General features: G+C 38.8%; 1 protein-coding gene and 1 long non-coding RNA gene across 2 annotated transcripts; one reads left to right on the top strand and one right to left on the bottom strand.

The window, feature by feature from the left end:
* The first annotated feature begins 25,828 nt into the window (after nt 1-25,828).
* On the top strand, nt 25,829-44,687 carry LOC131738113 (uncharacterized). Its single transcript, XR_009329628.1, has 3 exons — nt 25,829-25,911; nt 42,472-42,556; nt 44,201-44,687. It is a non-coding gene; the product is annotated as an uncharacterized LOC131738113 (long non-coding RNA).
* Nucleotides 35,226-47,142, bottom strand: LOC117420992 (Golgi-associated kinase 1B-like). The gene is made up of 4 exons (XM_034034821.3): nt 46,005-47,142; nt 42,866-43,080; nt 41,361-41,587; nt 35,226-37,761 (listed from the first exon to the last, which is right to left on the bottom strand). Exons 1-4 carry the CDS (start codon nt 46,960-46,962, stop codon nt 37,554-37,556), a joined length of 1,608 nt encoding a protein of 535 aa, XP_033890712.3. The 5' UTR covers nt 46,963-47,142; the 3' UTR covers nt 35,226-37,553.
* Between the last annotated feature and the right edge of the window lie 24,947 nt (nt 47,143-72,089).

Raw genomic sequence — 72,089 nt, 5'->3', positions numbered from 1 at the left:
CGATGAATTTGGACAGGTTTTCCGCAGAATCTGCGTATCGTGAACGCAGCCACTGTTAAAGCCTTGGTTTTACCGTATTATGGCTAAACAAGGCGCAACTAATTTTCAGATACCATATTCTATGTAATAGGTATTATCTGGGACTACCAATGGGGAGGGAAGCCTTGTTGGTTTTAAAATGAATAATTATATAATTGTAATACGTTTTGGATGGGTAATGTGATTTTTAGCCATTCTTATTTATATTGCTGTTGTTTATTATTCATGTGTGAGGTTTTAGAATGTCACTGAAAAGATTTTAAAGTATATTTGAATATAATGGATTAGTCATGGGCGGGGTTTACCTAGGCTCAGGTATATTAGGCAGAGCTTGGCTCAGTAAAGGGGAGAAGTTAACTGAGAAGGTTGTGTCTGAGCTGTTGAAAGTGAATCGCTGGTTGCTGAAGCCAGGTTATTTATTACAAGCCTGTATAGGGTAAGGTTTTGTTTATTGTATTTTATTTCTTTTTACACAAGTTATTAACTGTTTAAACAGTTAATAACTGTTCCGGGTTAAGTGCAATAGCAATGAAGGCATTTCCACTTTTGGATAAGTCCAGTTGTTTGTCTGTGTGAGTTCCTGCAACTTTACCATCACACCCTGAGTCACCCTGACATGGAGTAACATAACAAGTGGGGTACCACAGGGATCAGTATTAGAACCATTGCTATTCTTAATCTGTATAAATGACTTGGACCAAGACATAATCAGTAAGTCTTGCACATAGGGTGCAAAAACATTAGAGGCAAGTACAACATGAATAGTAATGAAATAGAGGAGGCTATATATGAAAAGGACTTGGGGGTAGTAGTGGATGAATCTCTTATGCCAACTAGACAGTGCGGAGAAGCTATAAGAAAAAAAACAAATAGAATGTTAGGTTATATAGCCAAGACAGTTGAATTCAAATCAAGAGAAGTTACATTAAAAATTATACAGTGCACTGGTACAACCACACCTAGAATACTGTGTACAGTTCTGGTCCCCATACCATAAGAGAGACATAGAGGCATTGGAAAGAGTACAGAGGAAAGCAACACGGTTCATTCCAGGATTAAAGGGTATGTCATATGAAGATATACTGAAAGAGCTGAATCTGTGTAGTCTAGAAAGAAGGAGAGCCAGAGGTGACTTATAGAGGTATTTAAAATTGTCAAGGGGTTTAACAAAGTAACTGCTGAGAATTATTTTTCACAGGTCACAGAGAACAGAACCAGGGGCCACGGGTGGAAGCTGATGAAGGGCATATTGAGAACTGAGGGGAGAAGGAGCTTTTTCACAAAAAGGGTGGTGAACCATTGGAACAGGCTGCCGGACAGAGTTGTTAAAGCAAAGACTATCGGATCCTTCAAGAATAAACTGGATGCTGTCATGATCAATACTGTATAACCCTCTCTGTGACCATAATAAGACCGCTGTCTGGAGGAAGGATGGTCCGTTTAGCCATGGATTTCCAGAGATTTCATTTCCCCTACTAACCTGGTTGGGGGGGGGGGGTTGTTTTTCCTCTCCTGAGTGCTAACGTACCAGGCTTACATCTAATCGAGCAAGCATAACTGGGCCGAATGGCCTTTTCTCATTCTAGAATTTCTTATGTTCTTATGTAAATCCTTAAAACTGTTTCAAAGAAAAATATGTGTTTTCATTTTATCATAGACTTAATAATACATTTGATCAGATAATAAAGCAGGAAAAGTTGCATGTCTTGTTAATATTACTATATTACCACCAGAGGGCATACTAAAATATTATTTTCAGATTAGAACTACTAGTCTAGTTGTCTGTGGCATCATTAAATAAGGAAACTAGAAAATAAACTCCAAATAAAATACATTTGTATAGAGAAATAGAGTTAAAAAAAAGCAAGATCAAAAACATTTTGGTATAATGTTTTTTTTTTTTTTTTAAATGTAAAAAGAAAGAAGTGTACAAATTATAAAACACAGTTTAAAAGTTTGTTTAAAAAAAGTTAAACTATAAAGATATGTTTTTAATTTTGACTTAAAATCATGAACTGGTGTAGCACTTCTATTATTGTTCAGATGTAAAAAACGTGATCACATCACCCCCCGTCTTGCCCAGCTACACTGGCTACCTGTAAAGTTCAGGATTATTTTCAAAACTCTCCTGCTCACCTACAATGCCCTTCAATACACAGGTCCCGAGTACCTCCTCAACCTGCTGACCTGCTGTATCCCTGCCCGCAAGCTGAGGTCCTCCAACTCTGGCCTGCTTGTTATCCCCAAGCAAAAGTGCACCACACTTGGAGAACGCTCGTTTAGCTTCATGGTTCCGACTCTGTGGAACTCTCTCCCAGCTTTGGTGCATGACGCTCCCACCGCTGCTCGCTTTAAATCAACTCTCAAGACCCACCTGTTCTCTCTTGCTTTCCATGCTCTTTAAGCCTGATATCTGCTATTAGCTGCTGTGTTGCTGCTACTATTTCATGTATTATGCTACCATCATGTATTATGCACTTTCCACTGTATTTAATATATTATGCATTTTTTTTTTTTTTTTTTTTTTTTTTTACTGTATATCATGTATTATGCATTTCTCTGTATTTAAAGTATTATTGATTTTCTTGTTACTGCATCTTGTAAAGCGCTTTGTGATGGTGGTCCACTATGAAAGGTGCTATATAAAATAAAGATTGATTGATTGATTGATTGATGATGAGTTGGCAGTGCATTCCACAGTCTGGGAGCATAGTAAATAAGACACAGCAGGACTGCATCGGCTGATCTTAAATCATGCAGAGGAATATATGTGAAAAAAAGCTGCTTTATACATAAATTACAAAATTACAGAAATTACATAAGTTTAGCAATGTTTCTCAGATGGTAAAAGGAGACTTTTGTTTTTATGTTGCTGGTTAAATAGCCCAGTTTGTGGCTTCTAGTTGCAGCTGAGAACCTAATAACAGAATGTCTGTCTTTTAAGTGTAAAACATGTTGGGACATTGACTTCACAGCTGTAATGCATTCAGTTAAGGCTGATATAGCCAGAGTACCACCGGGTTTTACAGTTGTATGTCATCTGTATAGCAGTGAAAGTTAACACCATAGTTACAAATTGTCTCACCTAGCTCTAAGATGTACAAAGAAAAAAGAATGGGTCCAAGTATAGAGCCCTGGGGAATGCCACAAGCAACAGTTAACAATCCAGACACAGAGTCTCCCAATGAAACACATTGCTGTGTGTTAGTGAGATATGACTTGAAGACCCAGCTTTTGAGACGATGGTATGGTCCACTATATCAAATGCTGCATTTACAACTAAAAGAACCAGAAAAGAAACACAGCTAGAGTTTGCACTTAACTGTAGATCATTCACTGCTCTACTTAGCGCAGTCTCTGTACTGTGTGCAGAAACCTGATTGACATTTTTCAAGCACTTTGTTATTCCCCAGAAACAAATTCATCTGGCTAGCTACTACCTTAGCTAGAAATGGCAGATTTGAAATATGTCTATTTATTAAAACAGTAACTCAAAACTTAAAATAATGGAAAGGACTGTCTAACTGAATGGGAAGCTTTTGTAATCAATCGGACCAAGATTTATAACTGATTTTTTTAACAAAGCACAATGTTTAAAAAAATACATATTGAAGAACCATGTATATACTATATGTGATCTTGTACATTTAAGTCAATCTATACATAATTGCTTAAGTGTGGCTGTTCTGGCATTTTCTTTCAAGAAACGGAAAAATGCACCATAAAAACGGTATTACTGCAGTTGCCATCAAATCAAACTCCTAAAGTGCCTATGAACTATAGTTTTCAACTGAAAAGTGCTAAATTGTGTTTTCTGATGGTGGCAACAAATTGACTGGCACAAGCACAGCCCTGTTGCAAAGACACAGTACTGTTGTAGTACCACAGCATAAGCCAGGCTTCTTTCCCAGGTCATCCCACTGCTTTGGCTTTACTGTCTGGTGAGGCCCGCCTCGTGCCATTAAATGTAACATAACGAGGTGGGCCTTACCAGACGGTACAGTTCTCTTCTTCAGGTTCTATTGCTTAATTAGAAAATGGCTGCATTAAAAAAAATAACATTCAACGTTTTTTCTGGGTTTTGTTTTCCCCGTGATTTTATGCAGCACTTGTTTTTGTTGCACATGAAGACAAACACTTTAGTCAGTATTCCATGAGTAATGCGGTTTGCTCAGAATTCCATATGTGGTCTAGTAGCCTTCAGACTTCAATATCCCTATGGTGGACGATGCCACTTTATGGGTATTTCCAATAGCCAAAATAGTAACTCAGTACTAAAAAAAAAAATCTTCTTCTGAGCTGTTTATCAGTTCAGTTACCTCGTACACAAAAGTGAACATGGTTTGTGAGTTTTAGTAATTAAAAATATAACCTACATGTGTTAATCTTGCCCATGCTGTTTGTTCAGTGTGTTTATAGAGCTTCCTGGCTTTGTTAGAGAAGAGAGCACTGTGCCTGTGTTGTTATTATGATATGCTCAAATAAAATTGCTGAAAGTAATCAGTTTGATTTCTGCAACTTTTCATCCAAACCGGAGACTAGTTGCTATTGCTGTTGTGGTTAGTGTATTTTTTTAGTTTATTTGCTATACTAAATTTAAATAGATAGATTTGATATATAGGACAGCGAAGAAGCAGACTTAGTCTACATTGACAAACTACATTGAGACGGTGTGTACTAGAACGAAAATGTTCATTCATCAAGAACAAAAAAGGTAAAATACAGAAATTAATTCTGTATTTATGTATTTTTCAGCAGCTTGATTATTTGGAACAGAGATTAAACACAGTTTGAACGATAACATTTGATGTCCTTTACCAGAGATATTGACCAATCAGGTTAAAGGGAATCTCAGATCCATTTTCTACTACCAGTTTGTGGTGGGTTGAATTTTCCTGTAAGCAAATCAAAATCAAACCAGGCGGCATTCAAGCATAAAACTTAAAAAGTCAAATTTATTTAGATGTTAGAATACTTTAAAGCTATCCAGCTATAAATCTACTTTTATAGACAAACATAAGAGTTTAGTACACTGTCTTCAGTAGGCTTTTCGTGATATACATGTATACAATTTAAGGCAATATAAGTCTTGATACAGCACTAACATTCTGAAGCCTGCATGAAGCCAATAACAGTGCATTTTGTGGTCAATAGATGGAGCCAATGCTTCAGAAAGTTCTGTGTAATCTAGGTAAAATATTATATTTAAAAAAAAAAAAAAAACACACATTGTAATTTGTTCCCACATAGAATCACGCAAAACTGTATGCACCATTTGTTAAACTCACTTCAGTTCCGCTAACTGAACAGACAATTACCAGTGTATAAATTAAACAGAACATTGACAGTGACACTGAAAAACGATGTAAAGCCATAACAGGAATTGTAGAAAAAGTTTATAGAAAAGGAGGGAAACCCAATGAAAAAAGGCACATATGTGTAGATATCTGTGAGTCAGAAGACATAACTGGCTGTTGTTTTGAATAGTTTCTAAATTGCTGTAAAAATAAACCCTTCCTCAGTTTCTGGAGTTGTGAAGTTTTAGCCAAGCTCTTTGATGCTTAGAACAGCTCCACAGAGCATAACTGCTACTTGGCTTAACAGGAGTTAGGAATTTTTTAATTGATAAACATGTTTATTTCAAGGCGTTTCCTAAGACATCAGGAACATACTGATAAAATCAGGCAGACATTCGTAAATAATCCTATGACATAATTTCCTTATGTTTGTGGGTCATTTTGTTTTTCTAAACTGTTAATATTACAAAACTTCAGTGCATGACAGACGACCAAATATTAGTAGTTATTGGTTTTATGTTCTTTGTTAAAAGGAAACATGCACATTTGCCCAAACTATGTAAATCTGCCATTTAATTTAGTCCCATTCCCATCGGTTTAAATTGTAGTTTAAGATAGAAAGGAACATACAGGAAGAAGACACCACCTGCGTGTCAGTATGGCTTCCCTTCCTGTCATTCCACAAAACAAATGCAACTGTTTCCAGGTTTTCACTGGCTTAAAAATGCTTTACTCTTCCTGCTCTGAAATATTCAACAATATCAATTTGCCAGTAATAAGAGGAATATTGAAGCTGAAATGTTTTTAATACAGTACATTTGGTTCAGGTCAAGTGTGCTATTTGATACATAGTTGGGAAAATGATTGATGGATACCCTTTGATCTAGCATGGCAAGCATTTCCAGTAAAAGCAAGACAGTCACAGTGCTCCATTTCCTTTTCCTTACAGACCCCTTGACAACCAACTGGGCAAATACTGTTTATACTATTTTTGGAGACACAATAATAGAGCAATTTATGCGGAAATAGTCTATTGGAACATTGCCCGGTACACTCTTTTGGAAGAATATTTTCCATATTCCCTCATTCATATAGAATAGGCCTCCTATTTTCACAGCAATATCATGGAAAAACTGCTAAATGGCATAACATTGTGCATTATTTAGGTCCTATGTTTTTTTTCTTTGTGTCCACCATTCTAGACCTTTAACTAAGTTCCCTGAAGGGGTCCCCAGTTGCTCATCTAGTAAAGACACTAGCATAAGGAATGTGGGTTTAGTGTGGGCACACATCTTGGGTTGGTCCCTTCATCATGTCATGGAAACTCCTACTGATCAGGCCCCAGACAAGGGGTAGCAGGGACCAGCAAGACTGGCAGCATCTACTGCGTAGGTTAGTCTTGTGAAAACAGGGCAGTTCATTAAGTACATTCTGATAAGTAAAAGGGTGGTACATGTTCCCAAGAAAACATTCCATTAAACCAGTGATTGTTAAAAACTGCAAAAATGACTATAAATGGAAAGAACTGTCGACTGTTTTATACTCTAACTATGTCGATGACGACACCTGTATTGGGTACACATCGACAACAGAAAAAAATGTGAAACACTTAGTATTTCATGTCACCATAATGTGTTATAATTGTGGTCAAATGTATTTTTAGATTTAAACAAACAAACAAAAAAAAAATCTAAATTGATTGTGTTAATGTTTTTTAATTTGTTTTAACCTAACTTAAAGATATCTGAAATAAAAACTTTAAAAAAATGGTTTTTTAAACCATTAATGCGCAAAAATTACATCACCATTAAATTTAAAAAAAAATGTACGTGTGCTGCATTATTTTATAAAAATGGCAAATCACTGACTTGGTTGTACAATAAGTGCCTCCAAAAACACCATCTCTCACTGAAACCACGTGTCAAAAGTGGGCAGTATCGACTGAGCAGCGGCTTCAGTACACTAAGTCCGTACGCAGTAAAACGCGTTGGAGTCATTTTAAAAGGGCAGTCCGTCGCATATTAGAATGCGGTGGGACCAGAGTAAGGGCGGATATGTAAAAAGTCAGATAAATTAATCCTGTTTTAAATACCATTATACAGATATAACAATTACTACATTGACATAATTATTGTTTTGAGATTCAGCTTTTATTAGGGATCTCCCCTAAATCCTTTGTTTAGAAAGATACAGGGTATTAATGCTTGTGACAGAGTAGCCATCTGCCATGTGGGTGCGTGCATTCGCTGCTGAGTGACAGGCAAGATTTTGAGACGGAGGTTGAAGTTGATACGCCCCGCAGGCGAACAGGGTTTATTTACATATCAACACAATGAACAGCTCACGTGAGCAGCTCACTACCAGCAATGGTAGCTCATGGAGTACAGCCAACATAGTCTACGAAAACTTTGGTGTCGTGGGATCTACCACCTCTGAACTAATGTTCTCTTTTCAATAACAAACGAACTCCGGCTACTCACCCGGCTGTCAGCAGTTTCGACTTGCTTACTCAGTCTTTGGTATCGAATCCTGGTTCTGGGTCTCTCACTCTCTCTCTCCCAGACACACAGACACACATGCACACACTCAGTCACACAGACAGACAGACACACACACACACACACACACACACGAATTTCAGGTTCTTTAGCCAAGTTGGCTTTGGTTCCCTTTCAATTCGAAGACGACCAACAACAATACTTTTGGGATATGTCTGCCACAGGTCAGGTATTTACTGAGCATTTATGTCAGAGCTGCCAAAAGGCCCCTCCGGGGAGTGACGTCCTCAGTCTTGCCTTCCGAGGGATTAAGTAATCACTCTGCAGAGATCACGTTCTCTTTTGCTTTTCACAATCAGGTAGATAAGGTAGGTATAACTAATCTCTCCACTTTGAGTTTTCTGCTAAATTCCACTGCAATTTATTGTTGGAAGTCGGCTTGCAACTTCCCGTATTCAGAAACTTGACTTCTGAGGACTGAGCTGAAACGCTGTGCAACTGCGCTCCGTTTAAAAAAAAAAAATCTTCTGTAGTCTGCTTTCTAACCTACATCTGCTGTATGTATTTTTCCTCTGTTTTTTGCTGCTAAAAAAATAAAATAAATAAATAATAACAACAAAGAGAGAAAAGAGAGATGCTTCCTCCACCGGGACCCGGCTCTGCCGCACCCGCTATCGAGTCGACGCCGCCGGGCTGACCTCGCCCACCCACTCGGTGTGCGCGGCCTAAAAAAATAATAATAAATAATAAGAATTTTTGTGTATACCCTACTCTTGAGCTTCTGCTGTGTGTGAGTGTGTGTGTTGTTTTTTCAAATAAATAAATAAATAAATAATACAACGTGTGCTTCCTCCTCTGGGTCTGAATAGCCCATTGTAAGAGTCATCTTGCATACATTGACCACCCACTTCGGTGCATAGGTCTCTTTTTTTCTGTGTACTGTCTGGAGGCTGTACTCCATGCCAATGTAAGCTAAGCGCTGCTCCAGTTGTGTGACTGCTCGCGGTACCAGATGGATACTGTCTGTAGGCAGTGCTCCACGCCGCTGCAATTTACACACTGCTCCGGTTGTGTGACTGCACATGGTCCAGACTAGACACCCGGCCCAGTAACCTCGGTGCGTACGCCCCTGGTTCTCAGTGCATTCAATGCCCTCGGTACCCTTGGTGCCATAGTGCCTTGGTGCTTCGGCGCCCTCTGTGTCTCGGTGCCTCAGAGCCTCTGTGCCTCAGTGCTTTGGCACCCTCAGTGCTCGACGCTCGGTGCCCTCAGTGCCTCGGCGCTTTGGTGCCTCTGTGCTTTGGTGCCCCCGGTGCCACAGAGCCTCGGTGCATCGCCGCCCTTGGTGCTTAGACGCTCCCTTCCCCCTCCTCCACCTGCCTTCCAGCCCGTCACAGAGTATACCCACCGAGCTCATAGCCGCTCACGGTCTCCTTCGAGGAGCAGTATGAGAGCAAGGCACAGTAGGCAGGCTAAGGATATCTCGGACCTGAAGAGCCACATGGCCCATGTCCTCGAGTACTTGGTCAGGCAGCAGGCTCTTCCCCCTGCTCCTGCCCCAGCTACGCCTCCGGCACCTGCCCCGGTACCGACCCCACCTTCTCTGGCAGTCGCGGACGTCTCGGATCGCGGCTTCCTGGGGTGAGAGCAGCAGGAGACAGAGGTCCAGGAAGTGACCCAGGAGACAGGTCCCAGTTCTGACGTGGCCTCAGAGACTAGTGTTACCTCTCCATCGAGCTCGGTTCGAGCGCTCATGGAGCGAGCCTCCAAATTCCTCCAGGTTCCCTCGAAGGCGGCACCAGAACAGAAAGCTTAGTCCCCCCCCCCCCCCAGCCTTTTCTGGTGTTCCCGGATTTTCTGGAGGAGGTACAATCTTCCTGGCACCGACCAGCCTCAGCGCTGAGCATCTTGAAACATGCAGCCCTGCTGGCCTCCTTGGAAGGTGCAGGGGCGCTGGGACTAGCATAATTCCCGTTGATGGATTTCACCATAGCGGCACTGGTGCAAGCCCCTCCAGTAGGAGGTATGCCCTAGCGGCCATTGCAGGATCACAGAGGCCCACCTCAAGAAAGTGTACGCAGCCAAAGCACAGGTAACGCTCCTGGCCAACATTGCAGGGCTCCTAATGGCCGGATAGCATCCTGCGATCGGCACCACTCCCTGAGCTGGTAGCCTCAGAGCTGTGCTTGGTGTCCGATACAATGCTACAAATTTCAGGCTTCCAAGGGCAGGCCCTGGGCAGAAGCCTGGCAGGTCTTGTAGTGGCTTGCAGACAGCTTTGGCTCAGGAAATACCTCTACTTCACCTTTCAGGGAAGCGTCTTCGAGTTTTCCATGCTGCCATTGAGCCTCTCCTTAGCCCCCCACAAAGTATGTGGATGCCATTCTGGTCCCCTTGAGGCTGCAGGGGATCAGGGTATTGAATTACCTAGATGACTGATTTAGATCCTACCTCTCTAATAGACAGTTTTTTTTAATTTCACTGGGGGAGTCAATGTCTTCTTTAGCAAATATCAACTGTGGTGTCCCTCAGGGTTCTTTCCTTGGTCTAATTTTATTCTCTTTATACATGCTACCTCTAGGCCAGATTATTCGTAAGCATGGTGTAAGTTTTCACTATTATGCAGATGACACGCAGTTATACATCTCAGTGAAACCAGGTGATATCACTACAACATCAGTCCTTCTGGAGTGTTTTACTGACAAATAATTTTCTGCAACTTAACTCTGATAAGACAGAAGTTTTGATAGTGGGTGCTCAGCAACAACATCACCTGTCAAAAATACTAACTCCTAATTTGAAATCTGAAGTGAGAAATGTGGGTGTTATTTTTTAACTCTACCTTAAGTTTTGAGTCACACATCAAAAAGATTATAAAAGTTTGTTTCTACCATCTCAGAAATATTGCCAAAAATAGATCTTTTCTGTCTATTTCCGATGCAGAGAAAGTAGTCTGTGCCTTTATTTCTTCGAGATTGGATTTTGCAATGCTCTGTTTGCTGGATTTAGATGCCAAGCCGTATCACGACTACAGCTTGTGCAAAATGCAGCTGCAAGGGTCCTCACCAATACAAAAAAAGAGAGCTCATAAAACTCCAGTTTTGGCTTCTTTGCACTAATATATAGAATTGATTTTAAAATCCTTTTGCTTACATTTAAAGCACTGAATGGTTTGGCACCTGATTACTTGTCTGAGTTGTTGTCCCCCTATGTGTGCTGAGGTCAACTGACAGTGGCCTTCTTTCTATTCCAAGGGTTAGGCTCAGAAGGAAAGGAGAGGATGCTTGTGTTCGGGCTCCGCAACTGTGGAATTCTCTGCCTAATCATGTTAGAAGTTCACCCACAGTGGCTATTTTTAAATCAAGGCTTAAGACCTATTTTGATAATTTAGCTTACTGAATGTATGTATATGTGTGTATGTATATGTGTGTGTGTATATATATATATATATATATATATATATATATATATATATATATATATATATATTATTTTAACTATCTTTTTATATTACACTGTCTTTTATTTTTTTATTCTTTTTACAATATGTTTTGTAATTACTGCTTTTTGTAAGTCTGTGTGAAGCGCCTTGAACCTCTTAGTATGAAAGGCGCTCAACAATGATCTAAACAGTGATCTAAACAGTGTTTCTGTAGGTACAAATGTAAACATACAACTGAAACAGAATTTAAATCACCCAACAATCTGTTTTTTTCATTTCTGTCACTAAGAATTACAGAAAAATTGGCAAATATACTGTCACAGAACAGAACAAAGAAAGCTCTGAGGTAAGCAGTAGCTGTAACACTTTATTCAAAAGCCATCTGAGAAATCACCACGCAAGACTTTGCTGACAACTGTTGGGCTTTTAAACAAGGTTAGAATTCTATTGTGCTCGCCGCGGACAGGAAGGACTGCGGCACTGCGCAAACTGACACGGAAGTCGTTTAATCCACATATCATCTAATGCTGGTTTACAATCTAGGGAAATTATGCCGGTTACCGGCATCGGTGTGAAAACAGCCTCAGAAATTATTGGTCAGCTTCTCTTGAAGACCGCAAAACCTGAGTAGGCTCATTTCCTATACACACACACAAACACACACACACACACGCACACACACACACACACGCACACACACACACAAAAGAAAAACACTTGGAAGCTCCTCCCTCAATGTCAAGTGCCAGTGCAGTGTTTGGTTGTTCTGTGAATCCTCCCCCCAGATGTGAGAAATCAGTCTGCTTACAATTCCAAAATGCCATTTTATCTCGAAAATTTTACTATAAATGGGAGTGTTCAATGTAATGTTTATGGCACATAAAAAAAGTACAAAATATATGCATTCAGGGACTATTTTCTTTTCTCAGTGGAAGGATACATGATACATTTATACATTTTTAATTTGTTCCTTAACAAAGCTAGTTTGTGTAATTATTTAAAAAAGAAATGTAGCTATTTAATAAGCGAAATAACCCACTCCAAGGTGTGCGGTAAGACAATTTTACCACATTTCCTGGGTGGTTGAAGGCACTCGGCCTGCGGCCTTGTGGCTCAAAACGCACCCAGGGCGTGCGGTAAGAATTGTCTTACCACACACCCTGCTGTGGGTAATATCTTATATACAGTCACCACCAAAATTATTGGCACCCTTGATAAAGATGAGTATAAAAATAAAAAAATAAATAAAAGACTGTATAAAATAAATAATACCAGTACTGAGCTATATTGTAATTTTCCAACATGTGGAATATATTTGACTTTATTAATGATTCAATGGAATCAACCAAAATTACACATTTCTCAAATTATAAATTTATTTCCCCAAAAAATGAAGTGTCACAATTATTGGCACCCTTGTTTTCAGTACTTTGTGCACCCTCCCCTTGCAAGGATAACGGCACTGAGTCTTTTTCTATAATGTTTCATGAGATTGGAGAACACATTAGGAGGGATCTTAGACCATTCCTTCATACAGAATCTTTCCAGATCCTTGATATCCTTCGGTCTGCGCTTATGGACTGCCCGCTTCAATTGAAACCACAGGTTTTCAATGGGGTTCAAGTCCGGAGACTGAGATGGCCATTGCAATGTGTGCTTGGGGTTATTGTCTTGCTGGAAGATCCACTTGCGGCCAAGTTTCAGCCTCCTGGCAGAGGTAACCAGGTTTTTGGCTAAAATATCCTGGTACTGGGTAGAGTTCATGATGCCGTTGACCTTAACAAGGGCCCCAGGACCAGTGGAAGCAAAACAGCCCCATAACATCAAAGATCCACCACCATATTTTACAGTAAGTATGAGTATCTTTTCTGCACACATCCTTCTTTTGACGCCAAACCCACCGCTGGTGTTCGTGGCCAAAGAGCTCTATTTTCTTCTCATCTGACCATAGCACCCGGTTCCAATCAAAGTGCCAGTGCCGTTTAGCAAACTCCAGGCGCTTACGTTTGTTGGTTGCTCTCAATAAAGGCTTTTTTCTGGCAACCCTTCCATAGCCTATTGGCATGGAGGTGGCGTCTAATTGTAGATTTGGAGACTTGGTGACCCCAAGATGCAACCAAGTTCTGTAATTCTCCAACTGTGGCCCTTGGATTTCCCTTTGACTCCCCAACCATCTGCCTCACTATGCGTGGGGGCAAGATACACTTGCGTCCTCTACCAGGCAAGTTTACCACTGTTCCAGTGGTTTTGAACTTCATAATTATTGCCCTAATAGTGGTAAGTGGTATGTTTTTTAGCTATTGTTTTGTACCCATTGCCTGATTTATGAAGGTCAACAACAATTTGTCTCTTTTCATTTGTGAGTTCTTTGCCTTTCCCCATGGTGATGGATGACAAATGGATTTCATATGCATGTTACCTCATTTTTATACCCCAGTGAAACAGGAAGCCATGGAAGGTCACAATACAGTTGCTTAAGACTGATATGAACTTAAAGAAGTAGAATGTTTATGCAGATTTAATTTTGTTTGATTTTATTTATAAGAATCTTTAGGGGTGCCAATAATTCTGACACCTTTTTGAGAAAAAAAATGTATTACTTGTTAATAAAAAACATTTTCTCTGAGCAATTGTATTAGAATAAAAGAATATATTCCCATATATTTGAGCATAAAATATAGCTCATTACCTGTGTTGTTTATTTTATACAGCCTTTTTTGCTCATCTTTATCAAGGGTGCCAATAATTTTGGAGGTGACTGTATATATACTGTATCATTACGCAGAGGCCTTTTTGTAGATTGGCAAGCGCTTAGGGATGCCTTGGCATGAAAGGCACTATACAAAATATATTTGATTGATTGATACCATGGCAACTAATAACAGAAGAATTTCAACAAACATTTTTAAGAGAGAAAAACAGCTTAATAAAGATGGTAACGCGCCACTCATGCATTACGGCTCAAAACCATCGTGAGACATATTATTTTGTGGTAATATATTCAGACCCATATATTATTCTATTTTTCTATTTGAAGATGTTATTGTAGGATAAGATCAGGTAAGATGCAACTTGTTCTATTCAGAATTTGTTGTATAACCCTAGGGCCAGACATTCAAAAGAGTTAAGAGTTGAGAAACGGATGTTCCTGGGATTTCTTCCCCTCAATTCTGCCTTGAGAAAAATTGTTGTGTGGGTGAAAAAATACTTAATTTCATTGTGTTTTTCCTTAACTAGGTAAAACTACGAATTGGTCTTATCCATAGATGTAGTACATTTACTACCACTTTTTTCCCACAGAACTGAATAAAAATTCTTAATTATTTTCAGAGCAAAACTCTTTAAATCAGAGTTCACAATTCCCCCATGGAGTTTTCTGTCTGTGCATTTTTGACCGCACAGCAGGGGTTAAATTGGCGCGTAACGGTCCACCTATTCAGGATTCCATTCCTGGTCTTGTAATCGAAAGTAAAATTCCGTTCCTGGTCTTCAGATTGAAAGTAAAAACAACCAATCACAGAGCACCCACTAGTATACAGTTACAGCAACTGTTTTAAGATACACACAGAATATATAGTAATATGACATGTCAAAGTTAATTCAGTTATAATTTTGATGGTTATAGGTGTGTATGTCCTGTGTTGTACCACGCTGCTACTCCAGCCCAGAACACAAGACGACCAAGTTAGAACGCACACCGAATTAACTCACTAGCACCCCCCAAATTCCTGACACTCAACCCTTTCTAAGCACTTGGTGAGCTTTTATCTCCGAGTTCAGGCTGCAGCTGCCTTAAGGGAAAAATGTACTGCCACATTTGCTTCGTAAACAAAATTAGCACAGGGCAAAGCTTCCTAATGAAATAGAACTAACGTGCTGTTGCTTCATGGTAGCCCAGCATGCTAAAATAGCTCAGCTGACAATGGAAACTGTTCTGTGATGAGGAACTACTTGGATGTTTAGCTGTGGTTGGTTTTATGATTAATAGGGTTCATGAAGTCATGTTGGGTAGATTCCCACAAATAAACTCTCAGGTGACCAGAGTCTGAACCACTGAAAGATCCCCAGGCTCTAGAGGCTGCCAGCTCAGTTTCCTTGCAATGTCAAACAGCTTGATGTAGCAACAGAAAAGTCCAGACATCAATCTAAGAATACTGTGATTTTAAAGAAGATTAAATAAACTACCCATTAGTCTTGGGTTTGGTTTACAATAACCCAAACACAGCTGGAGTTATAAAACAAGTTATATTATGTTGTTTTCCATTTAATTACAGAAAATGAAAGATTTCTGAAATCCAAGCAATTCAAATTAAAATATCAAAATAAAATATTTTTCAAGGCACAACTAGCTTAGTTTCTTGTGGTGCTGGTAATAAAGACTACATTAATCTGAAAGACTACAGCTATGGCCAAAGGTTTTGCATTACCCTATAGAATTAACACATTTTCCTTCATAAAGTTGAATGAAACTTGCAGAGTAATGTTACGTTAACATATTGAATTACATACCACGTTGTAGTTTTCCATATACAAAAATTGAAAAATATACAGATCTGATGCATATACCTTAAACGAGTAGTACCAGTATCTACAGTTTCACTGCCCTCCACAAATACAATTTCAATCAGCAGATTTTCAAAAAGTTTATGAAAATGAAAGTATTAATCCTGTCATGAAAATTGCATTTTGTGGGCAGAACGAGGGATAGCCCTTGGATTGAATTCCCAGTCATGGCAGACAGGAATACATTTTTCTGTATAGAAGGTCAGTACTACTTGGATAGAAAAATTCAGGTTGACTAAAGTTAGCTAGTCTGTTGCTTGCCAGAAATTAAAAGGCACAACTCAGCAGCAGTCACTTTAAATAAGAGAACACTCACACAAAGCTAGAAACAAATAACTCAAAAGTTTAATTCCAAAGCTGTGCGGTACTGTGACAGAGACAGAATGATTCTTGGTGATAAATCTCCCTCCCGACCTGTGACAATTCATTCCCAGGGTTAGGTGGAAGTCGGCCATCTAGAAAGGGGGAGAAGCTACGGTACACTAAATCATCGACCTGGAAGGCAGCCGCGGATTTGAGGAGCGGTTGCAATCATTAACCAAGCGGTCATGATTGACGGTATATAAGAGGATGTAGCGAGGTGATCTGTTTCTTTGTTATGGTTAACACTAAACCGGAAGGAAACCCGCATTGTAAATAGTGAGTGTTTTGTTTGTTTGGTGTGTCTAAAAAGTGGTTTGTTTGTTGTTATTAGACGGCTAACACGATCCAGAGCTGTCGTTAAAGGCCAGCACCAAACCCGGACAACATTGCACTTGTGTCACAATTAACTGTATTTGCACCACAAGTACTGTAGCACTCACTGTGGACGTGATCGTGTTTGTGTTACGTGTGGGTGTTTAAATATCGGGACTATTATTTCGTGGTCAACCCGTGGATTACAACAGAACAATACGCAACTGTGACAGCTGGCTGAGTGGTGACGTCAGGCCAAAAAGAAGCACACACAGTACTGCGGTGAAATGATGAAGACGTTTGCTTGCACCAGTTTATTGTAAATAAAAAGGTTGAACAAAACAGAAAACACAGACTGAACAAACAAAACGGCGCATTGGCCAAAGTAATTAGACAGACAAACAAAGTGGATGAACAGAAAAACAAATACCATGCTGGAGCTTCCAGCACGAAATAGCAATTGTTATTTTATAAATGTTAAACTCTCCTAACTCCACCCGTTCTCCACTCACGAACACACAACCATGAATGAGTGAAAACGTGCCCCTTTTAAGCAGCTGTACCGAGAATTGATTGCTAATCAATCATTCAATTGGAATCTGCACTTGAACTAATTTGTGACCTTCCCATGCTTCCATACAAATACCCTTTTAATTTGCATGTGAAGTGATTTGTGCCATCCTCGTGTTTAACTACAAATTACACTTTATATACATAAATACCAACATTTACACACTGGGGCGGGGCACATTGCCACAGCAACCCATTGTGTATTGTCTGTTTTGTCATCAGACTTTGGATTATAAAAATAAACCACCTTTTCACCAGTACTTGCGCGCTGCAACTACTTTGCCACAGGTAATTCCAACAGTTTATATGTGACCTTAGAACGTGTTTACAAGTTAGACACTGAGATTTGCAAGGATGCTGTTATAAAAATAAAGCAACCAAGCTCTTTAGATAGCAGAACATAAATCAGCAGCCAGTATAATTTGAGTGAAATGTGGGCAGTGTATGCTATGCTTGGCATATGCACGTACACAGGAGTCTTTCCCACAGAGCTAGGATTTCCATGTGCCATTCTTTATTTTATAAGCGGATTCCAGATTGTATATGCCTAGCTGATTTGGTTTGTGCACAGATAAACTAACGCTAAGAGCTAATATTGTAAAGTATATTGGTCCCTGTGATGGAGTACACCCTGCCACTGTGTGTATTTTGTGTTATTTTGTGTGTGCTATATTATGTAACATGGGTGATTTAGAATGTATGTATTTGGGCACTGTTTTAGGTCAGCAAGGAAGAGTTAATTACCTTCCCTGCCAAATCACTTCACGTGCAGACGGTGCCTGAGCCGATTGAATAATTAACAAGCAATCGGGCTCAGGCACAGATGTATAAAAGGAGCGGATTAGCCGATCCTCGGGGTTGGGTGTTTAGAGGTGGAACGAGAGAGCGAGACAGTACAAAGTGAAAATATAATAATAGAAACAATTGTTACCCGTGCTGGTTTTATACCAGCATGCTACTTGTTTAAATTAATATCTGTTTTGGCCACCGTGCCGTTTTGTTTTGGTGAAAGTCTTTTGTTTGTTCCAGTATTTAATTTATTTAATAAACATGTGCAACAGCGCTTCCTACCTCACAGTACTGTGTGTGTGGATCCATTCACTTCCTGGTCTGACGTCACCCACAAGCCATCCTTACCACAGTCCTCTTAAATTGGGATTTTGCCTGCACCTAAAAAAAGTAACTAGGCTTCAAATGTTGGTAATATTTCTATAAATTAAAAAAAAACATGTTGGTTGAGAAAGTTTCTAGAAGATTGCATCAAACATGTTTTGTAAACAAATCTAAATTTAAGGTCCGAGGACAAATTGCTTGTTGATTTTGGTTGTCTGAAGAGGTGGTGTTGGAAACTGGAGCTGCTATATCTAAAATATGGGAGCATATTTTGACAAATAATGGATTTGTAAGAAACTTCTTGAATGTTCTTTTTAACTATATAGTTCAGTATCATGAATGTTAAGCATTGTAGTGGTTGTGTAAATCATCATATGAAAACCTGTAACTTAGACAATAAAGTTACCTTTGGGACACTACCCCAGGAGTACAAAAGTAAGGACCCTTCATTAACAAAGTGCAGAACACTGATGCCACTTTAAACAAAGGAAATTGGAAAAAATTACACAAGAGAGAATGAGTTTGGGACTTTGTTAATAAATACAGAAAAATAAATGTGTGGCATTGTGGTCAATAGGAAAGAAGCATACAACTTTATTTACATCAATAATACAAACAAGAACATTTTATCACAAAATGGACAGTGTTTGTCAATTAGTTTTTTTTTTGTGTTATTATTTTCTCCCCAATTTGAAATGCCCAATTATTTTTTAGGCTCAGCTCACCGCTACCACCCCTGCGCTGACTCGGGAGGGGTGAAGATGAACACACGCTGTCCTCCGAAGCGTGTGCCGTCAGCCGCCCACTTCTTTACATGCTGCAGACTCACCGTGCAGCCGCCTCAGAGTTACAGCATTCGAGGACAACACAGCTCTGGGCAGATTACAGGCAAGCCTGCAGGCGCCCGGCCAGACTACAGGGGTCGCTGCTGCGCTGTGAGCCAAGGACACCCTGGCCGACCTAACCCTCCCTCCCCCCGGGCGTCGCTTGGCCAATTGAGTGCTGCCCCCTGGAAGCTCCCGTCCACGGTCGGCTGTGGAATAGCCTGGACTCGAACCGGCGACGTCCAGGCTATAGAGCGCATCCTGCACTCTAGCGAGTGCTTTTACTGGATGCGCCACTCGGGAGCCCCGAAATGGACAGTGTTTGTAACTATAAACAATTGTCAGGTTAAAAGGTTGCAAAGTTGAGCATCTTGCTGAATGGAACCTGCCCGTCTTAGAGTAACTGTAGATTTGTGTTTAAGCTTCTAACCTGCAGCTTTGGATACAATAACAAACTCACAGACTCCTGCTGGTGATTGCAATTGGAAAAAGTGAAGATACAGGGATACACTAAAAAACCTCACCACTCTTCCATACTCCACTGTACTCAATTCTCAACCAACTTCTAAGGAACTGGTTTGCTGAGTATAAACAGGTTCACATAATATTACTATACAGCAGTTGGTTAATAAGTTGTCCTTTATTGGCACAGAAGACAAAACAGCAGAGTATAACAGGGAGGAACAAATGGACTTAGCAGGACATTCTAAGCAAATGACTACTGCAAGTGTACATATGTGTGTGTATATATATATATATATATATATATATATATATATATATATATATATATATCGTTAACAAACGGTGTATAAGTTGCCCCCTTATTGAGACAACAATTTCAGGAAAAAGCCTATAGGTTACACCGGTGGATAAGTCGCTAAAAATACCTAGAAAATAGACTTATACAAATGTTTTTATAGTATATATATATATATATATATATATATATATATATATATATATATATATATAATCATTCCCTCTCCACAAACTGGTTAATAACTTCCTTGCCCATGTTAGGAGTTGCTTTGTTCCAAACTGTTTGGCTGCACCCCCCGTCTGCCTCTCATCATTTATAGCTATGGCCCTGCGTTTTTCACTATTTTTTTTTTTAACCTGCAATTCAGTCCTAAACCTCCAACTAAACTGATCAAAAGAATAATTAAGTAATCAACCCATACAATTCTGTCTAATTACAAAACACCCCTTAATTATGAGGGATTACAGTTATTGCCATTCTAGAAATTGATGCTTCTAAAGAAAAATCTTACCTCGAGACTGGCTGTTTTAGAACAAATAGATGCACCAACAAACCCAAAAAGCATTTATTTCAGAGATTGCACACAGCAATATCCACCGGGTGTGCTACACACTGGTGGGTATAACTTATTTTGAAAGCCATAATGTTATAATTCATCAAACGTATAATATAGTTGCAGAATTAATAAATATATACTGAGCACTGGCACAAGAGTTTCACAGCACAGATGCCAGAATAAACAAAAAGTGTGTTGTTAAAACTTTCCATGAAGTTTTTGAAAAATGTACGACCTACTACAACCCTGATCAATGCAGAATAAAACCAAGTTGTATTCAACCAGCTGACAAGTTTTTGAAGGCAGTAAGGATATTAGATCCACAACATGTTTGTAGTTTGGATAAAGAAACCCTCCCGTTAGATTCTATTCCAGTGTTTCATGCTTACTGTAAATCAGAAATGGAGGGATATCCGCTATATGCAAAAGAATTCCGGTAGTTTAATTTCTTTGACTGAATTTTGGAGAAATACAGAACTATTTCCAAATTTAGCAAGAAACAAAACAACGAAAAAATAAATAAACACAGCTTACGTATGTTACAGAATCTATCAAATGCCCAGATTCCAATAAATGGTTATAATACAGTATCTATAGTGTTCAGGGATCGGTGCCAGAAACGGGAAATCTATTAAAGAAACAATATCTTCTCTTCTATTGACGAAAAATATATTTGTGCCTGGTGAGATAAATGCAATTATTTTTTTTTTTTTCACGAAATGATTTGTGTAAAAGTGTGGTAAATTAAAACCTAATGTATTTACACTTATGAGTTCTCTGAAATAATATTGAAACCCCTTTTTTGTTGTTGTTCTACGTATTCACAGGGATGTAAGGGCTAATTAAATGTCAGTAGCCATCTACAGCGTTCTGTTTATTAATCTGCTAATACGTACTTTGTAATAATGGGATGACCTATTCAGATGGTTAGGGTAACGTCATGGGATGATTGTTTAATGATTTTTCATTACGTGGCTTACTGTGGAGGCTATATAAACATCTTGGGACTGTAAAACTAAATGAACAACTTCCTCTGTGACCTTGTATGCCCATTGTTCCTGAAAAGTAACTCAGAGCACCTGCAGTCTTATCTTGTCTTGCTGCTGGAGTACACATATACACTCAGTAGTTTTCCACAAATAAAACAAAGGCATTTATTAACTTCAGTTACTAACTCATACACTGGGGTACACCAAGACGTTAAAGTAATGATTGTTTGATTTAACCCTTTGATTATTTTCACTGATTACATTCTCTCATTTGAACGCCATATCTGAATCACTCCTTTAGAGATCTCGCTATTATGTATTCTATAAACTGGTTTGCGTTACAGGAGTTGTTATATATTGTGTTTGATACACCTTTGTCATATATTTAAAAGTATTGGGGTTGGATTTCCCAGGTAATTTGAGACTATCATACTCCTTTGGTCAAACATAGGGGATGAAGGTTGGAAATAATTTAACACCCTGAATCTTCACAACATATTCATTTAGTTACTTTTATTGAGATTTGATTTGGTCTTATTATCTGCTTTTCAAGGACAAGTCAGATACCTATAATTCTCTTTTACTTCACAGACAACTGGTTTCTATAGCTACTGTAAATGCTGTAACACTATAAGACAGGCAGGTTGTTGATTTGTGCTGTAGGAACATTCCGACTTTGAATATTATCTGTTTTACAGAGAGTAATATTTGTTGAATACCAATTTTGCAGTCTAATATTGGCCATAAGAGATAGTGTTTTTTTCTCTCTCTCTCTTATGCTTTATTTTAACATTCATTTTAACACCATCCCATATCCTCAGTATTTGTTAATAAAATCAGTACAGACCCCTAACACTGATAGTAGAGCTTACAAAATAATTGTATTCATGTTACCTCTTCAATACCTTCTTTTCTGTCAATAAGCAACCAGCTGCTTCCCCTACTGACTGGCATGCTATCAGCCACAAACAAGCTTTGACCCCAAAGACACTGCTGAGTGGAAATTACCTTGGAAGTGTAATTGTAACAGATTCTCTGAGTGCAGTCACGGAAACAGAACTTTCTTTAATCCGATGTTTTATGAGAAATGACAATTAAACCTGCTTCCTGTTACAAAAAGTGAGTGTGTGTGCTGGGATTGTGTGTACTGTTTCACATGGTAGTGATTGCTGGCAGGGACAGATTTAACCCCATCCCTGCCAACCTTACATTCCCACACACACACACACTATTGACAGCAGCAGGGCTTCTGCCCTGCCACAGTACAAATGGCATTGTCTGTTTGGTATTTGTGCAGCTTAGCCTCCTCAAAGTACAATTTGATTTTAGATTTGTTTTCCTATCCCACAGGGTAATATTTTGGACTGTGACTTAATGTCCTGTAGGCCTATATAGCTTGCAGATTCTTAGGATGCCTATCTCTAAAATATGCAACAGCACCCTCCCTCACATACCTCACACTTATAGTCAGTCAGATGAGACGTGTGATGTTTAACCCCTAATCTGAATCATGCATGTGGAGCTCACCATTCAAAAATGCTTCTCTAATAGGCTTTGCTAAAGTGCCGATAATTCCAATACCCAGTCGAGGTGATTTTATTTGCTTTGTTCTGCTCTCATTTATCCCATTTGTTGTAGGATCCTTATGTATTTATAATGTACTGTACTGCCACTTCATAAATAAATGCTGGCAGCAGCCAAATGATTACAAACCCTTTTTGTTTACTGGGAAATAAAACAAATGTTTGTAGACTTTTAGACATTATAATGTCAATACCATGAAAACAAGGTATTTGTATAGTAAACTCACTAATTTACCCTGCCGTCTTTCAGATTATTTCTCAATCAATCACGTTTATAGCAAAAATGTTGCTCCTAAATTGAGGTTTAATATGAAAAAAAATGCTGATAATAATTAACACATATGGTATTATTATTCTCTAAGGAAGAAATAACTGTTATGAAACAGCTGACAATCATTACATATATATTTTTTTTCTGCTTAAAACGTTACATCATCACAAGCCTTTGCCCACTGGAGAAAAGGTCAGTAAATCTGGCCTAAAACTTTATGGTTCTCTCGTGTAAACTGTTTGAACATTCCCAAATGTTCTATTTTATAGGCCTCTCACATTGCCACTATGCTCATAATTCAGAGGCAACATCATTATTATTATTATTATTTATTTCTTAGCAGACGCCCTTATCCAGGGCGACTTACAGTCATGTTGCACTGCTGTCTGGATCACACGATTCTTTCCTAGGGATTGGTTGTTGATCAATATGGAATACCTCCTAACTTTTAAGTTTCAACTTTCAAATATAAAGTCTTTTCTACAAAAACATTTCAATGCTGTAAAATTCTGCATGTATTATTGCGTGTGTTGGCTTTTCATTTTGAATTCCAGTTTGCTGCAGCATTTATTCGTTTTTGGATGCTTTTGTTGAGAGCTCTACCTGTGCTCTACTGTATATATATATACAGTACTGTGCAAAGGTTTTAGGCAGGTGTGAAAAAATGTTGTAAAGTAAGAATGCTTTCAAAAATAGACATGTTAATAGTTTATATTTATCAATTAACAAAATGCAAAGTGAGTGAACAGGAGAAAAATCTACATCAAATCAATATTTGGTGTGACCACCCTTTGCCTTCAAAACAGCATCAATTCTTCTAGGTACACTTGCACACAGTTTTTGAAGGAACTCGGCAGGTAGGTTGGCCCAAACATCTTGGAGAACTAACCACAGTTCTTCTGTGGATTTAGGCAGCCTCAGTTGCTTCTCTCTCTTCATGTAACCCCAGACAGACTCGATGATGTTGAGATCAGGGCTCTGTGAGGGCCATACCATCACTTCCAGGACTCCTTGTTCTTCTTTACGCTGAAGATAGTTCTTAATGACTTTCGCTGTATGTTTGGGGTCGTTGTCATGCTGCAGAATAAATTTGGGGCCAATCAGATGCCTCCCTGATGGTATTGCATGATGGATAAGTATCTGCCTGTACTTCTCAGCATTGAGGAAACCATTAATTCTGACCAAATCCCCAACTCCATTTGCAGAAATGCAGCCCCAAACTTGCAAGGAACCTCCACCATGCTTCACTGTTGCCTGCAGACACTCATTCGTGTACCGCTCTCCAGCCCTTCGGCGAACAAACTGCCTTCTGCTACAGCCAAATATTTCAAATTTTGACTCATCAGTCCAGAGCACCTGCTGCCATTTTTCTGCACCCCAGTTCCTGTGTTTTCATGCATAGTTGAGTCGCTTGGTCTTGTTTCCACGTCGGAGGTAAGGCTTTTTGGCCGCAAGTCTTCCATGAAGGCCACTTCTGACCAGACTTCTCCGGACAGTAGATGGGTGTACCAGGGTCCCACTGTTTTTCTGCCAATTCTGAGCTGATGGCACTGCTGGACATCTTCCGATTGCGAAGGGAAGTAAGCATGATGTGTCTTTCATCTGCTGCAGTAAGTTTCCTCAACGTTGCCCGTTTCTTTGTGCTTCTTCAAAAGAGCTTGGACAGCACATCTGGAAACCCCTGTCTGCCTTGAAATTTCTGCCTGGGAGAGACCTTGCTGATGCAGTATAACTACCTTGTGTCTTGTTGCTGTGCTCAGTCTTGCCATGGTGTATGACTTTTGACAGTAAACTGTCTTCAGCAACCTCATCTTGTTAGCTGAGTTTGGCTGTTCCTCACCCAGTTTTATTCCTCCTACACAGCTGTTTCTGTTTCAGTTAATGATTGTGTTTCAACCTACATATTGAATTGATGATCATTAGCACCTGTTTGGTACAATTGTTTAATCATACACCTGACTATATGCCTACAAAATCCCTGACTTTGTGCAAGTGTACCTAGAAGAATTGATGCTGTTTTGAAGGCAAAGGGTGGTCACACCAAATATGGATTTGATTTAGATTTTTCTTCTGTTCACTCACTTTGCATTTAGTTAATTGATAAATATAATCTATTAACATGTCTATTTTTGAAAGCATTCTTACTTTACAGCATTTTTTCACACCTGCCTAAAACTTTTGCACAGTACTGTATATATGCCATCTTATTGAAAACATGAGTAGATTAAAAATAAAGTTTACAGCTGGTTCCTAAATCTGTTTATCATATGAAAATATAAATGTGAGGTTCCAATTATTTGTCCTTCTGTCAGATTTTCAAAGCACTGTGTATCCCTTCACGAATAATTCTAAAAAATATTGATTATGTAAAAGAAGAATATTTTTCTGTCAGCACTAACTACTAAATAGCACTAACGACAGAAGGAAAACAAAACATTGAAAAAGGCAATTCAGTCTGTGAATTAAACATTTAAAATCCTTCAAATAATAATAAAGGCACTGTTTACAGGTTTCAAATTACAATAAAAAAAACCCTGTTATCAGGCTTACTGACTGGTAGTTGACTGTCAGGAAGGTGATAGGTGTATTGACAAGGTCAACCTTTGCACAAGGCACACAATGCAGATATGATTTTATAGGAGGCTCTGTGGTCCAGTGGTTAATGAAAAGGGCTTGTAACCAGGAGGTTCCCAGTTCAAAACCCAGCTCACCCACTGTGTGACCCTGAGTAAGTCATTTAACCTTCTTGTGCTCCACCTTTCTGGTGAGATGTTGTTGTAAGTGACTCTGCAGCTGATGCATAGTTCACACAACCTAGTCTCTGTAAGTTGCCTTGGATAAAAGCGTCTGCTAGATAAATTATTAATAATAAGCAGCAGCAGAGATTTTATCATGCTTCACTGCACAACAAATGAGTTTTATTTGAACAAACTTCCTAATGTTGATAATGTGTGTCAATGTCATACAAATAGAGGATATTTCGTCTAAAGCCTTTCTTTACACTCTTAACACTGCTTGTAAAGCACGGTGCCTTTATCCTTATCTGTGTGGTGCAAACACATGCAGACAATTCTGTTATGACTACAGTCTTTCTATCTTGAAATAAAATAACATCTAGAGGAAGTTTGAAAGTTTAAATCCAAAGAGGTTTAATGGTTCCGTTTGTACAGTTGTTTGTGGTCTATTTTTCAGGTCCTATCGACCTCAGTCTTGCCCTTGTATATCAAGTTATTAAAGGAAATAATAAAATGGCTGTTCTAAATATTAATGTTCAGCTACAAACAGTATCGTCCATGTGTACAGATATACACTTCCTTTCTCACAGCCACACTTTACTTACTATGTATTTTGTCAAGGGCAGCAGCAAGCAGTTTTAGATTAATGCTGTAATTCGTCAAAGAATACAAGAGGTACATCATCACTCAATAATTATATTTGATAGTTACTAATTTCCCTAATCTACAAACATGTTTTAAAGCATATACTGTTTGGATGTTAAGTTATGAAACCTTGATGTTTATACTGTCAATGATTTAAATAATTTGAAGGGGCCTGATCTTTAAATGGAGAACATGGAGAAAACAAACAACTACTCCAGGCTGGTAAATAGTATCTGGGAATAGATAAGAGTTGCCACTTCATTTCTCAACACCCAATTGAAAGCAATAAAAATAAAACATGTTTTTAAAATGCATGTTAGTTCAAAATGTAACTGTCAAAGGTTTACAGTTACATCTTGATAAGGCACTCCCTATTTCTCACTGTATTATGCAGCATGCTTGACTGTTTCAATTGACACAGCAGTATGTTTGATGAATGGCTGACTGTTATCTAGCGTGGAGCATGATGATTGACTAATAACCTTGTACCTTTGCCCACTGGAAAATATGGCCAACTGTTTCTGAAACAAACTTCAAAACTCCTGACTTGTGATAGCACATGGTAAACTATTAACCTTATTAATTTTTTTTTGTGGGCTTTTTTTTTAAATATCAGTTTTACAATGCTTTTCCCATGGTTATACTATGGCTTTACCATAATCTCACTGGTCTTTGCCATTCTTACCAGTGGTTTAATGTGCTTTCACTATGCTTTATCACACTTTGGTAAACTATGGTAAACTTCTATCAACCAATTATGTTTAAACAGAATAGCCTGTTATACAGAATGTAATGTTTTATAATGGAGTATAAACTTAAGTCTCCTGATTATGATAAAATGTATAAGTATATTTACTGCAATAATTGACTGTATTCCACTTGCTGTGAATGTACGGTAGGTGTTTGTTAAACGATCTTTGGCATCAGTATTAATTAACTTAGTAAGTCTCTTGTTAAAATAGGTTGATAAATGTGTTGTTAGTAATGATTTACATCCCCATGCTACACATAGGTTACAGTGGCTCTGACTCAGTGGGAAGGAGAGCATCAAAGATTATCAAAGAGATGCATGTACTACAGTATTTATAAGTCTGTAGACTCAATACACTTGACTTCATGCACCTTTTTGAAAACTAAGCCCCAATGTTAATTTAGAAAGCCGGTCAGAGCATGTAAAAATTACAAATTGCATACAAATTCAGATTTGAGGTTCAAAGTTTTATTATAGTTGACATTTGAAATGTATTTGCTTACGATTGTAAGTCGCCCTGGATAAGGGCGTCTGCTAAGAAATAAATAATAATAATAATAATTTGCAGTAAAGCATTGCTTCTGGTTTTGCAACCACAATCCTTATTTTGTATCCAGCAGCAAAGATGCATTTAAAAATGTGTGCTATTTTTTTCTTGTCATCTCTTATTAAATCATTTCGCTTTTAATATTAATTTTGATATTATTTATGTAGAAATCAGGTCAGTTTAGGGCTTCTATAGGTTTAATGGTTATTTAAGCAATTTCCTGGCAACTTGTTATCCTTTGCCATGGCCCCATACTGCCCTGCATAAGATTTGTTAACTTGTTAAAATAATGGGGACATCCATCTTCTCTTTGCTGAAGTTTGGCAGCCCAGTGACATTTTCTTGTCTGACATTACTTCAAGGAAAGGACGTGCATAGCGTACAAGCTTTGTAACCCTATCACAGTATTTTTACTGTATAAGTGTGCAAGTTGATAATCATTTAAAGTTCAATTGCTATTAATACTGTACATCCCAGTGAAAATGTAATGCTCTGTAGCAGGGCAATTGCCCTGCACATGGGGAAATTAGTTTTGGTGTAAATTATATGTGGAAACGGGTTGGTTTTGTGTGCTTTTTGGAGTCGTTACGTCTGATAAAATGATTGTTTACAGATGGGTTTGGTTGAGAGGAAGGGCAGCGAGTGATTGGCTGTGCCGGTCCTCAATCAGCAGGTCTCGACTGAGTGTCCATCAGCATAAAACATTTGGTGGGGATCGTTCTAGGCGACTGCAATGCCATGCTACAGAGGGGTGCTGCGCACACTCAGGAGAATGTCCGCTCTGTAGGAACTACAGCTACGCAACCCTTAAACTGCAACACAGTACTTGTGAAGGCAATGACCAGCCAAGGCCATATGAAGCAGCAGGAGTCGTCATAAGAATACCGGCTCATAAGTAGATTAGTTTAGGGGATATTGATCCCAAGTAATATATAGCGAAGGTTACGTAGTGTAGCGGGTTCCTGGAGCGGACACTTCGTTCAGTAAGGCTAGCGCTCGCCCTGTGTGGCACCTTTTATTTGTAGTTTTTGTAGTGTTGTTTTATTTGGCCTTTGTACAGTTTCATGTATGTGTCCTCTGTGCTCTATGATCGTTGGTAGTGTCACATGACCCGTTTGTTTACTTTTTCTTTTCTGTGTGTTAATAGATCCTGCGCGCCTGTGCTGGCGTTTCATCTCCAACTCCCATGTTTCTCTGTCTTGCATATCAGTGGTTACTCACACACGTGTCACGAGTACCTTGTCAGATGCTCAAAAACAAGTTCCCTTATGATTTGATTGTAATATAGCTTTCAGTATAACTTGCTCGGCATCATGATGAGTGTATTAGCTCCAGGCTGTTACAGACTTTATAAGGCATGTTGATAATGCTTTATAACTGATGCATACCTAAATTCAAAGTTGAATAGCATTGCCGTTAAAGCTTTCGGTTACCTACTGTAACCCTGGTTCCCTGAAAGAGAAGATGACCACCAAAGCATACTTATGGGATATCCCTGCCTTAGGTAGGTATTCACTGAGCTCTTCATATCAGGGCTGCCGATAGGCCCCTTCCTAGGGTGACGTCCTTGGTTCCGCCTACCGAGGGATTAAACAGAACCCACAGAAGCCATGTTCTCTTTTTTATCAAACACGTGAGGGTGACCGATGCGACCTCACTGGTTGGTGGTGGTCTTCTCTTTCAGGGGACCAGGGTTACGGTAAGTAACCTAATGTTCCCTTTCCATTCGAAGATGACCACCAAAACATACTTATGGAAAAGTATACCAGAGCTGTTGTGAGAGAGAAGGAACAGCAGCAGATGAGGGACGCATCATAACTCAAAACTCAAAGGACTCTTGTGCCTAATCAAGGCAAGGAAGGATCTATCACATTAAAGCGATAGAACCTGGAGAAAGTATGCAGCATAGCCCAGCTAGCCACAGTACAAATATTGGACAGCGAGGCCCCTCTGAAGAGGGCCCAAGATGTAGCCAACCCTCTGGTAGAGTGTGCGGCTATTCGCCTAGGTAGGGGCAAGCCGGCACTATCATACGCAGTCGAGGCAGTCGTGTCCATAATCCAGTGCGACAGTCACTGCTTTGAGAGGGGCTGTCCTAGGGTCCATATACCATGACAGACAAACAGCTGGTCAGTATGACGCAGAGCTCTTGTCCAATCCACGTAACACCTCAATGCCCACACTGGGCAGAGGAAGTTCAATCTCCTATCCTCCTCCGAAGAAAACTCCAGTTCCACAGACTGGTTCAAGTGGAAGGCTGTGATCACCTTAGGGAGGAAAGCAGGGTTTGTACGTAGTGACACCCTGCTGTCGTCGTCCCAAATACGCATACAGGAGCTGTGCACCGACAGTGCCTGTAGCTCACTGACCTGGTTTGTGGAGGTGATAGCCAAGAGGAAGGCTGTCTTCATAGATACTGCAACTCTATGGAGTGTATAGGCTCAAACGGGGCCTTCGTGAGAGCATCCAGTACAATATCAAGGCTCCATTCGGGGAGAACGACCCTCCTTGGAGGGCGAAACTGCAAGATAACTGGCATAGGGCAAGAGACTGGGTCATGACCCTTAGTCAGACACCAGTTCTGAAAATATCTCCACTTGTAGGCATATAACGACCTAGTGGAGCCTGCCCTAGCGTTGTGCAACTTGCCCACCATCGCGTCAGATAGCCCTAGGTCTGACCAGCGGTCCCGTTCAGGGGCCAGACCCATAATTGGAACCTCCTTGGTTCCAGATGCCAAAGAGTGCCTTTCGCCTGACTGAGGAGATCCAGGCTAAGCAGGATCTCCCAGGGCTGGCCTTGTAAGAGTTCAATACTCTGACCCCCTGCGACCGCAAGGGGGCCAGGATAATGTCCACGCACTTTGAAAACATATGAGTAGCTAAGGTGAGGCCGAACGGAAGCAGGGAAAACTCGGAAACGCTTCCCTGAAAGGCAAAGCGGAGGTACTTCCTGTGCTCGGAACGAATGGGAACATGGAAGTACGCGCCCCGTAAGTCCACGGTGGTAAACCAGTCACCCGGCCGGACAGACTGGAGAATGTGATGGTGAGTCAGCATTTGGAACCTTCAGAAACTCGTTGAAGTGTCTCAGGTCTAGCATAGGGCGAAAGCCAGCGTCCTTCTTGAGTATCAAGAAGTATCTCAAGCAGAACCCTTCTCCGTGGGAGGTGGGGACTACAAGACGAATGGCTCACTAGCACAGCAAGGCAGCCACTTCCTGCTGGAGTACCGAGACCTGAAGAGGGTCTGTAATGGATGTATTTGTGACCCCTTGGAAGGGAGGAGGCCCCATATGGAATTGTAGCGCGTAACCATTGTACACGGTGGCAATCACCCAGGTGTCCGAGGTGCAAGCACACCAGTATTGCAGCTGGTGTGTCGAGAAAAGGATGGGTCCTTCAGGGCCCCTGCTGAGGCTGCTGAGGTTGGGATGGAGCATGCTGAGGTGGCTGCCTAGGGCGACGGCCCTGGAACTGCCTCGTAGAACGCTGCTGCATAGGCGCACCACGCTCTGCATTCCCCCTGCCTTGCGGGAGGGTCCGGCTGCCTGCTGCCATGGTGGCCTGTACGCGGCATCTCAGGTCACCCAGCGGAGCCGTGGGGACCAGAACCGTCCTAGTAATGGTGCGTGGCTGGGGAGGTTGCCCACGGCTCGACCTGCCCCACGCCAGAGCACGGGGAGGGAGTAGCGCGGCCACTTGCCGAGACGCCTCGAGTTCTTGATTGGAGCATTGCAGGATCTCATCCACAGCTGGACCAAAGGTATGCCCCGGAGATATCCGTGCGTCCAACAGCGCCACCTTATCTGCGTCGGGGACCCTCGTCTGTGACAGCCACAGCTGTCTGCAAGCTACCACCAGGCTTGCAGCATGCCTGAAAGGAGGCATAGTTTGGAAGCCACTGGCTTCCCTTAGTATGCAATCCATGTAGGCAGTCAGTATACCCGCCGTGTTTGCCAGGCGGGTCAAAAGTGCCTCCGCTAAACATGCCCTCTTAAGTGTATCTCCGTAACCCTGCACTGTGGGTTCGGGCACACAGGGTCTTTGGGCAATCCCCCCACTGGCAAAGCCTTGACTAAGGCCGCAATAATGGAGTCGACCGGGGGAAAACCTGCCAGGCCCAGCTTCTCTGCGCCTTCCAAAGAAGCAAGCTGTGAGGCAACCTCGGAACTAGGCTCTGCCTCAGCAGAGAGCGCAGGCTGCTCTCCTTCCTCCATCTCAGTGGGGAAGGAGCCCTCACCCTAGGAGGCCGCTATCGATAGCGCATCCTCCTCTGCCATCGGTGATGATGCTTCCTACTCACCCTGATCTCCCCTGGGGGAGATAGGGGCTGGTACTGGGGCAGGCAATGGCGGAGCTGGGGCTGCAGCCAGAACGGTACTAGATGCCGCTTGCACCGAACACCGTGCACACCCAGTGTTTCGAGTACTGTGCGCACTGAGTACCGCTTGCACCGAGTGCACTGAGTACCTTGCACTGCAGCTAAAATTCACAGCACAACCCAGGCAAAGCCGGATTGTGTGACTGGGTTAACACACAGGTGGACACGCAACAACAACAGTATAGAATGTTATTTATTTGTTTATATTTCACCCAACTGCACACACGGCAGCCAACGGACTCACTCAGCAGCGGGGGTACAGCAAAGCCTAACCTCGGCGGAGGAACTGCGTTCTCCCCAAGAGTGTAGGCTTGAAACGACACACACGCACTCCTTTAAATCAATACTGCATAGACAGTCACACACATACGACAGACAGTAAATGCAGACAGTAAAAAAGCTGTCAGGAAAGGAGAAGAAAGAGCTCGATTTTAGAGCTGCTGATTCCACGAAAGCGGCAAGCCACCTTTCAGCTTTCAGCAGGGGAACTTCAGTCGACTCAGAAAAGCTCTTTCAAAACACGGTCAGTTGTCTATACACAGAGGTCTTACCTTACCGTCGGTGAGAAGCAAAAGAGAACATGACTTCTGTGGGTTGACTATTTAATCCCTCTTGTAGGTGGGACCGAGGACGTCACCCCAGGAAGGGGCCTATCGGCAGCTCTGATATAAAGAGCTCAGTGAATACCTACCTAAGGCAGGCATATCCCATAAGTATGTTTTGGTGGTCGTCATCGAATCTCAGTAATGATTGCTTTTGACTTGCTGCACTGGTTCAACCTTGACTCAGTGAACTCACCGCCTCTAGGAGATGGTGAGCTAGTCAATGGAAAAAAGATGGTGGTATCCACAACAAGCATAAAACTGGAAATACATTTTTTTTTTGTATATAGATGTATATGAAAGATATAGATCCTGAGGAATAGCCTATTTTCATTAACGATACTTAAATATGCTATTATATTTAAGTTTCGTAAATATGTAAAAAATGTGAACACATCACCCCCTGTCTTGCCCAGCTGCACTGGCTACCTGTAAAGTTCAGGATTACTATCCAAACTCTCCTGCTCACCTACAATGTCCTTCATCACACAGGTCCTGAGTACCTCCTCAATCTGCTGACCTGCTATGTCCCTGCACACAAGCTGAGGTCCTCCAACTCTGGCCTGCTTGTTATCACCAAGCAAAAGTGCACCACACTTGGAGAATGCTCGTTTGGCTTCGTGGCTCTGACTCTCTGGAACTCTCTCCCAGCTTTGGTGTGTGATGCTGCCAGCGTCGCTCACTTTAAATCAACTCTCAAGGCCCACTTGTTCTCTTTTGCTTTTCATGCTCTTTAAGCCTGATATTTGTTGCTTGCTGTTGTGTCTCTGCTACTTCTGATTTTTCACAGCGCTTTGTGATGGTGGTCCACTATGAAAGGCGCTATATAAAATAAAGATTGATTGATTGATTACTATAATAATAAAATGTAGATATATATTTTAATTAATTCAAAATCTTATAGTTCATCGCCATTCAATAAAGTGTTCCAGACCCTGAAAGGTTGACCTTGCATGGTAAATTGCAACAAACTTGAGAATTTAGTTATGTACTAAGTTGAGTACTAGCTAGTACATCAGGGTTAAACCAAAGTTATTCTATATTACCTTGTTTTATAATCCTTTAGGGGGCAGAAGACTGATACATTTTGTTTGTTGCAATTGAGAAAATCTTAAAACTTAATCTGCAGTCTATCTGGAAGCACTTGATTGATTACAGTTGAAACTGTCATTTACTCTCCTCCGTACTAACCATAGGCTCACCCCTAGTAAGTATGCTACTTTTTTAGATTCTTGCTGAAAACAGAGGTTAAGTTTAGGTACGCAGCCATGAACCGCATAGGATGACTGGTTAATTCAGTTTTAAAGGTTATTGTTGGTATGATTGACATTGTTGACCTTTCTTTGTATATTTGTTTTGTACCTGTTACTAAATCACAATCTCCCTGGACCTTTTTTATGTCATATTTTCACAAATTTTATTACACGGGTCTGTCAGCACTTATCTTAACATTGATGAAGGCCGTAATGTCAATAACTGCCAATGTGAAAACAATTCAACTGCTAATACTGCCCCAAAAAGTAATAATGCCGAAAAAGGTTTGTTAAGAGGTTGCTGTTTCTCTAGTATTTACATCTATGTTTAGCTTTCCTTAGCAACAGCAGTGCTTGCAGATGAAATCTCAGTTTGGTTTGAACTAACAATACCATGTGAAGGTCTGAACATTTCACTGACAGATGTGTAGTGGAAATATTTACTCTGATTCCAGAGCATTTGTAGTTGAGCACTTAGTTTTACACTCTGCGCTAGAGATAAGCTATGACTTGTTTCATTGAGGTACAATGTAATTGCACCTTATATAATTATTCCATGTTTATTATTGTTATTATTAGTAGTATTAATAATAATAATAATAATAATAATAATAATAATAATAATGAAACATCCCCATGATAAACATAAATTACAGCTCTGACTCGGTGGGAAGGAGAGCATGTTTTTGCTTCTAGATTTGTCACACACAAGAAGATTACAAATGAGATGCATGTACTACAGTATATATAAGCCTGTAGATACTCAATAGACTTTGCTTCATGCACTTGTATGAAAAGCAAGCCCCAATGTTCACATAGAATGCCAGGCAGTTAGAGCATGTGAAAAGTATGTGCTCAGCAGAGCTCTCCCGGAAAGAGCTTGGCTTAAATAAACAGGAGAAGCAGCACAACTGATGGCTCTGGGTTAATGCAAATCTAAAGGGGTTAAACCAACAAAAAACATATGAAAAGGGTAGAGGATACAAAAGCATTAGCCAGCAATTTGTGCATAGGTCTATAGTGTATTTGCGAGCATGCTAATATAGAGCTAGGTGTGGTGTATTTTTAACAGGTAATGGTAATAGGATATAGTATTTAAATTATAACGGTTGTAACTTATTGCAATATCATTCATGCTTTGTTTTTATTTATAAAGTACATACTATTAAATGATTTAATACTGCATGAGTCTTAAAATTACAGTTCATATGCTATTAAACTATTAAATTACAGTTCATATGCTATTAAGCTATTCAATTACAGTTCATATGCTATTAAGCTATTAAATTACAGTTCACATGCTATTAAACTATTAAATTACAGTTCACATGCTATTAAGCTATTAAATTACAGTTCATATGCTATTAAGCTATTAAATTACAGTTCATATGCTATTAAGCTATTAAATTGCAGTTCACATGCTATTAAGCTATTCAATTACAGTTCACATGCTATTAAGATATTCAATTACAGTTCACATGCTATTAAGCTATTCAATTACAGTTCATATGCTATTAAGCTATTAAATTGCAGTTCACATGCTATTAAGCTATTCAATTACAGTTCATATGCTATTAAGCTATTAAATTACAGTTCACATGCTATTAAGCTATTCAATTACAGTTCATATGCTATTAAGCTATTAAATTGCAGTTCACATGCTATTAAGCTATTCAATTGCAGTTCATATGCTATTAAGCTACTAAATTACAGTTCAGATGCTATTAAGCTATTCAATTACAGTTCATATGCTATTAAGCTATTCAATTGCAGTTCATATGCTATTAAGCTATTAAATTACAGTTCATATGCATTAGAAACACTATCACTAATTCTATATTCTTGGGCTAAAGATATTTTTTGTTGTTGCTTACATTCAGGTATGTAATTTTTTCAAATGCATTGCTATTGATTAAAAGCTGCTTGATTAAATTATTTCTTTCTGGCCCCTAATGTATTCCTGTGCTTTAGGTAACATGGCAGGGTTACCTTTAGACTGATGATGTTGCTAGTGCAACAAGATAGGACAATTAAACAAGATAGGACAATTAAACAAGATAGGACAATTAAACAAGATAGGACAATTAAACAAGATAGGACAATTCAACAAGATAGGACAATTAAACAAGATAGGACAATTAAACAAGATAGGACAATTCAATCTTGGTTTTCCTCTTTTAAAGGGTTTTTGAAAGATGAAATAGTCTGAATTTATTTTTTAAAAGAACATTTTTTTATTATATTTGGTAGAACTGTGCATTTAAGTTGTACTATGAACAGGTGTCGGCACACTGACTAAAAGGAAACAGCACACAAACTAGGCTTTTAAAAAATCTTCTACATTACCTTTTATAATATATTTACTGGTACATAAACTTAAAACAATAACATCTGTCCCACAGACTGTTGATATCAAATGGATCAAAGCCTGTAATATACTGGTACCATTAAAAAAAATTAAAAATAAACGCCTTTTTGGAATGTAAACAAACAGGTCGAACAGGTCTGCTGTCTGATAGCATGTACCTAAATCACAGAAGGTAAACCACTGGAAGATTGGGTAGCAACGGACACAAGGAATTATATTACTTTAGAAACCTTGATCATCTCAGCCAATCAGGTTCTGAGTACAGCAGCCATTATCCCACCATAGATGTCTTCTAAAGCTGAACAGACTTTAGAGTCTTGAAATCCACTACTGTCTTTAAATACCAGAGTAGTCAGTATAGCAAATAGAAGATCTTTTTTTAAAAAATACAAAGCACTTAAAGTGGCTGTAGCTATGTGTGGATATATCCATTAATTTCATAATAGTTCCCTGTCTAGTTGCTTTCACATGTGTCGTTTTGAAAGATGCACGTGTTACAGTGAACATGTATATTTATTTTATGAAAGGATATCTTGTCCCCAGGTGTTTCTTTCAAAACTGCATATACTAGGATCTAGTGCATATACATATAACCAAGTATCTTCAGCATAACATGAGGGAGATGATGATCAGGTAAAATGCTAATAACAGGTAAGAAAATGGATTGGAAAGCCTTACTTTTTACCAACCTATTATCAATGTGTTTGTTTTGAGTGAAATGCAATTGTGAACAAGCCCTAGCAAGAAAAAAAAAAAAAAAAAAACATAAAATCATACAATACAGCCAAACAATTTTTGGGGGTATTCCCACACAAATACAAACTGGAATAGGACTGATCTCTATTAGCTCTACTAACTTTTTTTTTTTTTTTACATAGTGCTTTTATTGTTTTGAAATGATATTCCTTTCAATTCTGGACTGGAAGTAAGCCACATGTAAACCACAGACAATCCTGCCAAAATTCAAGCTCTCTCATCATCTACCTCCCATTCTCATACTGCAGCTCTATTACAGTTTCTTGTAACTTAGAGAGGTGCAAGATAACCAATGTGGCTTTCTGGTCACGAGAGCAAATCACTGCAGCTTTTACTCATTCATAGGTATCACTTTGATCCCATGCGCATTGATGTAAGTAAGGAGAATCTTTGCCCTCCTCTCGATCACGTCAATCAGCTTCTCGATTCCTTGGCGGCCTCCCTGACTTTCCCAGTAAACTTTATCAAGAAACAAAGACTGGAGGAGCCTCTCTCGTAGACGTTGACTCTTCAGCACAGAGATTGCAGATTCAGGAAGCCTATGGGGAACAACAAAGATGTAACTTTTTTTTAAGTTTTCCATTTTTCCTATGCTTTAATAACATGCATTACTGCTTTGACACAGGATTAAATGTTGCTTCCTCTAAACGTCACATGAGACCTTCCTCCTTTTCGGCCACCTGCACAAGCCCAAGGGAGGGCTCCAATTTTGCAATTGTGCTTTTAAATGTATCGCCAGGATACATATAGTAGTTGTACAAGATTAAGACAAGTACTGCATTCCATATATATATATATATATACACTGCTGTGCAAAAGTCTAAGATTTTGGTGGTGGTGGTGGTGGGGGGGGGGGGTTGATATACTAGCATAGATTCAACCCACGCCATCTAAAGAACATCATGTCACATATACATTTCAAATTATTTATTTATTTGTTTGTTTTTTTGGGACCCCTCTCGCCCCCCCCACCCCCCCCACCCCAAGTGATAAGTGAGGACCAGAGGAATTCTGTCATCTGCATGTTGTTTACTGCTATTATATAAAGCATCATTTCTGTTTATATTAGAAATTACTCTCACCAGTTTAAATTAAATATTGTACAACCTGGTTGGAGTTGTGCACCACTGCCCTACACAGTAAATAAGGAGTGAAAATATAGGGAAACAGATCCGCAGCAAAACAATAAGGGACTATTGTTTACTATTAAAGGCTGTACAAGAAGCACAGAAAGGTGTGTCTGTTTTGGTACAAAGTTATATCCACTCTGTGGCAGCAAAATGTTGACATTTAAAGGAAGAGATGCCAATATCAGCAGGATCTGAAGTTATAAAGTTATGCATTTTATACAATAGACTTACACAGCTGAACACAGCTCAATTTAAATGCAGGATGCAGATGTGAAAGACCGGGATGATAAGTCAGGGTATGATTGCAATTCATTACACCCCCTCCTACAGCTGCTGTCCTAGTTATCAGTATGAAAGGTCAACAGTACTGTATATCAAGCAATTAAAGAAGAAGTATAACAGTTTTAGGAAACAAATGTCAATCAAAACACCCTTGATATTGAACTTTGAGGCCCAGATTTATAAAAGGATTGCGCATGTTTTAAGACCATAAAACGGGCATTGAGGGTTCTGAATTCTTGGATGGGATTGATAAAACACACGCATAATCACACAATTAAGATGTGATTTGTGGGGGCAATGTCTCTGTGCGCTTCAGCTCTTGATACATATGTAATTCTGTATATGCATATGTAATTCTGGGGCGTTTCTGAACGAAACCGCTAAAATTGGGAGGGGATTTTGCAAATGAGGTCTATTTAATATTCCGTATTTGCTTGATTATTTTCAGAACACTGAAAAGCAGATGTTAATTTGCGGCAGTCAGACAGTAGGCTATATACAAGGCAAAGTGATATGGGAGAGTTGTCTGCAGCAAGAAGGGGACATTTGCAAAGAACTAATTATTTTTTTTTTTTTTTTGTTTTTATAAATGTAGTCGTTGCCAATTATTTTGTATTATTTTCTCCCAATTTGGAATGGCCAATTATTATTTTGAAACTCAGCTCAACTGCTACCACCCCTGCGCTGACTCGGGAGGGCGAAGACGAACACACGCTGTCCTCCAAAGAGTCTGCCGACTGCTTTTTTTCACACTGCAGACTCACCATGCAGCCACCCAAGAGCTACAGTGTCGGAGGACAACGCAGCTGTCGAGCAGCTTACAGGCAAGCCCGCAGGTGCCCGGCCAGACTACAGGGGTCGCTGGTGCGCGGTGAGCCAAGGACACCATGGCCGACCTAACCCTCCCTCCCCCCGGGCGACGCTTGGCCAATTGTGCGCCGCGCCCTGGGAGCTCCCGTCCACGGTCGGCTGTGGAATAGCTTGGACTCGAACCGGCGACATCCAGACTATAGAGCGCATCCTGCACTCCACGCGGAGCGCCTTTACCGGATGCGCCACTCGGGAGCCAAAGAACTAATTTTTTAACCCTTCTGATGAGCAGTTTGTAAATTGCGGTTTATAATACCGTATTATTTTGCAAACTGCAATTTTCAATACATGTTTCATAGCTTATATGACAAAAATGAAAGTCTGCAAATAGAGAATATAGAATCCATGTAAAAAAGGTTCTTAGAAGCACCTAAAAAGGTCTCCCCACCGTGGCAAAGCAAGGTTCTAATGAGAGCCTTTACTTCTTAGAGTGTGGGCATTATTAAAAGAACGGTGGAGGAGATTAATAAAAGATGGAATGATATTCGAGGCACATAAAGAAAAAGTCTCATACAATGAGGGCTCATCCTCCACCGTTATTTTATTAATGCCTACAGAATTTATTTTTTTGTAATATGACATTCTGGTATTTAATAATACTGGTTCAGGCAGTATTGTTAAATTCAAGTTTGAAAGAAAACAGTAAAAAAAGGACAGAGGGACAGATGATGCAGTTAGTTTGTAGCTAGAGCAAGTACAGTTTTACGACCATATAGACCATACAGATATGCTTTAAAATCATACATAGAGTCAGAAATACAGACATGCATAAGAAATAGGAGAGTTGTAACTGCATAAGGATTTAAAAAGATAAGACGTAGTTAAACTGAAGACTGTTCGTATGAAGCTGTATGGAGATATTGTTGCTCAGTATATTGATGTACAATGGAAGGATTTTCCACCCGTTTGACTGCCAAGAATGTAAGTAAATAAAACTTATTGTTTCTGAAGTTTGAAAAGTCTGTACGCCTGGAATTATTCTATATGAAATAAGAAGCTGAACTAATATGCGAAGCACAGTAACTGGATGATGTGTCGTAATGTATAAGCAACCTAGACTACAAACTCTGAAGTGGTACATTTGTTTATTAAGAAGCCACCACACATTCAATGTTTTATTTCTTTGTCCTGGCGATGTAACACATATTCATGTTACAAGTACTGCTTGTACCAAAATCTCCACTTCCATATTGGTAAATTTCAGTTTTTGCTTCTGAGCATCCTCATCGCCATGGCTAACACCAGGCTGAGGTCTTTGTGTGCCATTCATTTTCTTTTGGAATGTGTACCCTACACACGCAGGGTTGACCCAAACCCGTTTTTTATTGTGAGAGGTGTGTAATCCTCCACCACTAATTGCAGTGAGGGGTATTTAAATCGGTTGATTGCGGAATCGCCTGCTTCACCTAATTAGTCTTATAAAATAGGTTGTTATTTTGACGTCGAGTGTGGTCGTACTGAACACGCACAATACTTGCGTTTTTTCGGTCCGATTTTTCCCTTTATAAATTTGGGCCTTTTCAGATTGGATGCTTGTATCTCAGACTCTGTCAAGCAAAATATTAGATTACATTGGTATTTAGTGGAATGAAGTGATTTTTGTTTTATGTTTTTGTTTTTTGTTTTTCTTTTGTTTTGTTTTGGTACCCTTGTTGATTTTATTCTATTTTGTAATAAACTGATTGAGGCTTATTTATTTATTTACCAAAATAACACATCTCCAAACACAATACAAAAAGGAAATAGGTAATAACACCATGTTTTGAAAAACACACATACAAAAAAGGGAAATAATTGCAAAATATTAATGTTAAGTTCTAATTAGAAGCCGAGTTTTTTGTGCCAGGTATACTCACTCCTTAATGCCTTTTAGCAATTTAAAATCCAGATTGTCTTCACCTCTGTCAAAATATCCCCTATTGTCAATGAAAACCAAATGCCTTGGATCCAGTTTTCTCTGAATAATATGCACCAGCTCAATATTGTCTTGGTCATCACATTTCAGATACAAGCCTCTCTCTACACAGGTATCCTCCTTTCGAGGTTTGAATCCACAGCAATTCCTGTCAAGGCGATTATAGACCTGTGATAAATAAATACATACAAATGTTTTAGGTGGAAACAACAAAATATATATTTTAAAGTAAACATATATTACTGTACATCATGCTTTGTAAAATTAAGCATTGATGAAGTTGTTTGCACTTAAATAGGGTATTAGGCACAATATTTATCTAAATGCATAACATAACACTTCAGTTCCTATGGCACATTTAGGAATAATTTCATTATATAGAGGGCCAAACACCCATGCCTGGTTAGTGCTCCGAGTGCCCTTGAACACATTAATGAAATCCAATTGGCATTTTCCAGGATAATAATTTTAGAATTAAGAAAAAAATGTTTGTGTTAGTTTTAACTACAAAATGTTTACCATTGCAGGTCAGGGATTAAGAAAAGCAAATGCACAACAATGGACCACCTGAACATTTTTAATAAACAGATGTTTTCTTTTGAAAAGGACAAGTATTATTGCAAAAACAACAAGGGCCAGAGCAACTAAAACCATGCCGTGCTTACAGTATATCACTTCAACTTGGTCTGACTTAATCAGGCTACAAATCTTGTTGAGCACTTAAATCATTTTTAGATAATACTTACAATGAAGGCTTTCTTTTACATACATTCGCTGCAAAGCTCATTATGGAAAAATAAGTATTAAATAGACCTTTTGTGCTGTGAGACAGCATTATTCATCCATGTAACATTCAAGCTTTTAAATGCTAAAATTCCCTCAAGTTAAAAGGTCACATAATTCAAAAGCCAAAGTAGCATAGATAAATGCCATGGGTGTTTGGAGAGTCCATCAGGTCTATGGAGACAATAATGGTGACACTCCATAGCTTAATAACTCCACTGACTTCCATTCGCCAATTCTTGTTGTTTTTTTTTGTTTTGTTTTTTCAGAGACCTGCATAGCAGCGGGTGAAGTGAGCTGAAGGCAGGACTGGCAGCAGGCAGCTGTGGAGCATGCTGAGGACTGTCTGTCAGGGTAAACTTGACCAAAATACTTAATTTCTCTGTGCTTACCTGACCATGTTGTCCGACACTACAATATGCTGGTGCAACTTTCTGCCAAATAGTGCTAAACTCTTTTAAAATCATCTATAGTCTTGTTTGTCAAGAGATAATTCACTCCTAAAGTAATAAAACAATGTAATGCCAACTTCATACCTCGTCATTATGTGGTTAGGATGGCAAGAAAAATACAGTTATTGCCTGATACAAATGTGAAGATCGATAGAATGAGAAACTGATGTGTTAGCTATGTTATCAAAAGGAATCTTAAAGTCTTATCCACCTGCAGCATAAAATCAAAGAGGGCCAATTTGCTCCATTCAAAGTGGTGTATATTTGAACATCCCCACTCTGCTTTGGGCACAATACCACGGTGCCAACATTTTTGCTTAAGTGAGTGCTGGTAAGATCCCCAGTTAAGTCTCACTGTAGACTGTGCCTCATTGTCTGCTGGAGAGAGGGATGAATCCCACAAGATTACAGGGCGGGGGTGGCCATCTATAAAATAAAATACATCATTATCATTTACTAACAATTTGACAAACAAAATAAATATTGGTTGATAAACTATTGCTAAGTCTACCTCAATAATACAGTTTAGGAGTGAAAATAAGAAACCAATCACAAACAAGAAAAACTAAAGAGGGTCAATATGAGAAGCGCAATATTTTTTTGTAATGAATGTGTAGACTGAGGGCTAAATTCTCAAAGCCATTTACTCCAAATCATCATGAGCACAATTTTTACAGAAAGAAAAATTGCACCCAATAAAGTTACCAAACCTGAAATAAACAACCCAGTCATGTTAATTTAGGGGCTTGTGAGCAGTCTTGACTGGTTTTTTCTTCATTTTGAAATTTTAATAGATGTCCATTTTCCTTTCACAATTTTTTTTTTAGCTAAATGGCAATTTGAGAAAAAGTTTTGTGAATCTAGCTCCAGGTATCATCAAAATGTTAATTAGTGTTTTCTGCAAATATAGGTATAACTGCAGTGTGCAAAAATGAAAAAAATATGAAAAGGTTTTTTTTTTTTTTTGGATGTACACATGAGGTTAAATAATTAAAAAATGACATGTAATCCAGGCATTTCAGACACAGTAAATTTGTTATTTTTCAAGAATTCTGTGGATGATGTCATGATTGTCAGAATTAAATGTTCATTCCAAGAGGTTCCAAAGCATATTAGACAATCATGGGGTTTCCATGCATGTTTTTTTTTTTTTTTTTAGCTTGAGAAAAATGTCTCATGTAAAATGCTTTTTGGGGTTTCCAGACGCTCAGTTTATTTTACTCGAGTAAACCGGGCTTTTCACCCGACGTCATGCAAATGAATGGGAAAGGTGGGGGTTGATATGTAAAGTAGCTATGAGTAAAGTACTCATGCTGTTTTTGAAGTTTACTAGTGAAATTTTGTGAAAATGTAGTTTCCATGTGCAGTGAACTGGTACACAAGTGAATCTAAGCTGCTGTAATAAAGCAAAATACCTCATGCCTGGTTGGTTAATAATGTGTTTTACTGCTCTTGCCCAAATTGTTTTTCAAATGTCATTAGTGTGGTGTCATGTCGTTAGTAGTGAATGCTGTTTCAACTCATTTATCTTACAACTGCCCAACAGGTATTGCAGATCACCATGGCTGAAAACCGGCAGATCAGGGATCAAGTGATGCTGCGTATACTGCCCTGACTTAGAAACCCTACACGTCTGGACGGCTGACAGCTGCTGAGGAAGCACATTTAACTTCAGATAACTATAGTTGTTGCCACAGTGTTTACTATTGACAAATGTACTAACTACACTATATATAAAGTGTTTAAACATAGTATTAGCAACAGATTATGAACACATTTTAGTATGTATTCATTTTACATTATACTGTTTATTTTGATAACCCCTGTGTTTTGTGTGTCCACAGTAGTCTAAAACAATTAAAATAAGCACTTTAATGTTTAACATTTGGGTTTACAGTGTACCATCTTTCTTCACTACACTGCTGAAAACAAATATCATGTGATATTCTCTTTGTTTTACATAACATTTTGAATACGTGTTTGCACATGTCAATGCAGCTCCAATAATTTGTCAAACACAGGATAGACAAAATCTTAAGATGCAAATCTTTTGATTCAAAATAATTATACGTGGAGCATGTTTTCTGGCGTTGGGCTTTACATAACAACAATAAACAATAAGACAATTACAGTATTGTATTTGAATAATAGTTAAAACAGCTTTCAAAAAAACGAATTACTGTAATAATCTGAAACGGCTATAAATCACAACTTGTTGAAACTAAGAAAGTTTGAAAAAGGTGTTAAAAAATATGGAATTACCCTATTCACACTACCTAAATCATGGGTAGGCAACTTTGGCAACTTCAGTCCTATTACTGAAATAACATATTGAACCAATTAAACTTCTGCCCAGGTCCTAAAGTACTCAATGAAATAATTACACTTATTAAATCTAGACTGGAATGGCACTCCAGGACCTGAGTTACCTAACACTGAGCTAAATAACTAGCAATCAACATGTGTTGAAAACATTATTGTGATGACATGTGCTGATTATTCATAAGGATGGGTACTACCAGGACAGCCAGTCCAGTCCAGGTTTAATAAGTGTGTTGAAATAATCAACTCCTTTGAGACCTTAATGTAAGTTTAATTGGTTCAAGAACATGAATCAAACAAATGCCTGGCCTGTAAGGACCAAGAAAACTAGCAGTGGTCCTTGTTTTCACAGCTATCTTTTATTTATTTATTTAAATGAAAACTCAGCTTCTTAGCACCTGGTCATTTAAATTAACCCTGGAGTGTCAATACAGTAATAATAATGTAAGACTCCTCCGAGTCATTAGTTGATAACCTGTTGAGAGTTGTCCAAGCATGTACAGTAATGTAGCTTGGTTTACTAGTGCAGTGCAGTTTAGCAGATGCCTAGGCCTTGGTCCTAAAAATAAACACGTGTGACCTCAGGTGACAATGCATTTTGAAGTGTACAGTACTGCACAGTGTGTTTGTTATTCTATAGGAAATAAAGGTAGCAAAAGCTGATGTGAATACCAAACTGGAATGGAAACTTTTAAGGTACACACTTCCTTTTCTAGTTAGATTATTGAAGATTAAATGTAATTTATGTGTGGTAATGAGACTCCAAATATTGTACCAACCAAAAACCTAATACATAGTACAGTACTCTATTATACTTTTCAGTTTTTAAAGTGACAGCACTAAATATATGTTCATTAAAATATGTCAAAACAGACATTATGTCTGCTTCTTCAGAACAAAGTTTTTATCATTGTTATATTAATATTTGTGTCGAGAAATGATCAAATCTAATATGGATGGTATACTCTTTATTGTAACTGTGTGTTCATGTTAAAAAACAGAAATAAAGATTTTCTGCATGGCATTACCTTGAAAAAGGGTAAATCTCCTGCATACAGCTGGAACACTTCTATTCAGTCCCAGGATCCTATCCAGATGGAAAGCAAATACTTCACTCATATCCATGGGTCTCTTAACAAGACCACATCGTCCTCGACAAAAAGATGTTTCTTCCATTCCGTTGATGCTTTCACCCAAGGGCCTCAATAAAAGGTCACCTGCACTTTCAAACTGGATCAAGCCCCGATGTTTAGAGGTATGGTCTTGAATCGCGGTGACATTACAATCAGCCAGAATGCGCAGGGCTTCGATATCCTCGTTGCTCAACCAAGGCGGTGCACTCTCACTGTATATCCTTATATTACTGTCTATCCTATCCATCCTCATCCTCTGGTGTGGAATTACACGTTTAATATCTGAATTAACTTGTACGTCTGATTGCACCGTTTTCCTTGCATTTTCATCTCCGTAACCCTTGTTATTATTTGATACCAACCTGTTGTCCCCATTGAGGTGACCATCGCCCCCCAAAAACTGTAACCCATTTTGGTCGACTTGTGCTTTTTTAATCGAGTGCTTCCTCCGAAGTTTCGGTCTCACAGTCCCCCTGATGTTTGCAGGCTTGCTGCGTTTGGATTTGAGTGTGATATACACAACATTGGGCTGTAATGAAAATGATATATCCGGAGAGGTTTCCCCAGCGCGCACAGCCCTCGGACCCTGTGGGCTTTCCAAAGGGGATTCGAGCTTTGGCACATGGACCTCTTTGTTTCTTATGTAGTTCTGTATTTCAGATACCATGTCTCGTGGGACACCTTGCCCCACTTGAGCAACAAGAAAAAACGCATATATGAAACAAGCACTGCCGATCAACAAATTCCTTTTTGACCTCAGGCGTCTTGTGTTCCACATCCTTAGAATCCAGGCACACGGTTGCAATACAAACACGTTTATTATTTTGCCTTGACGAATTAAAGGCATCTCCATTGTGATCAAACATGATGGACTAAGCGTAATTTCTTCAGATTCTGTTTAGGGTGATGCATAACTTCTGAATCTCGTTTCCAATGTTTTGTGTGGCGATTTGTAGTCTGTAACTAACACGGGACACCCCGCCAGGAGCAGGCTAGCTCTAGTCTTATCAGTCAGGCTGAAAAGTGATTTGTCTCTCAGAATGAACAGACAACTGTGCAAACAAAGATGACAGAGCCAACGTGTGAACTAAAAGCATGTAGCAAAAAAGAGGCGTTATCTGATCGTACTGTAAAGCTAAATAAAATAAAAATTAATGGGTGTCATTGATTTGTTTTGGGTTAAGTTATTTACACAAGTCCATAGTATTTATGATTAAAATGATATGATTACATTTTGAGTTAAAATGTTAAAACAAGTGTTTTGCAAATGTTTCAATTATAGTTGGGATGTACTTGTACATTACATGTATTTGTTATTTATGATCCTTACGCATGATCATTTTCAGATACAATTAGTGATATAATTATTTTTCATTGTTATTTACACATGATACAAAATATGATATGAAAAAAAATCTACAGTTGTAGTCAAAAAGGTTTAATACCCCAATGGAAATTCAAAATTTGTCGAAATTTCTCGAAAACTAAGAATTTTAGAAATAAACTTCTGCAGCAAAAGTTTTGCTTTTGTGGATGAGGAAAAATAAATTACAAGAAACAGATATCTACAATTATTTATTTCAGCAATGTTTTTTGCAAAACTCCAAAAATGGTAATTCAAAAGTATTCATACACTTTGATGCTATGATAGTACTGTCTACAAGCCAATCCAGAACAGACACCTCACCCTGCTGGAAGGTTCCAGAATAACAGCTTATGGCAATCCCCCAGCCCAGTTGCCTCAGTCTAGGGATCGAAACACTAACTAACTTTTATTAACCTTAACACTAAGGTTAATAAAAATCCAAGATTGACTGCCAAAGATATTCAAAGTGAATTGGCTGCAAGTGGGACTGGGGTTTCCATTTCAACCATAGGTAGTGTACTGCATGGTGAAGGTCTCAATGGTCGCAGGTCAAGGAAAAGCCACTCTTAGGAAAAAGTCACAAGGACAATCGCTTAAATTTGCAAAACTGTATTTTAATGATTGAATATGAGTTCTGGTCAAAGGTTTTGTGGAGTGATGAAACAAAAATCAAGCTATTTCGTCACGCTGATAGTCGTTACGTTTTGAGAAAGTCTGGTGAGGCCTACTGTCAAGTATGGAGGTGGTAATATCCTTCTATAAGGCTGTTTTTTCTCTAATTTCATTTTCAGGGTATGAATACTTTTGAATTAGCATTTTTGCAAAAAAATAAAAATAAAAATAAAATGTTGAAATAAATAATTGTAGACATCTATTTCTTGTAACCTTTTTTTCCTCATCCACAAAAGCAAAACTTTTGCTATAAAATATTTGTCCTATAATTATTTGTTTTCGAGAAGTTTCTAGAAATTATACATCTCCATTTTTTTAATGCATCATGTGTACCATTTCAATGTGTTTGTAATGTAATGTCAAGTATTAAGGAGATCATTTTTATATGTTGTTTTATTACTGAACTAAAACAAATAGTAAATGACAATATCTTCTTTGCAGATACTTTTATTATACAACCAGGGCACGTTTTGTTAAGTAAACACAATGTAAGTGTGCATATTGCAATATTAAAAGACACAACTGTATCCATGTCCAGAAATATTAAACTTTTATTATACACTGATACAGTGTAGCTACTTTATTGCGGATATTTTTTATTTTAGTTTATTCTAGCGACCTCTACAGTTAAAAGGAGTCAACTACTTGTATTGTTCTTCTCAGTCCAGTACTGTGTGTTACTTTGTAGTTGAATTGTGTGATACGGTAGTATTTAAATAAACATCTTGTTATTCATATACAGGACACCCTCGCTATAACGCCCTTAATTATAACAAACTTTTGGCTATAACGAACCTGGCCCATGGACCCCAAATATAATAAACAAAAAAAGGTAATATACACACCCGGTCTATACGCCCGGGATGCCACCTCCACAGTGATGTCAACTCCTGTTTTAATGAAAAGCGCGCGCTGTGTAACTGCCTCCGAAACGAAAATCATTTTATATTGCAACAAAGCTGGAAACTATATTGATCGTTTGAAAAAAAGTAATAACGCAGGCTTATCTCTGTCGTGAATACAGGTTGTCTAAAAGCACTCTTTTGGCTTGTTCAGCAACCACGCGGCAAAGCAAAACCGATTAAACAAAAAGATAACAAAATAAAACGTGAGGATCTGATGAACTTTTCATGTCGGATTTATTTTGAATAAAAGCTCAGTTTGGGATTCTTGCATGTTGGAGTAAGATTTGGTGCACTTTGAAACGATTCATGTCAGATTGATTTTGAATAAAAGTTTATCTTTATTTCGGGATTTTTGCTTTTTGTACTGCGTTTTAATTCTTTAACGAATTGGATAAAACAAAGGCAGCTACCTCAAGTTTCTGCTCCCCCAACAGCCCTTCCTCCTTCTCAACAGCCAGGTATATAACTATTTCAATTAGAAACAATTTCATAAACACAGAAAAAGAATAATTGAAAAGAAATACAATGCATGTTCAATTAATAAAATGTTTGGTACAATTGTTTGAAGTTGAGAAGACATAGGCAAGTGTTCATTTTGAACTTTCACTTTGCTGGGAATTTGCTATTTGTTTGTCAAAACTAAATTATGCTTTTCTCAGTTTCAAGCTAAATATCAAATCAAACACTGACATATTCTTCCAAAATGTACTTAAACTTGATTGTCAAATTTGAGAAAGAATGTGGAATTAAATTAGTAAAACTATTATATTTAGAAGCTACCATCATATCAGAAGAATAATTGCATTACATTTCCACAGCAGCATGTTGTGTGTATTTTTTCTGCATCACAGCATGAATTGAATGGCATGCATTTGTTTGCATGAGTTATTTTTGTTTTATTTATAAATTAAATTATATACTTGTTTTCTGATTTAACAGTTATTACGTCCATACTAATAAGCTGCATGACTAATCCTGAAACAAACTGCCATACTAATACTTATATATCACTAAGTGTATCAATTATCATTTTATTGCTTATAGGACATTCAGAACCACGTGGTGCAACAGTCAAGAGACTGCAGTCAAATGGTATACAATAGAGAGAGAGAGAGAGAGAGAGAGAGAGAGAGAGAGAGAGAGAGAGAGAGAGAGAGAGAGAGAGAGAGAGAGAGAGAGAGAGAGAGAGAGAGAGAGAGAGAGAGAGATGGAAATAATATTAATATTCATATAAGCACTTAAAATCACAGATAGCAGGTTTGTTTGTAAATTAGATGTCTAATTCCATTCCAGTTTTAACACCAGCTATACCACCTTCATTACCATGATTATCACTGGTGCCCAACATCAACCTGAACAAAAACAGGAAGAGAATCTGTGACTGTGTGTGTGAGTGCCACTGCAAGAAGACCTAACCAATCCACAGGTAAAAGTTATTTATTGAAGAGTAAAGTTTTACTGAAGGCTCTGCACATGAATCACAGTGGGGTCAATTTATTAAATAGTGTACTTATTTTTAAGTATTTCAATATTATGGCAATTTTAGATTTCTGATTTCGAATTTCTAAAATCATAAGATTTTTTTTTTTTTCAGGTGCGCCCCTACTATCTATACAAATCCTAATGCCACCCTCCTCTGCTTCTATACAAGTATTTGGCTCAAAATACTAAACCAAAGACTGGAACTGTTCCCATCAGCAGGTGTGGATGAAGATGGAACTGGAAGTTATGGGACTGTAGCTCAGATCAACACCAGTATGTAATGCAATGAATGGCGTTTCACTGTGGTGTCACCCACCTCAGCCAGAGCTAATGGATTTTGCAATAGGCCTTCCATCACCAAAATATTTCCAGCTTATCCATTCTTTGTCTGGAAACCACCTGTCAATAAATAATACCATCATTGGTAGGCTGAGAAACAATTTTAGGCTTCTTTGTTAACATGGATGTTCCAAGCCACCAATAGTATTATCTGGTGTGGAAAGACACAGGGTTATTGTTGGTATCAGTGGACATTATTGTAGCTTTTCATCCAGATTGTGTCACCTACAAAAATACTATATGCAAACAGTGATGGATGAACTGAGACACTCTGCTAGCTCCAAATGACATTGCAAACCAGGCTATGGAGCTGATGCACCTTAAATATGACAAAGCACCCCTTGCCTACCTTCTCAGTGTGCAAAACGTCAGGGATGGTGATTATGGAGTGTATGGCCAGAGAAGACAACACACTAGCTCCATTTGGTGGATATGATGATCATGACCATGATGGCTGGTGTGGAACATCAGTTACTGCTTTCTACTTGACAGACTGTCTGTTACAGGAGTATCGACTTCAGGAACCAGCAATCGACAAACTTATGTAAGGCACGTATGGGCAGGTCTGACCACATCAGGAAAATTGCCAGAAAAGTGACGTCATCTTATACTGTAATGAATGAGAATTGGATGATCCTTTCCTGGGTGATGATCCAGTCTGATCTTTGGAGCCGATGTTCGATGGATTAGCTAAGAGATATGAAGGTTCTGGTGTACAAAAGGCCAAATACCACTGAGTAGACAGGTGAGTTTTTAATTATTAAAACAATGATTAATAGTTTATTTGTTTAACATTTTTCCCCACATATTTTTTGTTTAGTTTACTTCATTAGGCTTGTGAGGGATCGGAAACATTTCGTCCCTCACTTAGATCAAAGCGGACGCCTCACCACGATAAAATGGCTCCACACTGTTTCAGAATGGAGCAAATAAATATAAAAATAAAAGGTTGCAGGAGATAAATGCTGCCAGGATACCTGTGGAAAGGTTAAAAAAAAATAGGTTACAAAAGTTTACCATTTCTATCTAGTTAAAAATATAAAGGGGCAAAGAATGATGCCAGCCCTGGCTATTATTTTTGTATTTGCTTAGTAAAACTACTATTAGTAAAACGTACCTTTCTCTTTTGCTTTTTGTAACACAACGTTCACAACAGTTGCTATCATTAATTTTGAATTTCAACAAATGCAAATTATCGCAATAACTTAGGAGGGGCTGTTGCTATGACGTTATTTTTGGGCAGAACAATTTTAAAACATAGTACCATTGCAGCTTTAGGCAAAAAAGAGAATGTTTAATTCAACAACGTTACATTAATGTCAGGCTAGTTCCCTGCACTTTCGATGTCCTGAAGCATGAACACTTTCCTTTAAGCCCAAACGGCATGGTTTTGAAATGAAACAGCCCTTCAGTGGTTGAAAATGCGGTTTTCTCTCTAGAACTGCGGGTTAAGGAGATCTGCCAGTATCCCTTTGTCAAGTCCAGAGTAGAGATAAACTTTGCCTTTTCCAGTCTATCTAGAAGTTAGTCGACCTGAGGCATAGGGTACGCATCGAACTTGGCAATAGCGTTTACCTTCTAAACAGAAGCGGTTGGTGCCGTCTTTCTTGACCACTATGACAATAGGACTGCACCACTCGCTCCTGGAAGGTTAAATCACCCCAAGTTCGAGCGCCACTTCATCGACTTTCTGGGAGCTGGTCTCTCTCATACTGTGACACCTGGTGGAGAGATAATGTCATATTCAACCAAGTTAGTTCTACCGGGCAAGTCAGAAAAAACATCGCTGAACTCCTCAATAAGCTTACGCAGCTCCCGTTGCTGATCTGGAACCAATTGTTCCCCCATCGAAATGATTTTAGTGCTAGGGGTCTCTGGACAGGGGCCTTAAAAAAAATAAGGCCTCCCTTGCCTGCCAGGGCTTTAATAATTTGCGTGATAAATTTCACGTTCATTAACACGGCAAACGACTGTCTAATTTCATAATTCACCTTTCCTATAGCCCGAATCACTTCATATGGCCCCTGCCATTTAGCACATCATTTCGATTCTGAGGAGGGAAACAGCAGCATTACCTTGTCTCCTGCTCAAAAGTGACCAGGTAAGCCTCGGTGTTACCTGGTCACTTTTTCATCATCATCACGGGTGCCGTTGGTACTGTGGTCTGGATCGCCAGACCGACCTTCTCAACCAACGCTGTATACTGCTCCTCTCTCCGTCTCTCCGCAGCCTCCTGTCTGCTGTCCAGCGCCTCCAGGAGCTCTGAAAGTGATGCGTGATCCATAATCCTGTGTTCTAACACCGCGAATGGCAAAGTGGTTAATAGCATGCAGGTGCAGGTGATCAATGAACAGACAGACAATTATAATCCAGGTGCAAAGGTTTTTTTTATTAGTTTTCTGTCCAGTGTCTGATGGCAAAACAAACAATAAACAATAAAGCTGGTAAGTAATACAGCGGCGTGTATTACTTACTTTATAATCCCCGGGTTGGTCCGAAATAATAGTCCCGTTAATTACCCCCACATTAAACACAAAACATATACGTCTATTTAGTGCATGAATTAGTGCTTGTGGTGCAAATACAGTTTATGGTGATACAAGTGCAGTGCTGTTCCGGGTTTGTGCTGGCCTCTGGCAACAGCTCCGGTACGTGTTAGCTGTATAATAACAACAAGTAACAATTAGACAAGACAAACACTCATGACACGTATAGTCACAACACAGGTCCTTCCGGATTATTTTATAAATAACCAAAACGAAGGAACAGATTACGTTGCTTCGACCCCTATTTATACCGTCACTCATGACCCCTTGGTAAATGATGCTCCTCCACTCCATGGCTGCCAAATCATTTCCTTCCGGGTCGATGAGTGTACCGAAGCTCCGCCCCTTTTTTAAATGACCGACTTCCTTTTAACCCAAAGAACAAAGTGTCAGACCAAGTAGTCCAGAGTACTCTGTTCCCGTTACTTAACGCCCTCACAGGTTGGGAGGGAGATTTACCACCAAGGATCATTGTCTTTCTGTCACAAGGTTACATTCATTTTCTGATAAAGTATTCAAGACAAGGGTTTTCAACCCTAGTTGTCAGGTGCCCCTAGTGGTCCAGGTCTTTGTTAGACTCTAGAGCAATCACTATAGCTACACACTGTTTTAAGTCTTAGAGGCTGCATGTAGGTGGTGTCTTATATATATACTGGAAAACTGGGCATGTTAAAAGTATATAAAACCCTTTTAATATCACTTAAATGGGACTGAGCTTACTGTAAACGGTGACAATAAGCAGAGTTGACTTTATCAAGAGTTAACCTGGCAAAGTAAGTGTTGACAACAACTATGCCTAAACTATAGTACTAGTGTGATTATTTCTTCATTTGTCAATTGAAGAATAGGGATTCTGCTGTTATTGATGTATTTTCAAATGTTGCAGTTGTAAATGTTACCTTTTGTCTCAAAAAAACTGTTCTGTTTAATTATATATTATATACTTTATTTTTAAACAGAGAATAAACAATGACGAACAGTGTTCTGTGGATGAGTCATGGGTAGATAATCTTACACCAAGGAAGAAACTAATTATTTATGTGTAAAGACTAATCTATCTTTCAATATAACTGTCTGCATCGGTAGAATTATATAATCATGGATACCAATATATTAATTCTGGATATAATATTCCTGAGCTATCTCATTGCAAGGCTCATTAATCACTAAAATAATGAGATTGTGCTGTAGATACTGTTGATGTTATCATCAGTGGTGATGTCCTTCACGTTGTTAAATCCTGCTAATTCAATTTGAGATGGATGGAACATGAAACAAATGCTTATTGCTAGAACTTTTTTTTTTTAGCTAATTAATGTTGTTAAAATGGTGTTTGTTAAAATGGTGCCTTTCCAAAATAAAGAGCATATATACAATGCATTTGAAATGTATGTTCCATATTACTATGTAAATCTGTATTTAATTAAATTTAGCACGGGGAAAGCACATTTAAAGACGTGACCCTAATGAAGCTTGGCTTCTCTAACACATATTTCTAATTTCCTTATTTCAAGGCTCTCAAAGTCACTACCGTTTCTGTTGAACACATATTTTAAAAGTAAGCAGATCCAATTTTGATTCCTTTTTACTTTGTAAAGCACAGATTTGAAGGCAATTTCATTTGAACTCTTCAGCTCTGCAGGCCTATATACAGGTGTGGGAAATCTACTCAAAACTGATTTTATTGATTTTCAAAACTGTAGACTGAAATAGCTTGACATTAAACTAATCATAATCTTAATTAATATGTAGTATGTCAACATATGGTTCAATTTAAAACACTGAAATTATTCAATGATTTTTCCTAGGCTCATTTTTTTTGTAAAGTTACAAGGGGGTTTATTGGATCAATATATACCAGTTGGTATAAGCCACCATTGGATTCTAAGAGCATTTTACAAGTTGAAAGAGTTTAGTTGTGCTAGTTCATACCAAGATCTACAAATGACCAGATTCAATCTTGATTGCCTTTTAACTGTATAGCTAATATTAAAAAATATTTCCCCCTTTGATCATTACAGAAACATAAGAAAATAATTCCAATAGCTATAATTGCTGTATCAGTAGCTTTGATTGCTCCTTTACTGTAGTCCTGCATATTAAAGTTGCAGAGATTTTCCCCACTCATTGACACACATACAGGAACTGTGAGATCAAAGCAGTTCTGGTGATAGAAACAGAAGCAAGATCACAGATGTCCACAGATCAATCACATATTTCTTTGAACCAGTGGCATATGTAAATTATAGTTTCTATTTTTAAAACACTTAATATATGCATGTGCGTTTTTAAAGAGGGACAGACAGCCAATATTGATTTCAGGAGACTTGAACATCAAATGTACACTTGAAACATGTGTAGCCAGCCCTCATTAACAGTATCATCCTTCTTTAGAGGCTGTGCATTAGCTGTGGTTGCTGAACTGTTGTACATGGACTTCCATTCTCTATGTAGATATTTTGTTATAGCAAACATGTATTTACTTGGAAGAGTGGCGAGAAGAAAGCCATTGCTGAAAAAAAACCATATCAAATCCCGTTTGGATTTTGCCAAAAGGCATGTGGGAGACACAGCAAACATGTGGAAAAAGGTTCTCTGGTCTGATGAGACCAAAATTGAACTTTTTGTGTGGCGCAAAGCCAACACTGCTCATCACCCTGAGAACACCATCCCCACGGTGAAGCATGGTGGTGGCAGCATCATGTTATGGGGATGCTTTTCATCGGCAGGGACTGGGAAACTGGTCAGGATTGAGGTCAAGATGGATGGAGCCAAATACAGGGACATTCTAGAGGAAAACCTGTTTCAGTCTGCAAGAGACCTAGGACTGGGGCGGAGGTTCACCTTCCAGCAGGACAATGACCCTAAACACACAGCCAAAGCTACACTGGAGTGGTTTAAAAACAAGAACCTGAATGTCTTAGAATGGCCCAGTCAAAGCCCAGACCTCAATCCGATTGAGAATCTGTGGCAAGACTTGAAAATTGCTGTTCACCAACGGTCCCCATCCAACTTGACAGAGCTTGAGCAATTTTGCCAAGAAGAATGGTCAAAAATTGCAGGATCCAGATGTGCAAAGCTGGTAGAGACTTACCCAAAAAGAGTCACAGCTGTAATTGCTGCCAAAGGTGCTTCTACCAACTATTGACTCAGGGGGGTGAATACTTATGCAACCAACAAATGTCTTTTTTTTGTTTAATTAACTTTTGTGTCACAATAAAAAATATTTTGCACCTTCAAAGTGTTAAGTATGTTGTGTAAATCAAATGGTAAAAATCCCAATTAAATCAATTTTAATTCCAGGCTGTAACACTACAAAATGTTGAAAAGTCCAAGGGGGGTGAATACTTATGCAAGGCACTGTATATACAAACTGTTTACAAGAACAAATTGTGTGTTATTCTTTGTTGAAGTCTGCCCTGCAGTGACCATTTTTGTTTGTCATTATTAACCAAAATTTATTTGGCCTATTTGTTCAAACATTTGACAACAGAGTGTCTGTTTTCAGTGTACTACCTGTCAATTGTATTTCAGGTTTCAGTAAACCTGATTTCATTTGATTAGTTTATCAGTGAGAGCGTATACTGTGTATGGAGACTGAATCATAATACTTGAACATACACATGCACAGGTACAGTAACTGTAAACTGAGGTTGAGTTCCTAATCTACAATAATGATTTAGATTATGGTATAGTAAGCAAACTTGTTAAATTTGCAGACAACACAAAAATAGGAGGAGTGGCAAACACTGTTGCAACAGGAAAGGTAATTCAAAATGATCAAGACAGCATTCAGAACTGGGCAGACACATGGCAAATGACATTTAATAGAGAAAACTGTAAAGTACTGCACGCAGGCAATAAAAATGTGCATTATAAATATCATATGGGAGATACTGAAATTGAAGAAGGAACCGATGAAAAAGACCTAGGAGTTTATGTTGACTCAGAAATGTCTTCATCTAGACAATGTGGGGAAGCTGTAAAAAAGGCCAACAAGATGCTCAGATATATTGTGAGAAGTGTTGAATTTAAATCAAGGGAAGTAATGTTAAAACTTTACAATGCAAGACCTCACCTAGAATATTGTGTTCAGTTCTGGTCAGTTCTGGTCACCTGTGCCACTAAAAACGCCTAAAGGTTGACTATAAAAAATAAACTGTTTTTTTTTTTTTTTTAGCTGACAGTACAAAACATTAAAAAAAAAACAAAAAAAAAAAACACAGATCTAAAATCTCATAGCTCAATCGTAATAAACTCTGGGAATGTAGTTTATTGGTGTCCACGGTCCACTGTTAATCACACATTAAAAACTACAAATCCCATACCCGCCAATTTCACTGATTTATCAGTGCAATGGCTACTCGTTTCCAGACAGTTTGAAAACTTCTCAGACCAAGAGTAACAAATTATTTTCATGTGATTGGAGAAGTTTCAAAAGAAAACCACAATGAACACAATTCAGATATGTTTATGTTTTTACAAGAAATGAGCAATTAAGGTATTTATTATTATTATTATTATTATTATTATTATTATTATTATTATTATTATTATTATTATTATTATTTTAAATATGTTAAAACATTAGTATGTGTGATTTTTCTTTTTTTAATCATTACCCAAAAAAGATACCCGGATATATTTTTCAAGACGGGTACCCGTGCCGACTTCTAATATATATATATATATATATATATATATATATATATATATATATATATATATATATATATATATATATATATATATATCACTTGTTATGTACTCTTACTTCTTTGTGTTGTCTGTTTTATTTCTGGGTTTTTTTATTGAATTGTGGGGAATATTTTTCTGTTGGATAGTTGTCCAACATACTATGTATACTCAATGCCAGCATGTTTACTTTTCATGCTACAGCTGAATATAACATAGTGTAAACAATAACTAATTTGGGTTGGTGTAAAATATTGTAATGGCAGGTCCCGAGGCAGGCTGGTGAGATGGATGGGGCCAGTGCTTGTTAACAACCCGTGGTCAGCGTGCTGGAGTGAACGGGAGAACTCAGCCTGTACTTTTCCATCCAGTGAGGTTACCTAAGGTCAGGCTGGGGCCTCGCCCCCTTTCGGCTATTATTATTCTTTATTTATTTCTTAGCAGATGCCCTTATCCAGGGCGACTTACAATTGTTACAAGATATCACATTATTTTTACATACAATTAGCCATTTATACAGTTGGGTTTTTACTGGAGCAATCTAGGTAAAGTACCTTGCTCAAGGGTATTATTATATACCCTTGTTATAAGAACATAAGAAGAACATAAGAAAGCTTACAAACGAGAGGAGGCCATTCAGCCCATCTTGTTCGTTTCGTTGTTAGTAGCTCATTGATCCCAGAATCTCATCAAGCAGCTTCTTGAAGGATCCCAGGGTTTCAGCTTCAACAACATTACTGGGGAGTTGGTTCCAGACCCTCACAATTCTCTGTGTAAAAAAGTGCCTCCTATTTTCTGTTCTGAATGCCCCTTTATCTAATCTCCATTTGTGACCCCTGGTCCTTGTTTCTTTTTTCAGGTCAAAGAAGTCCCCTGGGTCGACATTGTCTATACCTTTTAGGATTTTGAATGTTTGAATCAGACCGCTGCATAGTCTTCTTTGTTCAAGACTGAATAGATTCAATTCTTTTAGCCTGTCTGCATACGACATGCCTTTTAAACACTGGATAATTCTGGTTGCTCTTCTTTGCACTCTTTCTAGAGCAGCAATATCCTTTTTGTAACGAGGTGACCAGAACTGAACACAATATTCTAGGTGAGGTCTTACTAATGCATTGTAAAGTTTTAACATTATTTCCCTTGATTTAAATTCAACACTTCTCACAATATATCCGAGCATCTTGTTGGACTTTTTTTATAGCTTCCACACATTGTCTAGATGAAGACATTTCTGAGTCAACATAAAACCTAGGTCTTTTTCATAGTTCCCTTCAGTTCCCTTCTTCAATTTCAGTATCTCCCATATGATATTTATAATGCACATTTTTATTGCCTGCATGCAATACTTTACACTTTTCTTTATTAAATTTCATTTGCCATGTGTCTGCACAGTTCTGAATGCTGTCTAGATCATTTTGAATGACCTTTGCTGAGCCTATTTTCTTTTGAGCCACCAGATGGGGCTGTATGACAGTTCTGCAGGCTTTTCAGGAAAATTGAAGTTCTGCAGTATAAGTGACAAACATTAGGAGAAACAATGGACTCTATCTCAGATTAAACAAAATGTGCTTTTTAAAATCTTCTAATACCTTTTGCTCACAATTACAATGTACAAGAATTTTTTTTTAAAAATTGTACGGTTGCTGTTACTACTATACTTTTGCTATATATTGCTGCTGTTCATCTAAATGTAAAATGTTTTTTTGCTGATTTTTAAATCACTTTATTCATGTGCTTGTGACTGTGTATGTGTGTATGGCACATTTACTGTAAGTTGGGGACTCAAAGATTCTAAAATGACCTTAATTCAAGGCAAAGGTAAAACATGTCTGTTTAGTAGATACAATTTGGGCTAGTGCCCTCATCAACCGAACTTAAAACACTTGCATTTTCTGGCACAATGCATTTTGAATTGGGGTGGTGTGAGGCTATGGGGTAATACAAAAGAAGGCACAGGAGGCACACTGGTCAAGAGGTAGACTAATGTCACCTTTCCTTCAGCCACTGGGCCCGAATTGACAGTGATTTTATATTAGTCTTGTTTCTATCAGCAGTAGATTGAGATCAAAGTGATGTCAATTAGGACTCTGTCATCCGCACTAAGGCCTGCCAGAACATAATCTCTGTTGGAGGACGTTACCTAATGAGCATCCAATGCAAGTACACAAGAGACAATATATGTAGGCAGAACAGTCTGTGAATTAATGATATAATCAGAGAAATACTGGAAGCATGTTAATTCATTTATAAATGGCCATTATAAATAAACATGGCATACATAAAGGCTTATCCCAACAGATATAGGTTGATCAAGCAAACCTGTGAAGTCATGCAAGATGTTTTAAAGTGTTTTACCAATCAAGATTAACAGTAAACTGATCTGGCCAACTGAGTACACAATGAACACCCATCACTTCAAAATAACTCACAAATAACAGACAAACTAACACAAAAAGGGGTTGATTCCCTGTAGATTGCATCAGCTACCTATCCATGGTTATCCTTGTATTACACCTGAAGAAAAGTGGTTGGTGCAATCTAGAGGGATTCCCATGGTGCTATAAAATGCAAAAAAAATAATAAAAAATCCAGGTATGGCCTATCCTTGGTATAGGTTGATCAAAATCAATCAATCCCTTAATTGTTTACCCTTAAATTACCCTTATTGTGTTTTTTTCTCATTTTTGTTTATTTTATTGTTTTATGTTTTGACTGTTTTATTGTATTTACTGCTTTTAGGAGGCAGTGTGGTCCAGTGGTTAAAGTCCAGGGGTTGTACCCAGTAGGTCACTGGTTCAAATCCCACCCCTGCCACTGACTGACTCACTGTGTGACCCTGAGCAAGTCACTTAACCTCCTTGTGCTCCATCCTGCAGCTGAGATGTTAAATCAATGTCCTATTGTAAGTGACTCTGCATATAATGCACAGTTCACAACCTACCTCTGTAAAGAGCTTTGTGATGGTGGTCCACTATAAAGATATTATTATTATTATTATTATTGTTGTTGTATGCTCTGCTTTTTATTGCTTATTGTTACTTCTTTTATAGCTGTCCATATACTGCTTTGTCCATGTAAAGCGCTTTGCAGCAATTTATTGCAAAATTCGCTATATTAAATAAAGATTGATTGACTGATTGATTTATTATTTGATAGAAAACAAACTAAGCATACAACAAAATTAAAGTATCAATTCAATATAAGGTAACCAGCCATACAGAAATTTCCACCTACAAGTAGCCTACTCCAGTAAAAACTACTACTAAAACACCCTTAAGAAAACTTTAAAACATCAGTTGTCAGCCACATTGACTTTAAGTTGCTAAACAAGCACATATTATAAACACTGCAGACTGTGAGAAAGCAATCGTAGTGTGACACCATGGAGACCCAATGGAGAAAATTTATTCTGCTTCCACATTCATTGTTGTTGACTCATATGCAGTACTAGCCAAGTGCCAAGAGGCTATTTGTCTGCTTATTTTTATCTGCCAAAACCCACAATAACCCTGATGTGTTACCTTCCTCAAATTGCAGAAAATCTCATCCTCTTTAATTTCAATGAAGCTTCTCTGTCAGCTTGGGTATTCATTATTTCACGGCCTTGGCAGATTCCTTCTTGCCTTTTATGAATTCATTACTTAATCTGCTTCTTGTGTCTTTACACCACGTTTGACCATTTTTCTACACATGCTTTTGCCCGTTTGTTGTTCATTTGCAAGGTCACTGATTCTGCATGTGTCTTCGCGCAGCGGACAGTGCAGCAGGTGTTGCATAGTCTGAGGCTCAGTGCTGCCATCGCTGGTGGTTAAGCAGGTGGTATAGCCCCACTTCCTCATTGCTTCCTTCGAGCATCCGACTCCGGTGTGTAGTAGGTTGAGACATCGCCACCTTTGCCATGTTTCATCAGCCCCTGGTGTTAAGGCGTTGAGAGGTTGGGTGCTGGTGAGGAAGCTCCTGTGTGACTTCAGTCGGTTGTAGGCTGGGGAGCAGTAGTACAAATGGTGTCTCACATCTTCTGCTTGTCTTGATCGTTCTGGTCAGCTGGCCACTGTTCTTCTGCTGTCGAGCAGCAGATACAAACTGTTAAGCTTGGCAGGCTTCAGGCATCCTGTGATTCATCGGCAACTGGCATTCAGGATGAGGTCGAACCACTTGGCATGTAGAGATCTCTCCCATACAGAACGTGTACTTGGCGGTGGAAAAGCTGAGAGCCAAGGCAGTGGTTTGAATGGTTAAGGGGCTGGCTCCCCATTTAGAGTTGGTGAGCTTGTATAGAATGTTGTCTTCGTGATGTGTGCTTTGTATGAGAGGCTTCAATCAAGAGTAACTCCAAGGTAGACTGGGTTTGGGCAGTGAGATAGTGGGGTCCCGGACCATGTGACGTTGAGCTGATGGTTGGCCTCATGATTTTTCAGGTGGAAGGCACAGACTCGTATTTTCATTGGGTTTTATTGTAGTATGAAATTAGTCCCGTTAGCGCCTCAGTTAGAATTGTTTCAGCGTAATCAAAGTCAGTGTTTTTGGCTTTTATGCACAGATCATTTGTATAAATTAAACGTTTTGTTATTGAGTTGGTTGGTTGGTCATTCGTGTAGCTGTTATATAGCAGCAGTGCAAGTATGCTTTCTTGAGGTTTCCTGTCCAACTCGACAAAGAAATGTATGTTTTCGAGAAGGGTTTGTATCCGCTCTGTAAGGTGTTGATATTTAGTCATTTCCAGGGTCTTGTAGAGGAGTCGACGGTGGTTGGCCATATGGTTTGCGGCTATTAGGTCGATGAGAACAGCTCCGGTGAGTTGACCTCTTTCAAAGCAGTCTTCAATATGTTGGGTTAGGTTGAGCAGCTGGCTTCTTGTTGATTTTCCAGGATGGAAGCTGCAACTCTGAATATGCTAATGCACCTTTTAATTAAACAAATACACAAAAACAAACAGTACATTTAAATATTTATTCAATTGATGGCTCCAGCTACATTACTGTGTGTGTTTTTGCAGGGAGGATTTTACTCCCTTCCTGCCACCCAATATTCCCCACACACACACCTCCACCCAATGTGCGCAGCACACATGGCTTTAACGGCCACCTCCCCCCTTAAAGTCCCAAAAGTCCCTGTCTTTGTTCTGCCACAGGAACAGAGGCAAGAATGGGGCCACGGGCGGCAGCAACAACAAATCCCTAGGAGTCAGCATCAAAGAACCCCCAGGTGATGGGAACCGGCCTGTGGAGGCGAAAACAGCAGCTCTGGCGGCCGTGGTGTGAGGCCCTCCTTCAGTGGCAATGCTGGCAGTGGAAAGGCTGACAGTGGTGCAAGGCCCTCCTCCATTGGCCACGCTAGCAGCGACAACAACAAATCTCCAGGGGTCAGCAACAAAGGACCCCCAGGCGGTGATGACGTGGCATCCCCGGGCGATGACTAACAGGCATCCCTGGGTGGTGACAAACAGGCAAACCTGGGCATTGCAGGTGGTACAAGCAACTTTGGGTGGTGCAGGTTTGGCATCCCCAGGCGGTGCAGAACAGACAACCCCGGGTGTCTGTAATCTTTGTATAGATTAGTGGTTTGTGGAGTGATGCCTAGGACGTAGTTTATGCGGCAGCCCCATGGGATGTTCTTCCTCGCAGATTTCTGTACAGCCTTTACAAATTGGTCGTAGTTCTCTGACGATGCTTTGACTGTAGCATCGAGGTCTTCTGAGAAGCCTTTCCAGTTGGCCTTTTTAAGGTTAAAGCATCGGCGGAATGGGGTCACTGTCATGCGGTCACTGCGGCTTTGACCTGGACGTTGATTGGTCAATGTTGGGAGTGCAGGATAGGGTTTAATACCATCTTATTATTCAGTCCAGCAATGGCGTTGCTGGTAAATATGAGGTCTGGGTTGTATCCGTGTTTTCACCGGCCGTTATTGAACGAATTGGGTAGCTTAGGGTTGTGAATCAGGCTCAGCTGGTGGGCGTCCGCCCAAGCTTCTACTGCTTGGCTCTGTTTGTTGGTCTCGTTGTTGGTCCCCATTGTATGTTATGGCTGTTGAAGTCGCCAATGATCACCCGTGGTTTGTTTTGAATGGTGTCTGTGGAGGCAAAATTCGCACTGGATGGTTAATAAACCAAGGTGATTGTGATTCCGCCGAGTTCACTGGTCAAGATTTCAATGCTGTGGAATTAATGACCATTCCAGTTTTGACAAATATGACACTTCCGTACTGTTTGTGTGGTCTTTCAATCACCATAGTCATTCCAGGTATTGAAGGCTGGTTGTTCTGAGGTCCTTGTGAGTCTCTTGTAGGCACAAGACATCACACTGGGCTTTCTTGCACAGGTCAGCGATCAGCTCTTGTTTTGCCATTGAGAACCCTTCGACGCTGGCAGACAATACTAAAGAAGGTCTGTGTTTCTGACACCTGTTTTGATCTTGGGGCATTGTATTTGATCAGTTTTGATTGGTTAAAATCGTGGTATTAAGTATTAGCAGAATGCGCAAGTAGTACCTGACCGGGGTCGTGACGTGAACACTTCTGCTGTAATAGATCATCAGATATAAGACCCTATTGTTGAAAGTGCATAGGCAAAGACAACATTTCAGAGGAATAAAATAATTTTCATGGTCAGAACAGTCATTTCACTGCACTTTTCTGCAACTACTGTAAGTTGTTTCAAGCTGTTTTTTAACAGTTACAGTTTGCTGTCCAACAGATGCAAACTGCGGTGTCCTGTTACAGACATCATTTATTTGCATGCCTTACTGGCACAGATTTTTTTTTTTTAATTGAATCGCAGCTGCTGCACTGAAATAGCAGAGGGATTCTACCATCTGCTAGAAGCCTGCTATAGCTAGAAGATGATTGACTGATTGTTTTGAATTGATTTCTGATTGTTAAAACCAACTTTTATCTGGACTGTTATTTGTTTCTGGACTTGAATTGAATCTTGATTTTGGTTGTTGAATATTTGATTACATTTTATCTTCCACTGGTTGAGAATATCCTTGTGTGGATAAATGCATACATAAATATTCCATTCACTGTCAACAAATCTGAATGCATGAGAATCACAAACGTTTGGCAAGAAAGCCTCCAAACGATTGCAGGATCCTACAGCTTGTACATGTAACAGAGAGCTTCAAAGGTTAAATCCTACTTGCAAAATATAGAACAAACAAGGCCAAACAAGAATTATGCTTTTATCAGACATACCTTTGTAGATAAAAAGAAATATCTTGCTCTCCACATGAATCCATATAATTACAAATCAAAGGCCTCAGTAAGTCACAGCTGTGAACAAAAAAAGACGGTAAACATTGCTGTTCTATTATAGTGCAGTAGATCAAACATATTCAGCAAAAGTACATAAAAAATATGACATCAGTATAGTCAACAATAATTCTGTCCTGACTACTCTTGATTCTTTAAACTGCCCCCACACTTTTGCAAAGCAAGCAAGCAAAATCCTTTGTCAGAGAGAAGAGTTCAGCGAAGGCTAATGCTCAGCACCTTTAGTGAAGGCCACTGCCCAGTTGTCCCGTGTTTAATTTGTGCCCATGTTTTGATGTGGTTATTTTGTTTATTTGTTAAGAAATGTGCGCAACAGCACTTTCACTGCAGCCTCCTGACTGAGTCTCATTCCTGATGCAATCCTGTCATATATATATATATATATATATATATATATATCATGCCGTCAAAAACCTATAAATACCTCCAATGTTTTGATTCAAACACAGGCTCCCTTGAGAAAGATATCTACAACATATTGAAACGTTGGGTATCTTGCTCTTTGAGCTAATATACAGAAGAAATCCATGCACAAAAAGTTTAACATAACAAGTTGCTTACCACAAAAGGAAAAAAATATATATGTACGTCTCTGATGTAGCTAATTCAAAAGTTCTCGTTTGTCCACATCAGAAACAGGTATAGCAGCACACTGTTGTAGATCCTTTAAGACTGCGAACAGATAAGAGAGGTGAAGCAAGAGGTATCCCAGTAAAATCAGCTTTTATTCATGTTAAAAAGAGCGTCAAACAATAACATGTTTTGACACCGCGGTCAATCAACTAAAAGGCATAATACTACAGTAGTGACGTCAAAATGGCATATTCGTCTAGAATATTTGACTCCTGTGCACCCGAGACCACTTTCAAACACAAAATGTGATAAATAATCTTCGACTCTGACAGCAATTAAGAAAAAAAGCATACCCCATTGAAACACCTTTTCCTTAAAAATACATTATTTTTTGAAGTTCATTATCTACCCAGTTTAATTCACCATTCCTGAATTATCAATAAGAATTATATTTAATTATTATATGGAATTATTTTAACTCACTGAATCCCATTTATTATATATATATATATATATATATATATATATATATATATATATTTATATATATATTCAGTGGCAAAGACTTTGTTAAAGCAACGCTAAGGTTTTGTTGCAAAAGTCCAAAAGATTAGGAAATTGAAAGTTAAGGTAGCCACGCAACTACCTTAAGGTAGTGACCTGTGTGTGCTGGACAATACAGTCCATGTCTCCCTATTCAGTGCAATGGAACGGTCACAAGTCCTTCTGCCTAGCAATGATGTCAGACAGCAGTGACGTCAGACCGTTATCTTTAGGGTTCAATTTCTGTAAAACTAGGACCCCCCAAACAATATAAATGCCCTGTTGCACATCTACACACCCGGGTCTCTGTGTATACCAAGTGTGGTTCCTTAATTTGATATACTTTTTGAGATACAGGTGTGTAAAAAAAAGCATCTGAGTAGTTTCTAAAAAAAAAAAAAAGAAAAACACATATAATATATATATATATATATATATATATATATATATATATATATATATATATATATATATATATACACACACACACAGTCACCTCCAAAATTATTGGCACCCTTGATAAAGATGAGCAAAGAAGGCTGTATAAAATAAACACAGGTAATGAGCTATATTTTATGCTCAAATATATGGGAAAACCATATTCTTTTATTCTAATACAATTGCTAGGAGAAAATGTTTTTTAATAAGAAGTAATAACATTTTTTCTCAAAAAGATAGGTCTCAGAATTATTGGCACCCCTAAAGATTCTTATAAATAAAATCAAACAAAATTAAATCTGCATTAACATTCTACTTCTTTTAGTTCATCTCAGTCTTAAGGAACTGTATTGTGGCCTTCCATGGCTTCCTGTTTCACTGGGGTATAAAAATGAGGTAACACGCTTATGAAATCCATTTGTCATCCATCACCATGGGGAAAGACAAAGAACTCACAAATGAAAAGAGACAAATGGTTGTTGACCTTCATAAAATCAGGCAATGGGTACAAAACAATAGCTAAAAAAACTAAATATACCACTTACCACTATTAGGGCAATAATTAAGAAGTTCAAAACCACTGGAACAGTGGTAAACTTGCCTGGTAGAGGACGCAAGTGCATCTTGCCCCCACGCACAGTGAGGCAGATGGTTCGGGATGTAAAGGGAAATCCAAGGGCCACAGTTGGAGAATTACAGAACTTAGTTGCATCTTGGGGTCACCAAGTCTCCAAATCTACAATTAGACGCCACCTCCATACCAATAGGCTCTTTGGAAGGGTTGCCAGAAAAAAGCTTTTATTGAGAGCAACCAACAAACGTAAGCGCCTGGAGTTTCCTAAACGGCATTGGCACTTTGATTGGAACCGGGTGCTATGGTCAGATGAGATGAACATAGAGCTCTTTGGCCACACACACCAGCGGTGGGTTTGGCATCAAAAGAAGGATGCGTGTGCAGGAAAGAACCTCATACCTACTGTAAAATATGGTGGTGGATCTTTGATGTTATGGGGCTGTTTTGCTTCCACTGGTCCTGGGGCCCTTGTTAAGGTCAACGGCATTATGAACTCTACCCAGTACCAGGACATTTTAGCCAAAAACCTGGTTGCCTCTGCCTCAAGACATTGACCCCAAGCACACATCAAAATCCACAAAGTAATTTTGGAGGTGACTGTATATACACAGGTAGTGGACAAAAAAATGGAATCACCAATGTAAAGTCACTTAATAGGGAGTTGGGCCACTATGGTATACCGCTCTGCGGAGTTCTCGGTAGACCGTTTTTGATGAAACTGGCTGCTCGCGCCCCAGGTTGAAATTTGCAGTCAAATGATCTGCAGTTGCTCGCCTGTTTTGCCTTGCACTTTGAATTAATGCACAGATATCACGATCCTGGAGTATGCGCTTCCGCCCACTGTTGCCCTTTGCTGATGATGTCTTTCCATCGGAGTTCCATGCCGACATCACCTTAGACACCGTTGCTCATGAAATATCAGCAAGTTGAGCTGTCTTGGTCACTGAAGCTCCTGCCAAACGCACTCCAACAATCACCCCTCTTTCAAAGTCACTGAGGTCTCCTCTTGCAGCCATGCTAGCCATAATTATAGGCAACCAGGCCTGTCCGGCATTTTTATACGTGACCCTAAGCATGCTGGGATGTTATTTGCTTAATTAACGCATGAGCCACACCTGTGTGGAAGCCCTTGCTTTCAATATACTTGGTGTCCCTCATTTACCCAGGTGTTTCCATTATATATATAATACACACCTACTAAAAAAGGTCCCTCGCACATCATTCTTTATGGGCTGTATTCTGACTTGGTTTACCATATCGTGATCTGTCTGTTTTTAATATATGTAAACTCATTAAATATTTAGAGACTCTTGGGTGAGTTAATGAGTTCAATATAATGTAATTTGTATTCAAACAGGGACAAGACAATATGGTTAAAATCAACAAATGGCACAATCATGTGTTTTTCTAAAATAATGTATAACACTGTTTTTTTAAACATTATTTTGTTCTTTGTTGTTTTCAATTCAGTTTTATCTGGATCAATTTAGACACCCTTGCACATATAGAACATTTATAGCCTGGATTGTATTGTGTTGAACACAGTATGCAGTGTGTCTGAACAATAAACAGCATTAAATTCCCTTGAGAGTCCAGTGCCCCTAAGGCTGTAGCTTCTGTGCTTTGACATTACGATTTGACATTTATTGCCTTGTGGATGTCAGTGTACCCATCTCTTGTTATATTTCTTGTATTCTGGTTCTCATCAGAATGGAATATGTCAGTTTTCATTACAATGTATTATTACATGGGTTTTTGCTACCTCCTTGCCAGAATCCCAAATGCATCTGAAAAGTATTGCTTACTACTGATCTGAAATGTATGTTCCTTTGTGATTGTTAGAATACACCAGCCATGTTCATTTTTTTGTTTGTTTGTGGGGAGCAATCCTTTTTTAAATTACATAATACCAATATCTACAAAGTATTTTGTACCATAATTAATTTAATCTGCATCATATTGTACCATTCTCAATCTAAATGTTACCTTTATCATATTGTACTATTCTCTAGGTCCATTATATCAAATTATAATTATTATTATTTGTTTTTTCTATCACAAGACTTACAACAAACAGAATATCCTGAATAGCTACATTTTACTTTAAGTAAACTATATTAACTCCAGTATAAAAAGTGTCATAATAATCATTGGGGTCTAATCGGTCGATCTGAAAGACGGTATACCTAAATACCAACATTTTTGAATAATTATAAGTGACACCTTTTTTTCAATGGACACAAATGTACACCACATGTTTAGTATCTAATTCCTCACTCATAACATAAATCGCAACGAAAGACTGCGAACAGCAAACTTTGAGTTAAACTTCTGTATTCTCCTGATTCTTCAGTTAGGAAGAGCTGCAATATCTGAAAATATATTAAATTGTATTGCAAACTGTATAACATCTTCATTCAGGGGGGAAGGGTAAAAAGATTTGAAACTGTGACTAATACAGCAGAGCCAGAGAAGATTAAAAAAAAAAAAGACATTTTCTTTAAACATCCTTTGCTGTGGTGAAATTCTCAACAAAAAAGTGCAGGTACTCATATGCACAGTCAGGTGTAAACATTTAAAAATCCATACGAGTGCCAATGAATAAATACTAAATGTATACATATTGGTACATGATACATTTATAAATACAAAATAAGCCTTAAAAAATAACTGATCAATTATAACCAATTCACCGTAAACAAGGAAGCTGAAAATACTGAACACTTTATATCCTCTGCATGTATCACTCAGTCATGTACTGTAATATAACACTTAAGTTAAACCTTAAATGACAAGCTTTAAGAAATATTGCACTATGCAGTAACTGCTGTAGAGAGGGAGTTTTGTTTCAAGATATCCTAGCACTTATCTGCTCCCTATTTTACTGTATTTAATCCTGCACTTAACCCAATCTGTAGTGTTTTGTATTTCACTTGCGCTCGTATGTAACCCTGATGTAACTATCAACACTGTTATCTGCTCTTGAGCTGCCCCGATATCAAATCGTACTGTGTTTTGTATTTGCTCTTATTAGGACTGAAGTCATTGTATTTTGTATCTTGCTCTTAATTGTACTGTAATTCTTGATATGTATTTTTTGTATAAAACTGTAAGTCACCCTGGGTAAGGGCGCCTGCTAATAAATAAATAAATAAATAAAAATAAAAGATTAATTCTCAAACTGAACGCAGTAGGGATTCAAGGAAATGCATGCACATGGATTAGGGAGTGGTTAACATGTAGAAAACAGAAAGTACTGATTAGAGGAAAAACCTCAAAATGGAGCGAGGTAACCAGTGGCGTACCACAGGGATCAGTATTAGGTCCTCTGCTATTCCTAATCTACATTAATGATTTAGATTCTGGTATATTAAGCAAACTTGTTAAATTTGCAGACAACACAAAAATAGGAGGAGCGGCAAACACTGCTGCAGCAGCAAAGGTCATTCAAAATGATCTAGACAGCATTCAGAACTGGGCAGACACATGGCAAATTACATTTAATAGAGAAAAGTGTAAGGTACTGCACGCAGGCAATACAAATGTGCATTATAAATATCATATGGGAGATACTGAAATTGAAGAAGGAATCTATGAAAAAGTCCTAGGAGTTTATGTTGAGTCAGAAATGTCTTCATCTAGACAATGTGGGGGAGCTATAAAAAAAGGCCAACAAGATGCTCGGATATATTGTGAAAAGTGTTGAATTTAAATCAAGGGAAGTAATGTTGAAACTTTACAATGCATTAGTAAGACCTCATCTAGAGTATTGTGTTCAGTTCTGGTCATCTCGCTACAAAAAGGATATTGCTGTTCTACAAAGAGTGCAAAGAAGAGCGACCAGAATTATCCCGGGTTTAAAAGGCATGTCGTATGCAGACAGGCTAAAAGAATTGAATCTATTCAGTCTATTCTAAAAGGTATAGACAATGTCGACCCAGGGGACTTTTTCGACCTGAAAAAAGAAACAAGGACCAGGGGTCACAAATGGAGATTAGATAAAGGGGGATTCAGAACAGAAAATAGGAGGCACTTTTTTACACAGATAATTGTGAGGGTCTGGAACCAACTACCCAGTAATGTTGTTGAAGCTGACACCCTGGCATCCTTCAAGAAGCTGCTTGATGATATTCTGGGATCAATAAGCTACTAACAACCAAAACAAGCAATATGGGCCAAATGGCCTCCTCTCATTTGTAAACTTTCTTACAGTATGTTCTTATTTATTTATTAGCAGACTCCCTTATCCAGGGCGACTTACAATTGTTACAAGATAACACATTATTTTTACATACAATTACATTATTTTGTACACATTATTTTTTACATACAATTACCCATTTATCCAGTTTTTTGTTTTTTTTTAACTGGAGCAATCAAGGTGAAGTACCTTGCTCAAGGGTACAGCAGCAGTGTCCCCCACCTGGGATTGAACCCACAACCCTCCAGTCAAGAGTCCAGAGCACTAACCACTACTCCACACTGCTGCCCAATGTTCTTATGTTCTTGTTCCATTCACTCATGCACTGGCCTGGTTGTGGTTTTCCTAACAAGCAACACTCCACGGTAGCTGAAGGC

This window comes from Acipenser ruthenus, chromosome 1 (assembly GCF_902713425.1).
Source record: "Acipenser ruthenus chromosome 1, fAciRut3.2 maternal haplotype, whole genome shotgun sequence".
In the NCBI taxonomy this organism is placed as follows: domain Eukaryota; kingdom Metazoa; phylum Chordata; class Actinopteri; order Acipenseriformes; family Acipenseridae; genus Acipenser; species Acipenser ruthenus.
Note: the sequence above shows the minus strand (reverse complement) of the source record. Positions and strands in the feature narration are given on the sequence as shown.

Bases quoted from the DNA above. Each gene is read 5' to 3' on its own strand.
- LOC117420992 (XM_034034821.3), bottom strand. From the start codon at position 46,962: ATGGAGATGCCTTTAATTCGTCAAGGCAAAATAATAAACGTGTTTGTA. The intron at 43,081-46,004 runs GTAATGCCATGC...TTTATTTTATAG, and splicing joins GAGATTTACCCTTTTTCAAG to ATGGCCACCCCCGCCCTGTA. The intron at 37,762-41,360 runs GTGAGTATACCT...TGTTCCCCATAG, and splicing joins TTGCTAAAAGGCATTAAGGA to GCTTCCTGAATCTGCAATCT.